The 72089-nt window shown below is 44.3% G+C and overlaps 1 long non-coding RNA gene across 1 annotated transcript; it reads right to left on the reverse strand.

Moving 5' to 3' along the window:
* Nucleotides 1-21275: 21275 nt before the first annotated feature.
* Nucleotides 21276-47885, reverse strand: LOC130357724 (uncharacterized). The gene is made up of 3 exons (XR_008889232.1): nt 47511-47885; nt 22346-22499; nt 21276-21895 (listed from the first exon to the last, which is right to left on the reverse strand). It is a non-coding gene; the product is annotated as an uncharacterized LOC130357724 (long non-coding RNA).
* Between the last annotated feature and the right edge of the window lie 24204 nt (nt 47886-72089).

The following is a 72089-nucleotide window of genomic DNA, read 5'->3' on the forward strand; positions in this document are numbered from 1 at the left end:
TAAATGCTCTGTCGTATAGTGGTCACCAATGTGCCACCTAAGAGTAGTCTTAGCAGTCTCCCATCTCCTGTAGTAGTCACTGACCCCCAAATAAAATATAGCTAAATCCTTCATTTTTCTCAGTCGTCACAGTAGTGCCCCAATAATAATCACAGGCATGTTTCTCATTTTCCCACAATAATCACAGCACAAGAGTAAAACACAGCACTGTAGTATGACAGCTGGTGCGCTTTCAACCTTGCATGAACCCTTTCTTGCATGTGCCTCTGTGTGGAAGAACTACTGTAGGCTGCTTAATGCATAAGGAGATGAAGAAAAAGACATAGATGGGGTTTATGAATCTTTTTTTAGGGTGCATTCACACCACATTTTTGCAATACAGTTCCCGTATCAGGTTTTTACAAAAAACGGATTGTCCAAAACCGGACTAAACCGCATGAAAATGTGAACCAAAATCAACCCATATACGGTATGGGTAGAAAAATGATGTCCGGTTTCATCTGGTTGCATCCATTTTTTATGAAAAAAATGTATAAGGTTGTAAATTTTTTCCCTATTTTTGAATAAAGTTTGCCTTGTTTTATTGAAATTCCTAGGAAAGGGGTGTGGCTTGCCATGTGGTTTGCCTTTCTAGGTTGGATTGAGAGAAGAGAGCAGTGTGTTTTTGTGCCTTGTTTTTTTTTTTTTACATTTTGTCTATTTCTACCATGATTATTATGCCAATTTTACGTATGCAGCTGCCACAATTGTGGGAGAGGGAGCGTAAATTACAGCGTTTGGCCTGTCATTACTGGGTTCACCCCATTAATGACCTTAGGCCACAGCATGGAACATTTCACATTTTGCATGCTCAGATACGTGGGTATCTTGATAAAATCCAGGACTACCTATGGATGTCTCCTCAGACCTTTGATCTGCTCCTGGATCTAGTTCGGGAAGATGTCACATTTAAGAATGAGGTTTCGACTAGCATTGTCTCCAGAACAACGCCTTGTTGTTACCCTCAGGTAAATTTTGATTTGTTTAATGCAAATGCTGTAATTAAAATCTTTCCATTTTGCTTCTGTGTTTCAGAGACAATTGTGGTGTCCCGGTACCATATCCTATCCGGTACCTTCTATTGTGGTCCCCATAGCCAGAGTCCCTAGGACGTCGGGGTCCCAATTGTCTAGTTCACCCCTAGTCACCTCTTATCCAGATAGTAACTATCCAGTAACCATTTGGGATTTATGTCTATAGGATTGTATAAATGTGAATAAATAGTTAATTACTTTGCCATAGCGTAGCAGGACCTGCGGGTCATGTGATCAGGAGAACTCTATGGTATTTCTGCTTGAGGACCTTTGGAGGTCCCTGTGACGTAGTCAAACCTATCGCACTGTGTAACAGTGAGTGACAGATGTTTGGACCAATGGTATTAGCCCCGCCCCTGCCCATATAAGGGAGCGGCGGCCATCTTTTCGCTCTCTTGTTCCTGTGCAAGTAAGCAAGAAGCATCTGCGCTGCTGAGATCTGTGAGTCTAGGCCTGAACCTTGCGGCGATGGCTGATAACTTCTTATTACTAAGTGTATCAATCCCCACACACTCTGCAGGATCACCGGACCTTCTCTATCCCCTAAATCCGGACGGATCTGCAATAACTACCCTAAATTCAGAGACTTCTAATGTCACTCAAGGTCCACAACAATTGTCAGTCATTCAGATCTATAGAGACTGTTTGCCTGAGACTGTCATTGTTCATTGGATGTACTGTAAGCACTTAAGTAAAATTTGTTCAAGTTCAAGTTCAAGTACCTTGTGGACCTTCAGTCATTTTATTACATGCACCTATCGTTTCTGGTAAGGGCGGCGATAGGCCGGAGAATTACCTCAGCATACCAGCCCTCAGCCTGGCATCACGAACTCTAGGGTTAACATTAACCCCTTACCTACCACAACATCCTAACTACCCTACACCCCCCAGGGCTACCACAAAGCCTTTTTGGCGTTGCACGAACAGGATACGGGTGTGTGCCTACTACAGTGCTGTGTGGAGGAAGTGCGCATGTAAAGTAATGGAGGAGGCGAACAGTACAGCGGAGTTACAGTTCAGCGCAGGACATCCCTGCACATGTGATCCAGAGACCCTGCCCACCGAAGATCTCGGTGCCGCGGCGGCCATTTTGTTGGAGTCTAGTGCCAGAAACCAACAAAGAGAGACAGCTCAGCGCGGGAAAAGACGCAGAGGGCGACAACGGGCTGGAAGCTGTAAAGAGCCGGAACAGTACGGGACTTTGAGACACCAGATTGCAGAATTGAAGTCCTATCTAGAATCACTTCAGCTACCGATCAACGCACTCAAATTTCAACTAAAAGCTGTTGGGTTTCAAGTCACCGCCCTCTAATTTGAAATCTACGCTCTCAAGTTCCAGATCAGAGAGCAACTGCGTATCTTCTGGAGACCTGGGAATTCGATATCCATTTAAAGGGCCAGCATACCAAATACAGAAATGTCAGACCCTGCAGCTCTACAGTCCTCATTCGAACAGCAAGGGGGCGATGCTCCAGTGGCCCCACCAATGGGGTCTCCACTCCAAGTTAGGAGGGTGTCACCGCCTTCACCGACACCTTCTACTTCACAAAGACGTACTCTACCTGTGATACCAGGAAGACCTCCATTGCTGGCGGAGCAAGACCCCCTCCAGCAAGTCCCCTATGTATTGGGAGCCCCTGTTGCTGCACCTGTCTTCTTGGGGAATCCTGTGCTTCCCACCTACAATGGTGACCCTTTTACATTAAGAAACTTTAAGGAAAATTTCTACAGCCTCTTTGGATTTTATGCACTCCCTCCTCATCAACAGATACAGCTGCTTCTGGGACAGCTCCAGGGACCCACCTTGGAAGAACTTCGCACATGGCCAGCGGCTGATAAAGCTACAGTGGGACAGATTTTTGAAGGACTTTCTCAAGTGTTTGAATCTCATTCTCCCTCGGAGGTACGCCTCAGACTATATGAACGGCGTCAGAAGCCAGGTGAGACTCTTCAAGCATTAGTGTTGCTCGCGAATATTCTCAATGCTAATTTTATTTGCGAATAGCGCATATTCGCAAATTCACGAATATTCGCGAATATAGAACTATATATTCGTAATTACGAATATTGTTTTTTTTTTTCACAGTACACATCACAGTGATCATCCCTCTCTGCTTCCAGCTTGTGTGGTCTAAAGAAGGCTCTGTGTGAGACTGGCGTACGGACTTTCGCATATGGGAAAATTTGCATATGCTAATTTTCGCATATGCGAATTTTCGCTTATGCTTAATTTTGCATATGCTAATTTTCGCACATGCAAATTTTTGTTTATGCTAATTTTTGCTAATGCAAATTTTCGCATATGCAAAAATATAACGCGAATATTATGAATATGTGAATTTAGCGAATATATGACAAATATTCATCCATATATTCGGGAAATATCGCAAATTCGAATATGGCCTATGCTGCTCAACACTACCGAGCATATGCAGTAGCTTTACAGAGCACATAAGAGGCGGTACAGAAGTTGGACGGCATCACGCCCGATCAGGGCAATCGAGTACTGATGGACCGTTTTATAGAAGGGCACTGAATAAATGGGACAAGGTCCAACTTAGGATGCTGGCCGTGCAAAATCCCGACATGGCTTTCCCAGCTTTTAAGAGACTCGCGGTTAAAGTAATAGAGTCGGGACCTCAGACAGAAGAAACTAGTGTCCCCGCTACCGAATCTCCGGGGCCCGCGCCCCAGCCGCCTGTCCCATCTCAATCTGCCCCGCCGACACCTTCTTCTAGCCCTTGGACAGCTGACTTACAAAACATTAAACAGGACATTGAACAGTTAGCCAAGGCCTTCAAAGAAATGGCTGTACGGCCAGATCCTCTTAGATCTGCAACACCACCACCTAAGAAGGCTGACCCTCGCCCTGTTGGTCCACCTGGTACCCCTCCTGTGAGACCACCTGGGAGTCAGAGACCCGTCTGTAGCTATTGTAACAAGAATGGACACTGGAAGAGCCAATGCTGGGCTTTAAACGGACGTCCCCTGGGGTTGTGGACCGCACCCCAGGAGTAGAGGCTGAAGGTCCAGAACTAGACTATGTCTATGTATGTATCTTCTTGTCCTTATGTACAGGTGATGATTGAAGGTATCCGGTTACAGGCTATGATAGATACTGGGTCTCAGGTGTCCACTATTCAGCAGGGGGGTTTCTATAAGTATTGGGGCCCAGAAAGGTTGTGTGACCCTCAGGAAGCGTATTTTAGAGTAATCGGAGGGAACGGGAAAACAGTACCCAGGCATGGTTACTGGGAGCCCATGGTGCAGGTGGGAAAACATGTGTTAGGAAGGAAGGGTGTGATTGTTACCAATGTTAGGGATGAGGGGGCAGCTGATTTCATTTTAGTCATGAATATTATGAGGCACTGTTTTGATGATATTGTCTGTGCACTGCATGCACTCACCCCCAGGCCGGTGAGCTGCCCAACACCACCTCAAAATCCTCCAAGCAGAACAGAAGTTCGTGAATCATCAAGGAGAAATCTGTTGAGAAAGGATTCAAGATATCGGAGCCGTTAGTCTACAGCCACAGATGGTACCGTGCCCGACCCGGGGTGAAAAAATCAAGATTACCAAGCGCTCTTGGAACCCCTTCTACTGGAAGATTGTCCCTTGGTGCGAGCCGCTAGAAGCCTGGTAACCGTACGTAATGGGAAGGTTCCAGTGAGACTTATTGACCTCACTCAAGCTGCGGTCCAACTACCCAAGTATACTCCAGTGGCTACTCTACACCATTTAGACGTCAGAGATGTGGTCTCGAAGTCACAAGTGGTTCAACGAGGACCTGACCAGAATCCTTTGGAACCTTTGTGGAGCAAACTACAGATTGGAGGCGAAGATACCCCCAAGGAGCAGGTGGTAGGAGTCATACAGGTGGCTAAGAAATATCAAGAAGCTTTCAGCAAGTTCTCCACAGACTTTGGCAGGACCACCATGATCAAACATAGGATTATCACTGGAGACAATCCACCCATTAAAGAGAGACATCGCTCTGTGGCTCCTGGGATGTCTCAGACCATAAAGAAAATGCTCGTGGAGATGAAAGAGGCCGATGTCATTCAGGAAAGCCAGAGTCCTTGGGATGCACCTTTGGTCCTGGTGAAGAAAAAAGATGGCACTATCCGCTTTTGTGTGGATTACCGGAAGTTGAACAACATAACTCATAAGGATGCCTATCCTCTCCCTCGAATCAAAGAATCTTTGACTGCGTTGGGGTCGGCCGCCTACTTTTCTACACTGGATCTGATGAGCGGCTACTGGCAGGTGCCCATGGCAGAAGAGGATAGAGAGAAGACTTCCAAATGTCACTTGCTGAAGCCACAAGTGCACTATCTGGGACATGTCGTCAGTGCTCAAGGAGTCCAGCCTGATCCAGACAAAGTGAGTGCTGTGAAAGAGTGGCCTACACCCAGAACGGTGCGGGACGTCCAAAGTTTCCTGGGGTTTGCTGGATATTACCGGCGCTTCATCCCCCATTTTGCTCAAATTGCTGGACCCTTGACCGAATTACTGAAAGGGACTGCCCGGGATAATTATAATGGGAGGCTTCCCGTACAGTGGGCCGAAGAACAAGATGCCTTTCGAGCCCTGAAGTACCTCCTCACGGAACCCCACATTTTGGCGTATCCTGACTACAGCCTGCCGTTCCGTTTATACACAGACACTAGCTTTGAAGGTCTGGGGGCGGTCTTATCTCAAGTGCAAGATGGCAAAGAGAGGGTAATCGCCTATGCCAGCTGGCATCTTCGAGGTGCTGAGAAGAATGATGCCAACTATAGCTCCTTCAAGCTGGAGCTCCTGGCCCTGGTCTGGGCCATTACTGAGAAGTTTAAGGACTATCTGGCTGCTACTCCCTTCATGGTCTACACTGACAACAACCCCTTGGCCCATTTGAACACTGCTAAGTTGGGAGCTCTTGAACAGCGTTGGGCCTCTTTGTTGGCCAGCTATGATTTCAACATTAAGTATCGTAGTGGAAAAACCAATGTTAATGCGGATGTACCTTCTCGCATTGGCCCCGGGGGAAGCACCTCCTGCTGAAGATGTGTGGGAAGATGTGGAAATGCTTCCCTTCTACTGAAGGTTCGTGAGTCAGAGTGCTCTAACTGCCCAGGTGGGTGACGGACCTGAATCTCCCAAAGTCCCTGAAGATCTGTGTCAGGATTCGGCAGGCTGGTGGTGGATCCTCTGTGTCAGTGAGGGATTGGCGTGGACCGTACCAGAGGACCGGTTCTAAGTTGCTACTGGTTTTCACCAGAGCCCACCGCAAAGCGGGATGGTCTTGCTGCGGCGGTAGCAACCAGTTCGTGTCCACCGGTAGTGGCTCAACCTCACTGACTGCTGAGACTGTCATGGTACAGAAGGACTAGACAGAGGCGAGGTCAGACGTAGCAGAAGGTCAGGGCAAGCGGCAATGGTTCATAGTCAAGGGCAACGGCAGAAGGTCTGGAAACACTGGTAATGGTAAACACAACAACGCTTTCACTAGGCACTAAAGCAACAAGATCCGGCCAGGACAGGAAGGGGAAGTGGGTTTATATACACATGGAGCAGGTAAGCTAATTGGCACTGATTGGGCCAGGCACCAATTAGTGGTGCACTGGCCCTTTAAATCTCAGAGAGCCGGCACGCGTGCCCCCTAGAGAGCGGGGCTGAACGCGCCAGGTCGTGACAGCCGGGGAACGGGACAGGTGAGTAGATTGGGATGCGACCCACGGGCGGGCGCGTCCCGCTACGCGGATCGCATCCCCGCCGGCAGTGACAGTGCAGCGCTCCCGGTCAGCGGGTCTGACCGGGGCGCTGCAGAGAGGAGAACGCTGCGAGCGCTCCGGGGAGGAGCAGGGACCCGGAGCGCTCGGCCTGACAATCTGTCCTCCTGGAAGACACTGCAGGATGAAAGCTGGGTTATCGGGGACCTCCTAGACTATTGCCTTCACAAGAAAGTGCCCACTCGGGTGCACAAGGCCCACGGGGACTTCAATTTGAAGCAGTTGCGGCGGTCTCAAAGGACTACACAGGGCAAACTACCCATAAGGTACCAGGGCTCACATTTAGTACCTGCACACATAGTACTTTGATAACCCACTTCAATGCTCTACCAATCACTTTTTAGTACCCTAGATTACAAACTTAAATGTACTACCTTAAGTTTCTCTAGTACATACACCAAAATAAATATCTCACTTAAGAAAACCCTTAGGAATTGTAGCATATTGATACCCAATTCCTGCCACTGTTAGGTACACTTCTTCTTCTCCTACATTGCGTGTGTGAGATGCTCTGCCTGGCCAGTAGGTGCTCTTGCTAATACAGAATTAAACACGTAATTCTAAGAATAACCTAGTTAGGTTGTTTTTGAAAGTGCTCTAGGGATAAGTAGCGTGTAGCTGATAGACCATAGCAGCCGCCCTTACTGTGACCTAACTTCCGGCTAGCCAGTATAACCTTATGTGTACTAACAGGTAACTTATTGTTGGCAATGAAATAAAATGTGTGAGATAATAAAAGTGTCTAAGTCAGCTTGAAACTAAAGGTAAATAGAGCTGTACTAATGCCTAGATAGTTTCATGTATAGAGAGTTATACTAATGTTCAGTTTAGCCTCATAGAATGTGTAGAGAGCTAAAGTGTAGAGAGCTAAAGTGTCTTAGGAGCTAGCAACTATATGTCAGATAGATGCCTAATTGTCTAGTAAGCTTTGGAATGTATAATAAGTTTAATAAAGTTGTCTAGGAAGCTAGAAACTAAAGGAAAGATAACTTATTCAAATGTCTATATAGCATTCTTGTCTAGATAGCACCAATGCCTAGATGGATTCTAATTGTCTAGTCCAGATACTAGTAAGAGTATCAAAAGAATGTAAATGTGTTCAATGTTTACTTAGGATGTATAGTGAGTTTATAGAGCATCCTGTCCTTGTCCTAGTCCCTCTGTTTTAGGGGACAGACGTCGAGGTCGACTTATCTTAAGTAAGGGGGTTTGTGGTGTCCCGATATCGCATCCTATCCGGTACCTTCTATTGTGGTCCCCATAGCCAGAGTCCCTAGGACGTCGGGGTCCCAATTGTCTAGTTCACCCCTAGTCACCTCTTATCCAGATAGTAACTATCCAGTAACCATTTGGGATTTATGTCTATAGGATTGTATAAATGTGAATAAATAGTTAATTACCTTGCCATAGCATATCAGGACTGACCTGCGGATCATGTGATCAGGAGAACTCTATGGTATTTCTGTTTGAGGACCTTTGGAGGTCCCTGTGACGTAGTCAAACCTATCACACTGTATAACAGTGAGTGACAGATGTTCGGACCAATGGGATTAGCCCCTCCCCATGCCCATATAAGGGAGCGGCGGCCATCTTCTCGCTGTCTTGTTCCTGTGCAAGCAAGCAAGAAGCATCTGCGCTGCTGAGATCTGTGAGTCTAGGCCTGAACCTTGCGGCGACGGACGATAACTTCTAATTACTGAGTGTATCAATCCCCACGCACTCTGCAGGATCACCGGACCTTATATATCCCCTAAATCCGGATGGATCTGCAATAACTACCCTAAAATCAGAGACTTCTAATATCACTCAAGGTCCGCAACAATTGTCAGTCATTGAGATCTATAGAGACTGTTTGCCTGAGACTGTCATTGTTCATTGGATGTACTGCAAGCACTTAAGTAAAGTTTGTTCAAGTTCAAGTACCTTGTGGACCTTCAGTCATTTTATTACATGCCCCTATCGTTTCTGGGAAGGGCGGCGATAGGCCGGAAAATTACCTCAGCATACCAGCCCTCAGCCTGGCGTCACGAACTCTAGGGTTAACATTAACCCCTTACCTACCACAACATCCCAACTGCCCTACACCCCCCCCCCAGGGCTACCACACAATGTTCCTCCAGCTATTTGAAAATTAAACCCTAAAAGCAGGCTCATTGAGCAATATAAACCCAAGTAGTATTGTTGGATCCAAGGTAGCATATTGGCATTTCTGTTTGGATCTTTATACTCTCCATTTAGGTAGTAATCTTCCTTTATTTGTATTCTGACAAATTTGTACCTGCATGCAATCCTTACTTTTCCACAGGAAAAGTCTCTGTGATGCATTTGGTTAACACATTCAGTTCTAAAACCTGAAAGGTTGATGGTTCAAATCCACCCAGAGACAATACTATGAGCCTAAATTGATATATAATTGAATTGTAATAAAGAGGAGTACCAGGCACTGTCTACTCGGCTGTAAGTCAGGTTGTCCTGTCCGGACTATCCGGGGTATGTAACCTGCTGCACTGGATGCTATGGGGAGCGTCTACGTCTTGTAAAGAACAAAGTCTTTCATACAACATCAATAGAGAAATGAAGATAGACGGACGACTCACCCAAGTATCAAAATTGTCTTCTTTATTCAGAGCTTGCAGCATAAAATAACAGCAGGTTCAGGGGGGTCTGTCAGCAGGAACGCAGGGCTGTGGAGTGCAACGACCGTATCGCTTCGGATTGAAGCTTCTTCCGGCCTCCAACAGGTGTTCCACGTCCTGCTATGATTTAAAACCAGGTATGTGGGGAAGGGGGGAGGGGCCTTCACCTAGACAAAAAATCACCTACGTGCTAACATAATGTTAAAAACATTCTTAGTGAATTTACAAAAATGGGCTAAATTCTGCCCTATCGTTGAGTCCCGCTGGTCCCAGGGCTCCGGTTCTTAATATCCAGCGTGTTTCCATTTGTATAAGAATATTTTCTCTGTCTCCTCCTTCTTTCGGGGGAGGAATGCGCTGGATACCGAAGATAGGCTGAGAAAAAGAGGATATCCTGAAAAACTCATACAGCAAGCATATGAGAAAGCAGAAAAAAAGAAAAGAGATGATCTATTAGTCAACAAACAAAAAATATCTAATATGAATGATACAGGAAATAAAAGATTTACCTTCTCATTTGCCAATACACCTATAAACAATATAATAACTAAAGCTATACATACCAATTGGAAAATATTAGAACAAGATGAAGATCTGAAAATAGTAGCGAAAAATAGACCTTTAATAACATTCAGAAAAAACAGCACGATTAGTGATAACATTAAAAAAAAAAATAAAAACGCAAGGAAACCGCACAGAAAGACAGAAAAGATTGGCTGACTAATTCCCTCCCCCCCAGGCAATTACGCCTGTGGTCAATGTTCACATTGTTCTCAGAATATGAAAGTGAGTTTTGTAAACCTAGGAGGCAGGGACATCACTGTCAGAGAAGTCATAACATGTAAAAGTACACATGTAGTGTACGGATTAATGTGTCCCTGTGCCCGATTCTACATCGGGAAGAGGAAAAGACAATTGTCTACCAGATACAGAGAACACATTTATTCATTAAAATCAGGGAAAAGAGTTCCAAAATTAATGAAACATATGAGAGAAGAGCATGATAATGATCCCAGAGCTCTTAAGTTCTTCGGTGTCCAGCGCATTTCTCCCCCGAAAGAAGGAGGAGACAGAGAAAATATTCTTATACAAATGGAAACACGCTGGATATTAAGAACCAGAGCCCTGGGACCAGCGGGACTCAACGATAGGGCAGAATTTAGCCCATTTTTGTAAATTCGCTAAGAATGTTTTTAACATTATGTTAGCACGTAGGTGATTTTTTGTGTAAATGAAGGCCCCTCCCCCCTTCCCCACATACCTGGTTTTAAATCACAGCAGGACGTGGAACACCTGTTGGAGGCCGGAAGAAGCTTCAATCCGAAGCGATATGGTCGTTGCACTCCACAGCCCTGCGTTCCTGCTGACAGACCCCCCTGAACCTGCTGTTATTTTATGCTGCAAGCTCTGAATAAAGAAGACAATTTTGCTACTTGGGTGAGTCGTCCGTCTATCTTCATTTCTCTATTGATGTGATATATAATTGAACTGAGCATATGCAGATGTATGGTGGTCATAATGCTTCAAAATTTATTAGGCATCTGTCTGAACTTTCAGGCATTAATGTTCAATTTTTTTCACCTTTACAAAGATTTGTCAAAAACAGAGCATACTTCTATTTGTTGATTTCACCATAACAACCAATTAGATTGTGTTATCTCTTTTATGCACTGCCTAGTTTAACCCCTTAAAGGGTACCTCTCATCAAATAAACTTTTGATATATTTTAGATTAATGAATGTTGAATAACTTTCCAATAGCATGTTAATGAAAAATATGCTTCTTTCTATTGTATTTTTCCCTATCAGTCCTGTCAGCAAGCATTTCTGACTCATGCTGGAGTCCTAAACACTCAGAGCTGCCAGCCTGCTTTGTTCAAAGCCAAACAGGCTGTGAACAAAGCAGACTGGCAGCTCGAAGTGTTTAGGACTCCAGCATGAGTCTGAAATGCTTGCTGCCAGGACTGGTTGGGAGACCCCTAGTGGTCATTTCTTCAAAGTGGAAAATTAAATAGAAAGAAGCATATTTTTTAATAACATGCAATTGTAAAGTTATTCTGCATACATTAATCTATAATATATCAAAAGTTTTTTTGATGAGAGGTACCCTTTAAGGACTCAGGGTTTTTCAGTTTTTGCACTTTCGTTTTTTCCTCATTAACTTTAAAAAATCATAACCCTTTCAATTTTCCACCTAAAAATCCATATTATGGCTTATTTTTTGCGTCACCAATTCTACTTTGCAGTGACATTAGTCATTTTACCCAAAAATTCATGGTGAAATGGAAAAAAAAATCATTGTGCGACAAAATCGAAGAAAAAACGCCCTTTTGTAAATTTTCGGGGCTTCCGTTTCTACGCAGTGCATATTTCTGTAAAAATGACACCTTATCATTATTCTGTAGGTCCATACGGTTAAAATGATACCCTACTTATATAGGTTTGATTTTGTCGTACTTATGGAAAAAATCATAACTACATGCAGGAAAATGTATACTTTAAAAATGTAATCTTCTGACCTCTATAACTTTTTTATTTTTCCATTTACAGGGCGGTATGAGGACTAATTTTTTGCGCCGTGAACTGAAGTTTTTATCGGTATGATTTTTGTTTTGATCGGACTTTTTGTTCACTTTTTATTAATTTTTGGCGTACGCCATTGACCGTGTGGTTTAATTAATGATATATTTTTATTGTTTGGACATTTACGCACGTGGTGATACCACATATGTTTATTTTTTTTTATTTACACTTTATTTTTTTATGGGAAAAAGGGGGTGATTCAAACTTTTATTAGGGAAGGGGTTAAATGACCTTTATTAACACTTTAAAAATTTTTTTTTTGCAGTGTTATAGGTCCCATAGGGACCTATAACACTGCATACACTGATCTCTCATCCTGATCACTGGCGTGTATTAACACCCCTGTGATCAGTGTTATCGGCGCTTGACTGCTCCTGCCTGGATCTCAGGAACGGAGCAATCATTCGTCGATTGGACACCGAGGAGGCAGGTAAGGGCCCTCCCGGTGTCCTGTAAGCTGTTCGGGACGCCGCGATTTCACCGCGGCGGTCCTGAACAGCCCGACTGACTAGCAGAGATAGTTTCACTTTCACTTTAGAAGCGGCGGTCAGCTTTGACCGCCGCTTCTAAAGGGTTAATACCGCACATTGCCGCGATCGGCGATGTGTGGTATTACCCTCGGGTCCTGACCGTTGATGAGCGCCGGGACCGACGCGATGTGATCCGGGGTCGCAGCGCGACCCGGCTTTATATCGCGGGAGCCGGCGCACAACGTAAATATACATCCTGCGTCGTTAAAGGGTTAAAAGGTGATAGGAAAAAAGTTGATGAGTTCCCCATAGTAACCAATGAGATGCCTTATTGCCAGAATGTGTTAAATCCCTCCCCAAATTACATGTTTACTTAAAAAAAAAGCTAAAGTGTATTTGTCATGTATTTTAATATAGCACAGACTCTGCACTTTTTTTTTCTGCTAAATGTATGTACGTTAATATTAAAGTTCCTGCAACTAATTTTTTTTAATATTCTTTTACGCCGTAGATTCCTTGCTAGTGGAGAGTGATATGCCTCATTGGACATCCAATTTTGCATGGGTGTTACGCCGAGCGCTCCGGGTCCCCGCTCCTCCCCGGAGCGCTCGCAACATCTTCGCTACGGCAGCGCCCCGGTCAGATCCACTGACCGGGTGCGCTGCGATACCGCCTCCAGCCGGGATGCGATTCGCGATGCGGGTGGCGCCCGCTCGCGATGCGCACCCCGGCTTCCGTACCTGACTCGCTCTCCCTCGGTCCTGTCCCGGCACGCGCGGCCCCGCTCCCTAGGGCACGCGCGCGCCGGGTCTCTGCGATTTAAAGGGCCACTGCGCCACTGATTGGCGCAGTGGTTCCAATTAGTGTCTTCACCTGTGCACTCCCTATGTATACCTCACTTCCCCTGCACTCCCTCGCCGGATCTTGTTGCCCTTGTGCCTAGTGAAAGCGTTCCCTTGTGTGTTCCTAGCCTGTGTTCCAGACCTCCTGCCGTTGCCCCTGACTACGATCCTTGCTGCCTGCCCCGACCTTCTGCTACGTCCGACCTTGCTTTTGTCTACTCCCTTGTACCGCGCCTATCTTCAGCAGTCAGAGAGGTTGAGCCGTTGCTAGTGGATACGACCTGGTTACTACCGCCGCAGCAAGACCATCCCGCTTTGCGGCGGGCTCTGGTGAACACCAGTAGTAACTTAGAACCGGTCCACTAGCACGGTCCACGCCAATCCCTCTCTGGCACAGAGGATCCACCTCCTGCCAGCCGGCATCGTGACAGTAGATCCGGCCATGGATCCCGCTGAAGTACCTCTGCCAGTTGTCGCCGACCTCACCACGGTGGTCGCCCAGCAGTCACAACAGATAGCGCAACAAGGCCACCAGCTGTCTCAACTGACCGTGATGCTACAGCAGCTATTACCACAACTTCAGCAATCATCTCCTCCGCCAGCTCCTGCACCTCCTCCGTAGCGAGTGGCCGCTTCAGGCCTACGACTATCCTTGCCGGATAAATTTGATGGGGACTCTAAGTTTTGCCGTGGCTTTCTTTCACAATGTTCCCTGCACTTGGAGATGATGTCGGACCAGTTTCCTACTGAAAGGTCTAAGGTGGCTTTCGTAGTCAGCCTTCTGTCTGGAAAAGCTCTGTCATGGGCCACACCGCTCTGGGACCGCAATGACCCCGTCACTGCCTCTGTACACTCCTTCTTCTCGGAAATTCGTAGTGTCTTTGAGGAACCTGCCCGAGCCTCTTCTGCTGAGACTGCCCTGCTGAACCTGGTCCAGGGTAATTCTTCCGTTGGCGAGTACGCCATACAATTCCGTACTCTTGCTTCTGAACTATCCTGGAATAATGAGGCCCTCTGCGCGACCTTTAAAAAAGGCCTATCCAGCAACATTAAAGATGTTCTGGCCGCACGAGAAATTCCTGCTAATCTACATGAACTCATTCATCTTGCCACTCGCATTGACATGCGTTTTTCCGAAAGGCGTCAGGAGCTCCGCCAGGATATGGACTTTGTTCGCACGAGGCGTTTTTTCTCCCGGGCTCCTCTCTCCTCTGGTCCTCTGCAATCCGTTCCTGTGCCTCCCGCCGTGGAGGCTATGCAAGTTGACCGGTCTCGCCTGACACCTCAAGAGAGGACACGACGCCGCATGGAGAATCTCTGCCTGTACTGTGTCGGTACCGAACACTTCCTGAAGGATTGTCCTATCCGTCCTCCCCGCCTGGAAAGACGCACGCTGACTCCGCACAAAGGTGAGACAGTCCTTGATGTCAACTCTGCTTCTCCACGTCTTACTGTGCCTGTGCGGATATCTGCATCTACCTTCTCCTTCTCTACTATGGCCTTCTTGGATTCCGGATCTGCAGGAAACTTTATTTTGGCCTCTCTCATCAACAGGTTCAACATCCCGGTAACCAGTCTCGCCAGACCCCTCTACATCAATTGTGTTAACAATGAAAGATTGGACTGTACCATACGTTACCGCACGGAGCCCCTCCTAATGTGCATCGGACCTCATCATGAAAAAATTGAGTTTTTGGTCCTCCCCAATTGCACTTCCGAAATTCTCCTTGGACTACCGTGGCTTCAACGCCATTCCCCAACCCTGGATTGGTCCACAGGGGAGATCAAGAGTTGGGGTACCTCTTGTTTCAAGGACTGCCTTAAACCGGTTCCCAGTACTCTCTGCCGTGACCCTGTGGTTCCCCCTGTAACCGGTCTCCCTAAGGCCTATATGGACTATGCTGACGTATTTTGCAAGAAACAAGCTGAGACTCTACCTCCTCACAGGCCTTATGACTGTCCTATTGACCTCCTCCCGGGCACTACTCCACCCCGGGGCAGAATTTATCCTCTGTCCGCCCCAGAGACTCTTGCTATGTCCAAGTACATCCAGGAAAATTTAAAAAAGGGGTTTATCCGCAAATCCTCCTCTCCTGCCGGAGCTGGATTTTTCTTTGTGTCCAAAAAAGATGGCTCCCTACGTCCTTGCATTGACTACCGCGGACTTAATAAAATCACGGTAAAGAACCGCTACCCTCTACCTCTTATCTCTGAACTCTTTGATCGCCTCCAAGGTGCCCACATCTTTACCAAACTGGACTTAAGAGGTGCTTATAATCTCATCCGCATCAGGGAGGGGGACGAATGGAAAACGGCATTTAACACTAGAGATGGACACTTTGAGTATCTGGTCATGCCCTTTGGCCTGTGCAACGCCCCTGCCGTCTTCCAAGACTTTGTTAATGAAATTTTTCGTGATCTCTTATATTCCTGTGTTGTTGTGTATCTGGACGATATTCTGATTTTTTCTGCCAACCTAGAAGAACACCGCCAGCATGTCCGCATGGTTCTTCAGAGACTTCGAGACAATCAACTTTATGCCAAAATGGAGAAATGTCTGTTTGAATGTCAATCTCTTCCTTTCCTAGGATACTCGGTCTCTGGTCAGGGACTACAAATGGACCCAGACAAACTCTCTGCCGTCTTAGATTGGCCACGCCCCTCCGGACTCCGTGCTATCCAATGTTTTTTGGGGTTCGCCAATTATTACAGACAATTTATTCCACATTTTTCCACCATTGTGGCTCCTATCGTGGCTTTAACCAAGAAGAATGCCAATCCTAAGTCATGGCCTCCTCAAGCGGAAGACGCCTTTAAACGGCTCAAGTCTGCCTTTTCTTCTGCTCCCGTGCTCTCCAGACCTGACCCATCTAAACCCTTCCTATTGGAGGTTGATGCCTCCTCAGTAGGAGCTGGAGCGGTTCTTCTACAAAAAAATTCTTCTGGGCATGCTGTCACTTGTGGTTTTTTTTCTAGGACCTTCTCTCCGGCGGAGAGGAACTACTCCATCGGGGATCGAGAGCTACTGGCCATTAAATTAGCACTTGAGGAATGGAGGCATCTGCTGGAGGGATCAAAATTTCCAGTTATTATTTACACCGATCACAAGAATCTCTCCTATCTCCAGTCTGCCCAACGGCTGAACCCTCCCCAGGCCAGGTGGTCTCTGTTCTTTGCCCGGTTTAATTTTGAAATTCACTTTCGCCCTGCCGATAAGAACATTAGGGCCGATGCTCTCTCTCGTTCCTCGGATGCCTCGGAAGTAGAGCTCTCTCCGCAACACATCATTCCTCCTGACTGCCTGATCTCCACTTCTCCAGCCTCCATCAGGCAAACTCCTCCAGGGAAGACCTTCGTCTCTCCACGCCAACGCCTCGGAATCCTCAAATGGGGTCACTCCTCCCATCTCACAGGCCATGCGGGCATCAAGAAATCCTTGCAACTCATCTCTCGTTTCTATTGGTGGCCGACTCTGGAAACGGATGTTGTTGATTTTGTGCGGGCCTGCACTGTCTGTGCCCGGGATAAGACTCCTCGCCAGAAGCCTGCTGGTCTTCTTCATCCTCTGCCTGTCCCCGAACAGCCTTGGTCTCTGATTGGTATGGACTTTATTACAGACTTACCCCCATCCCGTGGCAACACTGTTGTTTGGGTGGTCGTTGATCGATTTTCCAAGATGGTACATTTTTTTCCTCTTCCTGGTCTTCCTTCAGCGCCTCAGTTGGCAAAACAATTTTTTGTACACATTTTTCGTCTTCACGGGTTGCCCACGCAGATCGTCTCGGATAGAGGCGTCCAATTCGTGTCAAAATTCTGGAGGGCTCTCTGTAAACAACTCAAGATTAAATTAAACTTTTCTTCTGCTTATCATCCTCAATCCAATGGGCAAGTAGAAAGAGTTAACCAGGTCCTGGGTGACTATTTACGGCATTTTGTTTCCTCCCGCCAGGATGACTGGGCAGATCTTCTTCCATGGGCCGAATTCTCGTACAACTTCAGAGTCTCTGAATCTTCTTCCAAATCCCCATTTTTCGTGGTGTACGGCCGTCACCCTCTTCCCCCCCTCCCTACTCCCTTGCCCTCTGGTTTGCCCGCTGTGGATGAAATAACTCGTGATCTTTCCACCATATGGAAAGAGACACAAAATTCTCTCTTACAGGCTTCATCACGCATGAAGAAGTTTGCTGATAAGAAAAGAAGAGCTCCCCCCATTTTTTCTCCCGGAGACAAGGTATGGCTCTCCGCTAAATATGTCCGCTTCCGTGTTCCCAGCTACAAATTGGGACCACGCTATCTTGGTCCTTTCAAAATCTTGTGCCAAATTAATCCTGTCTCTTACAAACTTCTTCTTCCTCCTTCTCTTCGTATTCCTAATGCCTTTCATGTCTCTCTTCTTAAACCACTCATCATCAACCGTTTCTCTCCCAAACTTATTTCTCCTACTCCTGTCTCCGGTTCTTCAGACATCTTCACCGTAAAGGAGATACTGGCCTCCAAAAAGGTCAGAGGAAAAACTTTTTTTTTAGTGGACTGGGAGGGCTGTGGTCCTGAAGAGAGATCCTGGGAACCTGAGGACAATATCCTAGATAAAAGTCTGGTCCTCAGGTTCTCAGGCTCTAAGAAGAGGGGGAGACCCAAGGGGGGGGGTACTGTTACGCCGAGCGCTCCGGGTCCCCGCTCCTCCCCGGAGCGCTCGCAACATCCTCGCTACGGCAGCGCCCCGGTCAGATCTACTGACCGGGTGCGCTGCGATACCGCCTCCAGCCGGGATGCGATTCGCGATGCGGGTGGCGCCCGCTCGCGATGCGCACCCCGGCTTCCGTACCTGACTCGCTCTCCCTCGGTCCTGTCCCGGCACGTGCGGCCCCGCTCCCTAGGGCGCGCGCGCGCCAGGTCTCTGCGATTTAAAGGGCCACTGCGCCACTGATTGGCGCAGTGGTTCCAATTAGTGTCTTCACCTGTGCACTCCCTATGTATACCTCACTTCCCCTGCACTCCCTCGCCGGATCTTGTTGCCCTTGTGCCTAGTGAAAGCGTTCCCTTGTGTGTTCCTAGCCTGTGTTCCAGACCTCCTGCCGTTGCCCCTGACTACGATCCTTGCTGCCTGCCCCGACCTTCTGCTACGTCCGACCTTGCTTTTGTCTACTCCCTTGTACCGCGCCTATCTTCAGCAGTCAGAGAGGTTGAGCCGTTGCTAGTGGATACGACCTGGTTACTACCGCCGCAGCAAGACCATCCCGCTTTGCGGCGGGCTCTGGTGAACACCAGTAGTAACTTAGAACCGGTCCACTAGCACGGTCCACGCCAATCCCTCTCTGGCACAGAGGATCCACCTCCTGCCAGCCGGCATCGTGACAATGGGCATATCCAACATCACCAAAATTGTGCCTCAAACATGTGAGGCTCTATGGAATATCATGCAGCTATTGAATATGCCCCAGCCAAAGGAAGATTTTTTTCCTCCTTACCTTTTAAAAATCATAACCCTTTAAATTTTGTGCCTAAAAATCCATATGATGGCTTATGTTTTATGACACCATATCTACTTTGTAATGACATCAGTCATTTTACCCAAAAATCTACAGAGAAACGGAAAATAAATCATTGTGAAGAAAAAAAACGCCATTTTGTAAATTTTGGGGGCTTCTGTTTCTACGCAGTACATTTTTCATACAAAATGACACCTTATCTTTATTTTGTAGGTCCATACAATTAAAATGATACCCTACTTATATAGGTTTGATTTTTATTACTTCGGAAAAAAATCATAATAAGTACATGCAGGAAAATGTATGTGTTTAAAATTGGCCTCTTCTGCACCTATAACTTTTTTTATTATTCCACGTATGGAGTGGTATGGAGGATCATTTTTTGCGTCGTGATCTGAAGTTTTTATCAGTACCATTTTTTTTTAATCAGTCTTTTTGATTGCTTTTTATTCATTTTTTTATGTTATAAAAAGTGACCAAAAATACGCTATTTTTTTTTTTATAGTTCGGACATTTACGCATGGGGCCATACCATGCTTATTTTCACTTACACGTTTTTTTTTTATGGGAAAAGGGGGGTGATTCAAACTTTTATTAGGGAAGGGGTTAAATAATCTTTATTAAAAAAAATTCCGCTTTTTTTTGTAGTGTTATAGCTCCCATAGGGGGCTATAACACTGCACACACTGATCTTTTACACAGATCACTGCACAGCCATAGCTTTGCATTGATCAGTGTTATCGGCAGTTGATTGCTCAAGCCTGGATTTCAGGCTTGCAGCAATCATTTGCCGTTCAAATGCGCAGGAGACAGGTAAGCCACCCACCTGCTGCGTCCCAGCTGATCGGAACATCGCGATTTTATCGCGATGTCCCGATCAGCCCGACTGAGCTGCCAGGATGCTTTTACTTTCACTTTTAGACGCAGCGATCAACTTTGATCGCCGCGTCTAAAGAGTTAATGCTGGACATCTACCGGAACGGCATGTCGGGCATTAGTCACGGGTCCTGGTTGCTGATAGCAGCCAGGACCTTGCGGGTATGATGCAAGCTCAGCTCCTGAGCACGCTTCATAACCCTCCTATGCCGCAGCGCCATATAAATACTGCGTTTTGCGGCAAGGGGTTAATTACAAACATTTATTTTCCATAATACTTATGGCAATATCCGATGCCACTTACAAATTTCTGGCCGTTGATATAGGGGCATATGGCCAGAATAATGAATCTCGGGTTTCCAAAAGAGTTGAATCTTTGAAAAGTGTTATATTGAAATTGCTTCAATATCCTTGGTTCAAAAACCCTACCTGGCTATGATGGACCTCCACTGCCCAATGAAGCTTTCTAAATGCACCTTAATTTATTAAAGCCCTTTGCATCTAGAAGTTTAAACAACAAACGTTGTGTGTTTAATTGCCGGCTGACAAGGGCAAGGAGATACATGGAATGCTCCTCTGGACTTTTCACTACCAAGTGGAGGGTCCTAATCACAACTATACATTTAAAACCGGATAATGAGGACAAAGTAATTAAGGAGTGTGTTGTACTGCACAACTATGTGCTCAGTAAGGACCCCTCCTACACCTCTGTTTTTGATTAAATGGAACCATGTGAGTTGGTGGGCATAGAACCTTCCAGTCATCGGGCATCAGTGTCTGCTATGGAAGTGAGGAATATCTTTGTGACATATTTAAATTCTGCCCAAGGAACTTTGTTATGGCAAGACAACCTTTCTTGGTATGTATATGTATTAGAAAATTCTACCAATTGCATTTCATAGCTATCATGTCAGAGGATGATAATGTAAAGTGTTTTGTACTGTGTGAGTTTTTTCAAAACATGTGTAGAGGAAGACTAGTGGATTGGCCAATGGCAACCATTCATCCTGTTTATTTAATTTGTAAAATTAGATTTTACAATTAAATTAAACAATTAGATTGGTTGCCATGGGCAACAATACTCTTCTATACATGTTCATCTAATTTTTTCAGAGTTTCTCCAAGCCTCTGAGTTCTCACCTTTTTTGTGGCAAAATTTCTGTTGCCATGCAAAATGACACCTAACTAACTATAATGGCACAAAATGAGAGTTCATTTTATAATTTTGTCTAAAATGGATGTAATAATAGTTCTGCCATTTTTTTTCTCAATACCTTACTGTACCCAAGTATATGGTGATCTAAAATTATAATGTTTTTGTTTTATTCTAGGTCTTCTACCAATGAAGACGTTATCTACTGCTACAGAAGAAGACCGTTACCTGTCTTGCCCCCAATGTATTGTAATATGTTTGAATTTTGTGTTTGTATGTACAAAAAAGAATTTCAAAGCAAGTTCTTAACTAAAAAATGTACTTTATATAAGTAATTAGTTTAGTAACTCAACTTGTGTGAGTTTTTTTTCCCATGTCTTCAAAGTTTTATAAACAATTATTCCAAACAAAACTGTTATAAACCATATAGATATATAAACATATAACAAAACACTATACATGGCAATAAACTTGCCCATCCTCAGCCTCAAATGTATCCTCATATTGGGTGGGAGGATAAGGGTAAGGAGAAGGGAAGGTTCGGGATCTTTGTTGTCGGAAAGATGGGGAAGGGGAGGTTGAACAAAAGGATAAGGAGCAAGGGGGGGGGGGGGGGGCGAATCAGACATTCGTGGGCAAGGCGGAACATCCTAGCCTTAAAGTTTGCCAGCTGCTGCTCAGTCATACGCTCCATTGATGCAAAGAATGTATGAAGAAAGTCACGATGTTGACTTGGTTCGGGCCCAGACACCAAACCCTCTACACGTAGTAATCTGACATCAACATGCAGAAATTTTGAGGAGATTGATTCTCCAGAAAATATTGGTGCCTTTGAGACTCTTTATTTTTACGGGAACAATGTCTTTGAGACATTCTTTGTAGAAGAGTTTTAGATATTGTTGCAGGAGCATGCGTTTCTCCTTCTAAGTCTGTAGGGGGTTCAGTGCCTTCAATCACTATGGGTTCCTCCAAGAGTGCTTGGTCTGCAGTATTTAAAGATGTTCTGTATTAAAAAAAAGAAAAAAATTTTTTATTACAAATTTAATTATTTAAATATTGCAGTTGCCCATCAATCATTAGATTGTTGCATTCAATTTTTAAAATGTACTCTTGAATTGACTGTAGACTTGAAGGAAAACATTGGTTGCCACGTAGTGAACCTGAAGATAAAGAGAACAGTTTTGATCATTGATGTCAGAACTGGGGAACTCGAGATGTTGTAAAAATTCAAGTTCAAGCATGACTAGACAGTTGTTTGCACTCTGGCAATGCTAAGATTTGAAAAGCATGATGGAATTTGTAGTTTTGAAACATTTGGAGGGCCACAGATAGCAAGCACATCACTGGTTTAGATCCTACTCTCCATCTCCAAATATAGTATCCTCCAAACTTTCAAAGTATTCCTGAATATATGTATTCTAAACAGAAATGCAAATGTGAACGTCATACTTACGCTCGTAATTCTAGAACCTTATTCAGAAAGGCCAGTCTTGAAGCATGTTTGTAGGTTGTTTTCTTAGCTCCTGACCCACTCGGCAAATGTGCATCTCACATGTACTTGAAGTAACTATCCCTGACAGACCTTCATCTTTTCTGAACCAGAGTAGCTATTAAGAAAATGCAACAAATATAACTATTAAAAATGAGTGAATTTTTGAAAAATTTGATTCGGCTGATTGGCCGGATTTTCAAAAGAAAAAAAAAACACATTGTTTCGGTCTGAGTTTATTTGTGGCGAATCCCTATTAAAAATGACTATTACTGGCCTACAGAGAGCCTCAATAGGGGTGTAGAACACTTTACCTTGCTGTAACACGCATTGGGTATGTGCTGGGTTAGTGAAATAATACTGATGTTCAGTTTTACATGCAGATCAGAAGCATCTTTATTAGATTCACTGTCACAGAGCGGCACAATGACAGAGCCTGGAGGTGGCATCAGTATGAAAAGAACATATAGTTAGTGTTGAGCGGCATAGGCCATATTCGAATTCGCGAATATTCGCGAATATATGGACGAATATTCGTCATATATTCGCACATATTCGCATATTCGTAATATTCTCGTTTTATTTTCGCATATGCGAACATTCGCGTATGCGGAAATTAACATATGCGAAAATTAACATATTAAAAATTAGTATACGTAAGAATTCGCATATGCGAAAAGTAGCATATGCTAATTTTCGCATATGCGAATTTCCGTCCGACATTCTCACACAGTAGTATTAGAGCCTTCTTTACACCACACAAGCTGGAAGCAGAGAGGGGTGATCACTGTGATGTGTACTGTGAAGAAAAAAAAAAAAAAACAAACAAAAAAAAACGAATATTCGTAATTACGAATGTATAGCGCTATATTTGCGAAATTCGCGAATTCGCGAATATGCGATATTCGCGAATAATATTCGAATTGCGAATATTCGCGAGCAACACTACATATAGTGGCTAAAAAACACAGTGTGCAGGTGGCAGCAGCATGAGGAGACCATAAAGTGGCTGAATGACACAGCATGGAGGTGGCGGCAGCATGAGAAGAGCATATAGTGGCTGAATGACACAGCCTGGAGTTGGCGGCAGCATGAGGAGACCACATAGTGGCTGAATGACACAGCATGGAGATGGCGGCAGCATACAGTGACTGAATGACACAGCCTGGAGTTTGCTGCAGCATGAGGAGAACATATAGTGGCTGAATGACACAACCTGGAGGTGGTGAAAGCATGAGGAGACCACATAGTGGCTGAATGACCCAGTGTGGAGGTGGCAGCAGCATGAGGAGACCATATAGTGGCTGAATGACACAGCCTGGAGGTGGTGGCAGCATGAGGAGAACATATAGTGGCTGAATGACACAGCCTGGAGTTGGCGGCAGTATGAGGAGACCACATAATGGCTGAATGACACAACCTGAAGTTGGCGGCAGCATATAGTGGCTGAATGACACAGCCTGAGGTTTGCGGCAGCATGAAAAAAACATATAGTGGCTGAATGACACAGCCTGGAGTTTGCAGCATCATGAGAAGATATAGTGGCTGAATGTGACAGACTGTAGTTTGCAGCAGCATGAGGAGACCACATAGTGGCTGAATGACCCAGCCTGGAGTTGGCGCAGCATATACTGGCTGAATGACACAGCCTGGAGTTTGTGGCAACATGAAGAGAACATATAATGGCTGAATGACACAGCGTGGAGGTGGGGGCAGCATGAGGACAACATATAGTGGCTGAATGACACAGCCTGGAGTTGGCAGCAGCATGAGGAGACCACATAGTGGCTGAATGACACAGTCTGGAGTTGGCGGCAGCATATAGTGTCTGAATGTCACAGCCTGGAGTTTGCAGCATCATGAGGAGAAGATATTGTGGCTGAATGATACAGCCTGGAGGTGGCGGCAGCATGAGGAGAACATATGGTGGCAGAATGAGACAGCCTGGACGTGGCAGCAGCAGCATCAGGTGTCCTGAAAGTGACCCAGTGACGAGTGGTGCGGTGGGTGGCAAAACCAGTACCCGGTGACGAAGGTGGGTGAAAAAAAAGAGAACTTGGCATCAGATGTGTGGCATCAGGCAGGTGGCAGGATCAGAATAGTAGCTGAAGCAGGTAGGCATAGGAAAACGGTCTCTTTTGTAAAAGTGTTAGTGTGCACAAGTAAGTATTGAGGATATACAATACGTAAAACTTAACTTTTAATAATATGCTTAGGATAAAATATATGGACACAATTTTTTTTTTAAATAAACAAAAGGAAAGGTGTGCAAAAAACACCATGTGCCACCTACACCACCAAGTACTGATGTGATGCAAAGACCTCTAAAAGGTAGAAGGGAACAACGTATAGTCCGTGTAACTGGTGGGGGTAAAAACTTCCCCTGTAAGGCACTACTCTTGCATTATTAATTCCCTTCTTGGCAAGTGTTACTCGCCCTAAAAAGGGTGGCCCCTCACAAGAACCTCTCCCTAGTTCCACCTACAAACACTGCCATTTCCCAGGGTTTTTAGGTGGAAATATGGATTAGTTGCTGTGTGGGGCCGCCCTTTTTAAGACGAGTAACATTTTCCTCAAAAAGGTAGAAGGGAACAACGTATTGTCCATTGTAGCAGGTGAAGGTAAAAACTTTCCCTGTAAGGCCCTACTCTTGTCCTATTAACTTCCTTCTTGGCAAGTGTTACTCACCCTAAAAAAGAGTGGCCCTGCACAGGAAACTCTCTCTATTTTCTCCTAAAAACCCTGGCAAGTGAGAAACGCTTGCCAAAATTTGAATTACAATGGCCTTACAATGAGTCATACATTGTTCCCTTCCACCTTTTAGAGGTCTTTGCATCACATCAATACTTGGTGGTGTAGGTGGCACATGGTGTTTTTTGCACACCTTTCCCTTTGTTTGATTTCAAAAAAATCTTGGGTACATGTATTTTTTCCTAAGAAAAGTCCCGTTTTAGCTAATGCATATCCTCAATACTTACTTGTGGTCTGATGCCGAGGAATGTCTGTAACTGGGGAGCAGCACCTTAAATATGTTTAGCACTATCCGTATTTGTGAAGTGTTGGTGTGGCAACATGGTCAATCTACTCTGATGCAGCAGGCATTGGTGGGTGGAAAACTTAGCTGATCCGTGCCTGATTCATCTTCACAAAGGTCAGTCTCTCCAAATTTTTTTGTGAACAGACAAGTTCTCCTTGGGGTTACTGGGGCCCCCGCCACACTAAGCAGCCGCTCTGATGGCACACTAGTGGCTGGGCAGGACAGCTTTTCCAGGGCAAACTCTGCAAGTTGTGGCCACACATTTATGTTTGGCTGCCCAGAAGTTCAGTGGATCTTCAAGGTGTGTTAGCATGGTCATGTCAAGGTATGCCACCACCTGCTGGATCAGGTACTGCTCCAGGTCTACCTGCTGCTTATGAGTTGCTTCACTATGCGGCTGAAGAAAGGTACTCATCAGCGACTGTAGACTCAGGCTGCTGCTGATGGAGCTGGTACTGCTCCTGCCACCCCACTCCTCCCCAGCAGCCATGGCAGTGGAAGGTGAGTGCAGAGGGCCCCCCCAAGTCAGACAGACCTGCGAGAGGATGGACGATGGCGCAGATATGCATTGCCCAACTGACTACGTAGGATGTCTCTGTAGTTAAGACTTTAACAGGAACAAAATAGTACACCACTTAGATGTACGTATGTGGTATGCACTTATGAGGGGAGGACAATGCTCTCCAGTACGATTAAAACAGCATTTGTGTGCAATGTCTTTGAGTAACCTACACAGGCTACCTCGGCCGAGACGGCACTTCTGAATCTCAGTCAAGGGAACTCCTCAGTAGGTGACTACGCCTTTCAATTCTGCACCCTTGCTTCTGAACTGGCTTGGAACGATGAGGTCTTGTGTGCTACTTTCAAAAAAGGACTGTCTAGTAGAATCAAGGATGCTCTTGCAGCTCGAGATCCTCCATCTACACTGAGTGAGCTTATCCATTTGACCACTCGAACTGATGTGCGTTTTGCCGAGAGGCAGGAAGAACTTCATCTGAAAAGAGAACCTGTCCGTATTCGGCGATTTCCAGCATCCACCACAACCCTCTCCTGTGTCTCCTGCCGAAGAGGCAATGCAGGTAGATTGATCTCGCCTAACGCTGCAGGAAAGATCCCATTGACTCAATGAGAATTTGTGCCTAATTTGTGCCAGTCCGAAGCATTTTCTCAAAGACTGTTCTATACGCCCTTAGCGCCTGGTAAACGCTCACACCTAGGATTCGTGGGAGAGGATGTCTATAGATGGGAATACTACCTCTCTTCGTTTGACCATGCCCATTTAAGTTTGTACTCCAGCCAAGAAATCTTTCTTCGCTTCTGTCTTTTTGGACACCAGTTTCGCTGAGATTTCATTGATGCCTCTCCGGTCTATAAACATCGTCTTCCAGTGACTTGACTTGCTAAGCCTATGTCATTTCCTCTGTCATTGGAGAAAACCTGAACTGTACTGTGCTTTTCTGCACTGAACCTCTCGTTATGCGAGTGGGTGTGTTACATAAGTAAAAAACTTGAGTTCTACGTGCTTCCACATTGTACTTCAGAGCTTCTTTTCGGTCTTCCTTGGCTTCAACGTCACACTCCACTCCTTGACTGGAGGTCTCGTGAGGTCACCCGCTGGGGATTCTTTTGCCAAAAACACTTGAGCATACCCTGCTTAAGTCTATCAATATGCCTATATGCCGGGATTGCCTCTTCCTTATCAAGACCACTCTGATGTATTTAGTGAAAAGCAGGCTGAAATTCTTCCACCACATCGTTTCTATGACTGTCCTATGGACTTACAGCCAGGAACTTCTCCTTCTCGGGGAATAATTTTTCCTTTGTCTGTTCCAGAGATGCAAACCATGGCTAAATATATCCAAGAGAACCTCCAAAAGGGTTTCATCCATAAATCCTCCTCCCCAGCTGGAGCTGGTTTCTTCTTTGTCGGGAAGAAGGATGGTTCCCTTCATCCTTGTATTGACTTCCGAGTACTTAACAAAATTACAATCATAAATCGCTGTAATTTGCCTTTAACTTCTCAACTTTTTGATTGTCTTCGGCGAGCCAAGATTTTCTCTAAATTGGATCTTCGAGGAGAATACGATCTCCTTCGGATTCATGAAGGAGACAATGGAAGACAGCCTTTAACACCCGTGATGGACATTTTGATTATCTCGTGGTGCCATTTGGCCTATGTAATGCTCCAGCTGTCTTTCAAGAATTTGTTAATGACATTTTCCGTGATTTGCTTTACACATGTGTTGTGATATATCTTGATGATATACTGATCTTTTCATAGAACTTGGAGGATCATCATTCTCATGTCCGGCAAGTTTTCCAGCCCCTCAGGCATAATCGTCTGTATGCCAAGCTTGAGAAGTGCCTGTTTGAGAGATCAAGTCTTCCTTTTCTTGATTATATTGTGTCTGGTCAAGGTCTTCAGATGGATCCTGGCAAGTTTTCTGCAGTTTTGGACTGGCCAAGACCTACTGGCCTACAGGCCATTCAGCGTTTCTTGGGGTTTACTAATTACTATCGTTAGTTCATTCCTCATTTTTCTTCCGTGGCTCTCACAAAATAAACTGTAATCCCAAGAATTGGACTCCTGAGGCAGATGAGGCCTTCTCTTGACTAAAATCTGCCTTCGTCTCAGCACCAGAGCTCTCTAGATCTGATCCAGAGAAACCCTTCTATCTGAAGGTAGATACATTCTCTGTAGGAGCTGGCTCCATCCTGACTCAAAAATCCATCCTGCTTTGCGGCGGGCTCTGGTAAAAACCAGAGGCACCTTAGACTTCGCTCCCTGACACGGCCCAAGCCATCATTCACACAGGCTCAGCGGAACTACTACCTTCTTGCCCTAACACCTATAGTTTTGCATTAAAAAAATTATACAATATATATATATAAAATTGCTAATTTTACATGAAGAATTCATACTTTAACCCTTTCCCGCAGAATTACTTATATAAACATCATGTTATGCTGGTAGTTCGCGCATCATGACGTTTTAACACTATAAGTCATTCAGTTAACCTGGTGATGTGTGGCATCGCATGGGTTAACAGGCAGAAGTCCCGCTGTTACCAGCAGGAGACAACTTCTGCAAGCCCCCCGGGACCATCTATAGATGGTCCTGGTAAGCGATCACTGATTGGTCCCTAACAAATTTTGGGGGACTTTTTCTCCTTTTACCCCTTATGAAAAGGTAAAGTTGGGGTCTACTCCAGCATGTTATTGTAAAAATTTTTTATTTTTTACAATAACTTGCTGGTGTTGCCCCATACTTTTTATTTTCACAAGAGGTAAAAGGAAAAAAAGACCCCAAAAATTTGTAACACAATTTCTCCTGAGTATGGAAATACCCCTTATGTGGACGTGAAATGCTCTGCGGGTGCACAGTTAGGCTCTGGGTTGAAAGCGCCATTTACATTTGAGGAGATTTGCACAGGGGTGGCTGATCGTTGCAGCAGTTCTGACATAAACACAAAAAAAAAACACCCCATTTTGGAAACTACACCCCTTAAAGTACGTAACAAGGGGTATAGTGAGCCTTAAAGGGGTACTCCGGTGCTTACACATCTTATCCCCTATCAAAAAGTGCACGCGGCACCCCGTTTGTAATCAGCCCCCAGAGCGTGTTAGTTCTGGGTCTGATTACGGTCGACCGCAGGGCCGGCGGCGCGTGTCACGCCTCCGCCCCCGTGTAACGTCATGCTCCGCCCCTCAATGCAAGCCTACGGGAGGGGGCCGCGTGCATGATCACGGGCGTTCCCAGCTGTGGGACTCCCGCGATCAGGCATCTTATCCCCTATCCTTTGGATAGGGGATAAGATGTGCAAGCACCGGAGTACCCCTTTAACTACCCAAAGGTTTGAAGAATTTATGTTGAAAATGAAAATTCTTAATTTTTTCACTAAAATGCTGGTGTTATTCCAAATTTTTCATTTTCACAAGGAGTAATAGGAAAAAAGCCCCCCCAAAATTTGTAACCCCATTTCTTCTGTGTATATAAATACCCCATATGTGGATGTAAAGTGCTCTGCGGGCGCACTACAATTCTCAGTAGAGAAGGAGCGCCATTGGGCTTTTGGAGAGAGAATGTGTCTGGAATTGAAGGCCATGTGTGTTTACAAAGCCCCTGTTACGCCAAGCGCTCCGGGTCCCTGCTCCTCCCCGGAGCGCTCGCGGCGTTCCTCTCTGTGCAGTGCCCCGGTCAGACCCGCTGACCGGGAGCGCTGCACTGGTATCACTCGCGGGTCGCATCCCAATCTCCTCACCTGCCCCGTCCTCTTGCTGTTCTGTCCCGGCGCACGCGGCCCCGCTCTCTAGGGCGCGCACGCGCCGGCTCTCTGAAATTTAAAGTGCCAGTGCACCATTAATTGGTGTCTGGCCCAATCAGTACCTACACCTGCGCTATGTGAATAAAAACCCACTTCCCCTTCCTGTCCTTGCCTGATCTTGTTGCCTTGTGCCCTGTGAAAGCGTTTAGTGTGTTCCCAAGCCTGTGTACCCAGACCTTCTGCTGTTGCCCCTGACTACGACTCTTGCTGCCTGCCCTGACCTTCTGCTACGTCCGACCTTGCTCTTGCCTTGTCCCTGTGTACCGCGCCTGTCTTAGCTGTCAGCTGGGGTGGAGTCGCTATCGGGTGGAACGACCTGGGGGTTACCTGCCGCTGCAAGTCCATCCCGCTTTGCGGCGGGCTCTGGTGAAAACCAGTAACCCCTTAGACTCTGTTCCCCTGGTACGGCCCACGCCATCACCCCACTGACACAGAGGATCCACCACCAGTGTCCTCGCTGCATACCAGTCCGGATCCTGACAGCCCCCATGGTGCCAGAACAGTGGACCCCTGCCTCACATATGACCCCATTTTGGAACCACACCCCTCACGGAATGTAATAAGGGGTGCAGTGAGCATTTACACCCCACAGGTGTCTGACAGATTTCTGGAGCAGTGGTCTGTGGCCCGACATCCATTCCAAACAAATTCTCTCTCACACGTCCTCGCATAGGCTTGTATTGAGGGGGCGGAGCGGGACATCACACGAGGGTGGGACCGTGACATCACAATGCTCCAGCCCCGTGATCTCCAGTAATTAGAGCCGGAGCGAACATGCCCATATTATTGCATACTACACGAAAATTCCAGCAGCAAATACAGTCCCCAACAGATCATATTGTCTCTAAACTACAGGTCCAAGCATGCCCATTTTATTGCATACTGCCCAAAAATTCAAGCAACGAATACAGTACCTATCAATGCATATTGTGTGAACACTACAGGTCACAGCGTACCCTAACTGACAGATGACAGATGATTAAAATTAAATTAATTTATAACTAGAACTACAAAATAAAAGTGATCTCCAAAATTTCAACTTTAAAAAAAAAAAAAAAAAAAAAACTTTAGCTAATATACATGGAAAATGGCTTTGGGGCTACACATAAACAATGATTTTACAAAATGACTGACTTGGGTACTTACAGGAGGCAAATTATGGTGTCTTGGGTGCACAAAGATGGCTCCTGTTCAAGATTCTGAGGAGAATGGGGTGCTGCTGCAAGAAGATGGTGGGTGTGGCCTTCAGGCTGCTCCCAAAAAGAATATTCTAGAAGGTGGGCGATATTTTCGGCCTGCACTGCGCATGTGCAAAGTCCAAAAATGTATTGTTCAAATCGGATGGAACCATATATACATACAGTTCTGTAGGGTTCCCATTGACTCCCATGATAAAGGAACCATGTATGCTTTCAGTATGGTTTGTCACCCGGACAAAAAAACGTGGTAGGCTACGGTTTTAGGTACGGCAAAAAAACGGACAAAACCGTATAAGACGCAAAACGGACTAAACTGGATGAAGCATTTGACATATGGTTTACAATGTAAAGTCAATACATACAGTTTTCAATACGGTTCCGTGCGGTCTTTAACTTGTAACCGTATACGGGAATTGCATTGCAAAAACATGGTGTGAATGCTTTTGTTGAGCAATGTTGGATTTGCAAATGTTTTTTTACTTACAATATGAGTGATTTTTGAAGACTTGTCTTTGTAGGCCACTGTACATGCAGTGTTTATTCATTTTTCATTTGCAATTTTTTTAAACTGTGCAAAATTAAAACGCAATGGTTGAAAACCCCGCAAACATAGGCCAACCATGGTGCTGCTCTTGAAACCTGCTTTTCAAAGTGAGAAATGGTGTTGTGAAGTCATTTTGTTAGTTTTGGTAGACTTGTTCATTATTTCTCAGACATTGTAAAACTATATGATAAATTATTTGCACATAAATGTCAAAAACATGCAACAAAAGTCTGAGAAACTCTGACATTAAAAAACCACAAACAACTTAGTGCTAAATCTCCCCCTTGGTTACTAGGGCAAAGGTTCAAGTCACAAACACTTTTAGAGGGTTTATCCAGTACTTAAATGAGCACTGTCAGATATGTTATAAAGCATGCAAAAACAATATGTTTTGCAATTGCTTTCATCAGAAAATGTTCAGTATTTCCTACTGAAAAAGCCAGTCAAAATAGTGGCCACTAGGGGTTCCCCTGCCTCCTTGGACACATACCAGTCCTGCAGTGTCCAGTGGTCATTGACACATCATGGACACAGTGAGTGATTGACAGGGCTGCAGGCAGGTCCAAAGCTGCTGTGCTTGCTCCCGGCCCTCTGTGAGTCAGAGCAGAGGGAGGGAGGGGGAGGAAGAGGAGGAGTAATCACAGTGAGGAGAAGAGAGGGAAACGCCCCATGGCTCTGCATGGAGAGAAACCTCACTGAGCAATGACGGCAAGTGAATAGAGGTAATTCTGAGAGAAATATAGGTCATAGACAATTACAAATTAGATGTACATATTCAGGATGAGGTACCAAGTAACATATAACAGTTTTTGGTAGGGATCTGACAGGTACGCTTTAAACAACATTGTATGTCCAAGGGAGAACAATACAGCTGAGATGATGTTTCCTGGTACCTGTAGAAACATAACTCAGTCTTTGTAGTATAAGATTAAGTAAGCAATTGAGAGAAACCCCTGCTCTTGCTACAGGAGTCTGATGAACAGAGTTATTCAATGATAGGACTACCGACTAGATTCCTGTGGTGGCCCAGTACGGGAGGTGTTAGCCGTGCTCCTGCTGTCCTGTCAGGCAGCCTCCTTCAGTGTCCCCAAGGCCCCCTGCCCTTGTTTCCCCATTGTAAATATGTTTTACCATGTAAAGTGTTATAAAATGTAATGTTGCTTTAAGAGTTATACCATGTGATATGTCATGTGATTGTTACCCAGGAGGTACCAGTGATCAGGTGATCCCGAGAGTGACCTATGGGCTCCCTGCTATTCTCTCCCATATAAAGCCCTTGGAGGAGCTTATCTCTCTTTTGAGCTCTGCTCTTCTGCTAAGCTGAGGTCCAGAGCAGTAGTGCCTAGTGTGTGTGTCCAGACTGCTGGAGGCCTCAAAGTCAAGTCCTGGAGCTACCATCAAGTCAAGTAAGCTACAGTCACAGCTTTATGAGTCAACTCAAGTCAGTCCCTGTCATCTGTCAAGTCAGCGTGATCTGCACTCAATTGTCCAGTCCTACTACAAGTCCCAGTGAACCCTTAAGGTCTCTGCGTCACTGGTCACCTCCTTGGGCCCTGGCTGAACTGTATAGACTTTACCAACTGTCTACCCTTTGTCCGTTGTCCGTAACTTAATAAGTATCAGAGTCTTATTGCCCCCATGCCTAACCCAGCATCCGGCGGTAGACCTTCGGGTGGTTATAGGATAAACCATGCCCTAGCGTCACGAATACAAGGGGTTAATGCCATCTGCCCCTAGGGTAACAACATCTGCCCTGCACCACACACCCTGCCACCACACTTCTAAGCATGGAAAGATCAAAAATTTTTATTGATTAATGACAATCTGTTCAGTTAATCCTGCTCTATAACATGATTCTTATATATTAGATAGCATTTTCATGGGGAAATGTTCCCTTTAAAACATCTTTACATTACAACACACTTCACCAGGCTATGCACTTTACTTCATGGAAAAGCCTATGATAGCAAATGTTGGTTACCTGCAGATGGTGTACAGGTTTGAGATTTCCAGACAGGAGAGTGATCATTTTGTCAGAGATCAGGCCTAGTTCGGAAAAAAAAGTCATTGAACCTTTGTTCTCTGTTCCCCTACAAAGTATGCTCACCTCTTTTGGTTGCACTAGGTAAGGTGCAACTCTTGTGTGGGCATCACAGACAACAGCAGACTATTCCCCCTTCTCAGTATCACAGAGCTATGGCCAATATTCCATATTGTTTAGGTAGAAACATCTTACAATGAAAAGGGGACTTATTCTGTCCAGTTTAGGAAGATACACCTTATAATGAAGATGATACTTGTCCTGTCCAGTTTAGGAAGAAACACCTTATAATGAAGATGATACTTGTTCTGTCCAGTTTAGGAAGAAACACCTTATAATGAAGAGGATACTTGTTCTGTACAGTTTAAGTAGAAACAACTTATAATAAAGAGGGTACCTGTTCTGCACAGTGTAGATAGAAACACTTTATAATAAAGAGGATACTTGTTTGGCACAGTGTAGGTAGAAACACCTTAACATAATGAGAGTACTGGTTCTGTACAGTTTAGGTACAAACCCCTAATAATAAAGAGGGTACTTGTTTTGTAAAGTTCAGGTTTAAACACCTTTTAATAAGGAGGGTACTTGTTCTGTATAGTTTCGGTTTAAACACCCTATAATAAAGAGGGTACTTGTTCTGTACAGTTTAGGTACAAACCCCTTATAATAAAGAGGGTACTTGTTCTGTACAGTTTAGGTAGAAACACCTTATAAAAGAGAGGGTACTTGTTTTGGCTTTATAAAAATTACTATATAACATGAATGTCAAATCAATTTGATTCTTCTATTTAGTATAATAAAATGTTTTTTTTATTTTTTTTTATGAACTTTAGTTTATTGTAAATTCCAAAATGCAGGTTTAGAGCACTAATAAAACTGACTAGCTGTTGCTACAGTAAATGTCCTGTTTTGCTTTAATATACCGATATGCACAGTGGAAATCTTTCCTCCGATTAACACAATGATATTAAGCTGTAAAACGACCTTTTTTTTTTTACGTATTTAGCATGTTATTATAAATGTTGGAACTTAAAGGAGTACTTCGGCCCTAAGACATCTTATCCCCCAAAGGATAGGGGCTAAGATGTCTGATTGTGGGGGTCCCGCCGCTGGGGACTCCCACAATCTAGCATGCAGCACCCACCTGTGGAAGCTGCACGCAGCGCTGCAGTCTCCAAGTCTGCCGGGTCATGACTAGGGGGCCGGAGTATCGTGATGTCACGACTCCGCCCCGTGTGATGTCACACCCCGCCCCTGCAATGCAAGTCAATTGGAGGGGGCGTGACGTCACGATACTCCGGCCCCGTAGTAGTGACCCATCAGACTCGGAGGCTGCATCGCTGCGTGCAGCTCTCATAGGTGGGTGCTGCATGCAAGATTGCGGGGGTCCCCAGCGGCGGGACCCCCGCGATCAGACATCTAATCCCCTATCCTTTGCATAAAAGATAAGATGTCTTGGGCCGAGTACCCCTTTAACTTATATTAAAAATTTATTTTCCTTGGATTTCCATAAAATGGATGTTTTGCTACTGATATTAACCCCTTAAGGACATAGGGCATATCCATACGCCCCCGTTTCCAAGTCCTTAAGGACCGAGGGCGTATGGATACGCCCTGAGCATTTCTGGCCCCCGCCACTAGCCGGAGGGGAGCCGGGGCCGGATGCCTGCTGAAATTGTTCAGCAGGCATCCCGGCATATCGCTCAGGGGGGTCATTATGTCCCCCCATGTCGGTGATTGCCGCAGATCGCTGGACGATTCAGATTGGCGGATTCCAGGTCAATCGGGTCTCCAGTGACCCGATGACCCGGAATTACTGGCTGATCGGGGCCGTCAGAGACGGCCCCGAACAGCCAGAGCCAGCAGGGGTGAGGTGGCAATGGTGCCACCTCACGATCGCCCTGATTCGTCAGCCGGATTACCGGCCGACCAATCAGGGCGCCTGCTGCGGGTGTCACTCCCGCAACCCGCTTCGCCCCTCTTCCGGAGGATGTGAGCGGGCAGAAGACCCCGGGTTCTGGGGACCCCGATCCCCGGTTTCCCTGTTGGGATCGGGGCCCCAGGAGCGACGGCGGCGGCGAGGGACTGACCTGTGCGGAGGCATCGTGGAGCAGCAGCAGGAGGTGAGTGACAGCCTCCTGCTGTTGCTTAGCAACAGCTCCCACCATGCAAAAAGGGCATGCTAGGAGCTGTTGTTATGCAACAGCAGGAGGCAGACAACCACAACTCCCAGCATGCCCTTATGGGCATGCTGGGACTTGTAGTTTTGCAACAGCTGGAGGCACATTTTTCTATGGAAAAGTGTACCTTCAGCTGTTGCTACAACTCCCAGCTTGCACAATCAGCTAAAGTGCATGCTGGGAGTTGTAGTGGTGCATCTGGTGGTTGCATAACTACAACTCCCAGCATGCCCGTTGGCTGTCGGTCACTGCTGAGATTTGTAGTTTTGCTGAAGGCACACTGAGTTAAGTAGCAAACCAGGGTGTCTGCAGCTGTTGCATAACTACAATCCCCAGCATCCCCAGCCAAAGTAGTATGCCTCCGGCTGTTGCATAACTACAAGACCCAGCATGCCCTTCCGCTGTCCGTACATGCTGGGGGTTGTAGCTTTTGCAACAGCTGAAGGCACACTGGTTGCAAAACACTGAGTTTGTTACCAAACTCGGTGTTTCACAACCTGTGTGTCTCCAGCTGTTGCAAAACTACAACTCCCAGCATGCACTGATAGACCGTACATGCTGGGAGTTGTAGTTTTGCAACAGCTGGATGCTTCTCCCCCCCCCCCCCCCCCCCCAATGTGAACGTACAGGGTACACTCACATGGGCGGAGGATTACAGTAAGTATCCGTCTGCAAGTTTGAGCTGCGGCAAATGTTCTGCCGCAGCTCAAACTGCCAGCGAGAAACTACTGTAATCCCCCGCCCGTGCGACTGTACCCTAAAAACACTACACTACACTAACAAAAAATAAAATGAAAAAGTAAAAAAACACTACATATACACATACCCCTACACAGCCCCCCTCCCCAATAAAAATTAAAAACGTCTGGTACGCCACTGTTTCCAAAACGGAGTCTCCAGCGGTTGCAAAACTACAACTCCCAGCATGCACTGATAGACCGTACATGCTGGGAGTTGTAGTTTTGCAACAGCTGGATGTTCCCCCCCCCAATGTGAACGTACAGGGTACACTCACATGGGCGGAGGATTACAGTAAGTATCCGGCTGCAAGTTTGAGCTGCGGCAAATTTTCTGCCGCAGCTCAAGCTGCCAGCGAGAAACTACTGTGAACCCCTGCCCGTGCGACTGTACCCTAAAAACACTACACTACACTAACACACAATAAAATAAAAAGTAAAAAACACTATATATACACATACGTCTGGTACACCACAGTTTCCAGAACGGAGCCTCCAGCTGTTGCAAAACAACTACTCCCAGTATTGCCAGATAGCCACTGACTGTCTAGGCATGCTGGGAGTTTTACAACAGCTGGAGGCACCCTGTTTGGGAATCACTGGCGTAGAATTCCCCTATGTCCACCCCTATGCAATCCCTAATTTAGGCCTCAAATGCGCATGGTGCTCTCACTTTGGAGCCCTGTCGTATTTCAAGGCAACAGTTTAGGGCCACATATGGGGTATCGCCGTACTCGGGAGAAATTGTGTTACAAATTTTGGGGGGTATTTTCTGCTATTACCCTTTTTAAAAATGTAAAATTTTTGGGAAAACAAGCATTTTAGGTAAAAATTTTATTTATTTTTTTACATATACAAAAGTCATGAAACACCTGTGGGGTATAAAGGTTCACTTAACCCCTTGTTACGTTCCCCGAGGGGTCTAGTTTCCAAAATGGTATGCCATGTGTTTTTTTTTTTGCTGTCCTGGCACCATAGGGGCTTCCTAAATGCGGCATGCCCCCAGAGCAAAATTTGCTTTCAAAAAGCCAAATGTGACTCCTTCTCTTCTGAGACCTGTAGTGCGCCAGCAGAGCACTTTTCACCCCCATATGGGGTGTTTTCTGAATCGGGAGAAATTGGGCTTCAAATTTTGGTGGGTGTTTTCTGCTATTACCCTTTTTAAAAATGTAAAAATTTGGGGAAACCAAGCATTTTAGGTAATAAAATAAAAAAAAATTTTCACATATGCAAAAGTCGTGAAACACCTGTAGGGTATTAAGGTTCACATTACCCCTTGTTACGTTCCCCGAGGGGTCTAGTTTCCAAAATGGTATGCCATGTGTTTTTTTTTTGCTGTTCTGGCACCATAGGGGCTTCCTAAATGCGGCATGCCCCCAGAGCAAAATTTGCTTTCAAAAAGCCAAATGTGACTCCTTCTCTTCTGAGACCTGTAGTGCGCCAGCAGAGCAATTTTCACCCCCATATGGGGTATTTTCTGAATCGGGAGAAATTGGGTTTAAAATTTTGGGGGGTATTTTCTGCTATTACCCTTTTTAAAAATGTAAAATTTTTGGGAAACCAAGCATTTTAGGTAAAATTTTTTTTTATTTTTTTACATATGCAAAAGTCGTGAATCACCTGTAGGGTATTAAGGTTCACTTTACCCCTTGTTACGTTTCCTGAGGGGTCTAGTTTCCAAAATGGTATGCCATGTGTTTTTTTTTTTGCTGTCCTGGCACCATAGGGGCTTCCTAAAGGTGACATGCCCCCCAAAAACCATTTGTCGCTCCTTCCCTTCTGAGCCCTCTACTGCGCCCACTGAACAATTAACATAGACATATGAGGTATGTGCTTACTCAAGAGAAATTGGGTTTCAAATACAAGTAAAAATTTTCTCCTTTTGACCCCTTGCAAAAATTCAAAAAATTGGGTCTACAAGAACATGCGAGTGTAAAAAATGAAGATTGTGAATTTTCTCCTTCACTTTGCTGCTATTCCTGTGAAACACCTAAAGGGTTAAAATGCTGACTGAATGCCATTTTGAATACTTTTGGGGGTGCAGTTTTAATAATGGGGTCATTTATGGGGTATTTCTAATATGAAGACCCTTCAAATCCACTTCAAAACTGAACTGGTCCCTAAAAAATTGTGAGTTTGAAAATTTTGTGAAAAATTTCAAAATTGCTGCTGAACTTTGAAGCCCTCTGGTGTCTTCCAAAAGTAAAAACTCATAAATTTTATAATGCAAACATAAAGTAGACATATTGTATATGTGAACCCCAAAAAAAAAATAATTCTTTTGAATATCCATTTTCCTTACAAGCAGAGAGCTTCAAAGTTAGAAAAATGCTAAATTTTCATTTTTTTCATCAAATTTGGGGATTTTTCACCAAGAAAGGATGCAAGTTACCATAAAATTTTACCACTAAGTTAAAGTAGAATATGTCACGAAAAAACATTCTCAGAATCAGAATGATAACTAAAATCATTCCAGAGTTATTAATGTTTAAAGTGACAGTGGTCAGATGTTCAAAAAATGCTCTGGTCCTTAAGGTGAAAAAGGGCTTGGTCCTTAAGGGGTTAAGTATACATGGTATATTTTTAAAATATTTACCAACCCCCTAATGTAATATAATACACACTGAGCATTCTCTACTCTTTTTGTCCAGTATTAGTTCTTGTCATGTATTCTGCAGCTGGATTTTCCACTCACGAGAGGCACTGCCCTTTTTGACGTAATGCATTGCTCACTGCCATAAGTCAGTCACCAAGGCAATTAAGAGCCGGTCTATTAATTGTCACATTGTAATAGGTACTAAGCTATTAATTCAAGTACAGTGAAGGCCAGTTATAATAAATACATTGTGTGTGAGTTTTCCTTGGAAGGAAAAGTGTTTGGTAAAGCAGATTTTATCCATTATAGTGATTGCAGTCATATATCAGCATATTCATTACGTGACCAGTTCGGTGCAGATTACTGAGCCCAACCAGGACCATTATACACTTACTATAACATGTGGGATCCTTTTTTACCTATGTGGAAATGAATATATTGGCACTGAATTTTCATCTGCAACTTATTCTTCGGGGGAAAAAAAATCTATATTACATTTATAGCAAGAGCAATAAAATGTAGGAACAGCATTAAATAATATTGAACATAGTAGGCAATGCAATACTTTGTTCTATGATTTTGTATTATTCTTTTCTTCTTAATGTGCACTTAAATGCATAGAAATTGCCTGCTATTTAAATTATCCTTTTTTTAAAGTCTCTTTATATTGAAAAAATAAGAACAGAGAACAGGTAAAGAATTAGAAATACAATGATGTCTAGATGGTTCAAGTGTGGTAGACATCAGTAGATTAAAAAGAAAAAGCACAAAAGACTAATATGAAATCTAAGTCATGTACAATACAGGAGATGTTTAATCTAGCACAGAAAAGAATAGGACAAAGAAGTACAACTAATGCAGATTAAACGAAAAAAGAGTCAAAAGCTCAAGTCATCAGACTTTACACTTCAAGGGGTTATTTCATGACAATAACTCCCATCATATGCTCTATTAGGGCCAATGGACAACAGAGAGAGGGATGTCCTACTTTTGGATTACAGCAGAAGATATCTAGCTGGTTAAAACCATTTTATTGACAGCTTCATCTATGTGGCTGTGATAACACATGGATGTTCTCCATTATTCTCATGTTTGTGCCTAGGGTTTGAATTGTGGTCAAGACCCCTAACGTTACATTGCTTTTTATGTAAGCAGCTCCTTTAGGTTGATGCAACTGTAAACAGTCTATGCTCTCCCTCTTTTAACCTCCAGCAGGTGTAGCATATGTACTAACCACCTCTACAAAATGTCTGTCAAAGTTCTGAAAATACAGTAGGAATTCTCTCCTGAACTTCCAGTAGAACCGTCAAATCTTCTGGGTGTCCTACATACTCATCAGTTATATAATGTCTTTATTTTTTTTTTTTCTAGAGTCTGTATTAAAGAGGTCTATTAGTTCAGGGGGTCCGTGTGTCAGTGTTTGACAGTAGTCTAGAATAATACAGCCTCGAGTCTAGAATAATATTAGTCTAGAATAATACAGTCTCGAGTCTAGAATAATATTAGTCTAGAATAATACAGTCTCGAGTCTAGAATAATATTAGTCTAGAACAATACAGGGTGGGCCATTTCTATGGATACACCTTAATAAAATGGGAATGGTTGGTGATATTAACTTCCTGTTTGTGGCACATTAGTATATGTGAGGGGATAGGAAGGGGGTCATGTGACACATCAAACTTATTGGGAATTTCCCAAGAAAAACAATGATGTGCTTGGTTTTAACATAACTTTATTCTTTCATGAGTTATTTACAAGTTCCTGACCACTTATAAAATGTGTTCAATGTGCTGCCCATTGTGTTGGATTGTCAATGCAACCCTCTTCTCCCACTCTCCACACACTGATAGCAACACCGCAGGAAAAATGCTAGCACAGGCTTCCAGTATCCGTAGTTTCAGGTGCTGCACATCTCGTATCTTCAAAGCATAGACAATTGCCTTCAGATGACCCCAAAGATAAAAGTCTAAGGGGAGGGTATTAGCGTGTTTTTAGTAGCCAGAAAGTGAGTAGGAGAATATACACCTCAGAGGGGATTACAATAACCTTTATTAGGTATCAGTTGCTAAATCAAGGAGCCAACTCGTATTTTGTCCTTATACACAGAAGAAAGGATTTGAGCCATTGCTACTGATAGAAGAATAACTTTATTGATATCAGGATTGAAAATCACTAGTATGTGACTATAATATGTAGAACAATATTTGTAACAAAGCAATGAGGGTGTACAGACTATCAAATCCGATAAGATGGTGAGACAGGTAATGGAATATAGCAATAATCTTACATAATAAAAGTAATTAAGAGGCGAAGCTGCAATGAATGGCGGATGGTAAATAATGTAACCACAGGGGGAAGTTAAGAGATGTCTCTCCACTAGATCTGCAGCCACACGCTGTGGACCGCTATAGGTGAACACCCCATACACAAAATAGTAATAAATAACAAAGCAACACCTCACTTACACATGATGTGGACCTGACACCACCGCCCCAACGTACGTTTCGTCAGAGTTTCTATATATATAGCAACTCTGGTGCTCACTTTACCTCTGACCATGGTTTTAAACATAAGTTGTCATTACACACTAACAAATAAGGTGGTTATTTTAAAAGCATACCAATGAAAGAGTGATTTTATATAGAGGTGTTTAAATTTGAGGGTATATCCAGAGGGGGTAACCCCCAAGTTTTTTTTTTTTTTAAGAATAATACAGTGGCACTGTGTGGGTTACCAGCACCAAGGAGAAGGGGAAAGTATTTGAAGTATTTGGCCCCATAACCTGAAAAGTGCACTACTCCAATGGATGGCCAGTAACAGATTGCAGAGGAATTTGCACCCCTTTCTTTTGTGGAAGAATAAGGCTATGTTCACACGATGGAATTCTTCTGTGGAATTCCGCACGGACATTCAGCTGCAGCAGAGTCCCTTTCATTTCAATGTGATTCTGCTACACTGTGCACACTGTGACATTTCCACAGCAGATGTTTCTGCCATGGAAATCCCGATTCTGAATTCCCCAGAAAAATAGACTTGTCAATTCTTTCTGCAGAATCTGCACGGACATGCATTGCCATCTATGAGATGCATTTCCGAGCGATCCTAGCGCCGGCATGTTCTGCCTGTGCTCTACCGTCGGTGGAATGTCCACACAGAAATTTCCTCAGAAATCCATGCAGACATTTCACCATGTGAATATAGCCTAAAGGTTATTAGATTTTGTTGAATCTGGAGATAAAGTATCCTGTTTTACTGCTTAAGCTATTCCATTAATGTATCGGACATTGTGAACTTCTGTGCACTAAGCCAAATTAGAACACACCTATTCAACAATTTCAATGGTAAGCTGACTTTTGCCTACTATGTGAGGTTTGACAGACAATACATTGAACAAGCTCTGATCCGATGCAGTCAAAAACAGAGCAAATGTTTTCATCCAATGAATTACAGGTGACATCTTTTCTGAATGCAAATTCTCCATCCTTCCACTTATTTTACTAGTGTCAAAAGTCTTAAATGCACTTTGCCTCCTGCTTACTAAGACAATAACTGCTAAATACAAGATAATCTACTTTGTGAACCTGCAACTTTGTGGTGCTAAATTCTTTGTCGCCTGCAGTGGTCCCAGTGTTCCTCACAACAACAGTAGTGATTCCTGCAGTACAGCTGTGGTGTTCAAAGGGGCTGGCTCTTATATATATCTACTTGCTGAGTACCCGCCGTTGCCCGTTTTTTTCTACATAATCCTTGTGGGGGAGGAAAAGAAATATAGAGGAAGCTCTTGTCCTTATATCCCGTCCTCTTATCTCTACCTCATATCTCGTCCTCATATCTGAACCAATTTCATATCTCATATAATGACCTCATATTCCATCCTCATTTCCCGACCTCATATTCCATTCTCATTTCCAGCACTGTACACTTTATTATCCTTTCTTCATATCCCGACCTTATCCTCAGGTGGGGCTGAGTTGTGATGAAGGGATTGTAGGCCGAAAATAGAAGGAGCATGGCTTTTTGTAAGTGGGCATGACTTGCAAGCTGGACCGGCACACATAAAGGGTTGAAAATAGATGGGGGTGAGGCTTTGTGTGATGGGTGTGGCTTTGTGAGAGGGGAGTGGCTTTCAGGAAGGGTGTTGCTTGCAAGCTGGACTAATGCACTCACCTGGAGATGCAGAGCAGAGCTTATGGAGTAAGGTAGTGGAAGTCCCATTGACTTGCATAAGACATCAGACAATAATACTCACTCTCACATAATGAGGTTGGTTGAAAAAAGGGAAAACATTTTTGCTCAACCATACATAGAAAGTGGTGACTTTTCTGCTCACTCCTGAGCCTTTGTCAAGCCAAATCTCTTCACAGAGGCTCAGGAGTGAACAAAAATGTTGTTAATTTGTATTTATGGGTGAAAAAATAGTTTTCACTTGTTTTCTGCTAATTGGTGTGCCAAGGACTTATCTTCATTTATTTGCCTCATTGAAATGCCCAGGAATGCTGGCACTCATATCTATGTATATACATGTTTTCCATTTTGCTCTTTTTTTTTCATATATACATTACACCTATAAAAGGGGTAAGCCTGTGAAAACCTTTTTTCTTTTAAATCAACTGGTGGCAGAAAGTTAAACATATTTGTAAATTATTTCTATTAAAAAATCTTAATCCTTCCAGAACTTATTAGCTGCTGAATGCTACAGAGGAAATTCCTTTCTTTTTGGAACACTGATGACATCACGAACACAGTGCTCTCTGCTGACATCTCTGTCCATTTTAGCAACCATGTATAGCAGATGCATAGCAGATGCATAGCAGATGTATGCTAAGGGCAGCATGGTGGCTCAGTGGTTAGCACTGCTGCCTTGCAGTGCTGGGGACTTGGGTTCAAATCCCACTAAGGACAACAATAAATAAAGCATTATTATTAATATAATAACGTCAGCAGAGAGAACTGTGGTCGTGATGTCATCAGAGAGCATTCCAAAAAGAAAAGAATTTCCTCTGTAGTATTCAGCAGCTAATAAGTACAGGAAGGATTAAGCTTTTTTAATAGAAGTAATTTACAAATATTCAATACAGTGGAGAGTTAGAAAAACATCGGCACTCACCAGTCTTCTCTTTAAAAGCTTCTTTATTGATACATACTCACAACATGAAATGCAGTCAGGGAGAGGGATCTGTGCAGGGGGGGTAAGTAGTAGGCAACAGACTCTGTTTCGCTCGTTACACGAGCTTCATCCGGCCATATCTACCTGGAATTCTGTGCTGCTTCTTATACAGGTGGGTGGCCAATCGCCGGCACTCAGGACCACCCTCCTCACCTGACGAGTTCTCGTTAGAGTCTCGTCATTGGCTAACCATCGCAATTTTTGTAAGTGCATCAGTATAAGAAAGCATATACATAGAAACTTGTATATATACACCTGCATATGAAAAACTAAATAGTTAAAAACAAGGTGGATAATCTACTTTTTCATTTAAACCGAGGGGACCTGCTGCTGCTGTTTGTACGATCCAGTATGTTTCTCTTTGCAGTAGGTATTGATCCAAGCTAATCCCCGGTTTGGGTTTAACTCTTTCTATCCCAGAAAAATTGGATCATCTAAAGTTTTCTGGGATAGAAAGAGTGCAATACCAAGGATGACATCGAGCTAATAGATGTGAAGTCCCTGGAGCATCGCATAACTAACCTATCCGAGAAGGAAATTAACATCTTCTGGACGATTAACTCGCTGCAGTCGTACGTCCATTGCGATAAGTCACCAAGGGGACTTAGAGCCTATAAAGTCCTGGCGCAATTCAATGATGATCCCATTTTTTATCAATATCTGGAAACAAGCTTACCATGAGCACTCTATGAAACTCCTGCAGATTGTTCTAACGAGAAGCAGAATTGAACAGGATAAAATTAATGAAGACCTGGTTAAGGTGAAAAGTGAATACACTAAAAGAGCTACTGACGAACAAAAAAGTTTTTTCTATTCCAAGTTACAAATGAAACTTACTGCATTACAGGAAGAAGTCAAGAATAAGAAGCGAGAGAAATTCTTGCGAGACAAAACGGACTATGATCAAGATAATGAATTTCAATGGCACCAGAAGAAAAATGTACCTTATAGTGCAACTAGATCCTATTCACAGAGGAGACTATCGCAACAACCCATTAAAAAACGCACCGAGAATGTGAACAAGGAGAAGACCTACAAGAAACATCAAGAACAACCTTCTAAAAATAAAAATTAAGCAATCCCTTTAGAAAAAATAAATGTACAAGAAGAGGGAGATCTAAAAAATCTCAAGGATCCAAAGAAGAGGAAAACTATAGTATAGACGGGCCATATACATGTATTGAATCTAATGTCATTAACCTCACGTCAGAGACTCTCGATCCAGCAATGGACACTCTCCTTTCTAAAGGTTTAAGTTACGGACTGGTAGAGAAATTTAATCCAGTCACCTTTGAGATCGATTTAGCGCGATCTCTTAGAGATATTAACCTTTACAAATTTTTCCTGAATAAAAAAGTATTTGAGCATGATCATTGTGAGGCAGACTTACCGGTAGAGACCAATAATTTAGGTTTTTTCCCAAAAGAATGTACCCAATTAGAAATAGAATGTTTATAGATGCTAGCTAATGAATTCAGTGAACCGAATAATGAATATGGGTCTAAAGCTGTTTGTTTTTCCAAAGGGAAGAGATCCAGGTTTAACCCCCTGATTTTTCCGGGGAGTAGCCTGGACCTATTCCAGAATGTAGTAATGCAAGACGTGAAGTCTATAATATACAAAGAAGCCCCACAGAATTTATCGGCAGTTGAAACTATAGCACTTAATACCCTAAAAAATAGGGATGACTTACAGGTGGTTCGGGCGGATAAAGGTGGGGCAGTTGTTGTCTATGTATATAGCTGAAGCCGAAAGGCAACTCCAGGATACTGCCACATATACCATGTTGAAATTCGATCCCACAAGTAAAATCCTCTCTAAACTAACCTCTTTTCTCCATTCAGCAGTAGAGAAGGGTATTTTATCAAAAAAGAATGCAGAGCGTCTCATTCCAGACACATCAAAGCCTGCCACCTGGTATCATTTACCAAAAGTTCATAAGGGGCAGATCCCCCCCCCGGGGACGACCTATTGTCTCGGGGGGTGGGATCTGTCACTGAACACCTCTCACATTATTTGGAATGGCTATTGAGCCCAATGTTGAAGGTAATACCTGCATACATAAAGGATACTCTGCATATTTTACAGATGATGGAAGATTTGAATTGGGAGAGCGAATGGAAGCTGTGTTCAATAGATGTAGTCAGCCTGTACACCCGTATACCACACGATACGGTTGTACAGGCTGTCAAGGAAGGACTAAGAAGGTCCAATAAGTCTAAAGAGTTTATTGGGTTCATAATAGACGCACTTTCTTTTGTACTAACTAACAGTACATTCATGTTTGGCGATTGTTGGTATAAGCAGGACACCGGGACCCCGATGGGTACCCCGGTGTCCTGTACATATGCAAACCTCTTCTTGGCTGAATTTGAGAGGAAATATATTTATTCCTCTACGAATCCATATATCGGGCACTTGAAATTTTATGCCCGTTATGTGGACGACATACTAATAGCCTGGGCTGGGACCGAGTCACAATTTGACAGTTTTGTTAGACATCTAAACGAAGTGAACAAAAGGAATCTTGCTTTCACATCTCAATTCGGAGGATTGTCCATCGAATTTTTAGATGTGAAACTGTTAGTTAATGATAATAAGATCTTGAGTGAAGGATATAGAAAAGATATGTCCAGGAACACCCTTCTTCACTATCACAGCTCCCATCCAGCATCAGTGAAGAAGGGTATTCCCTATGGACAATATATTCGTCTTAAACGTAACAATGCACGAGAAGAGACATTTAACAAACAAGCCGATGATTTACAAAAAAGACTCATAGAAAGACAATACCCATTGCAACTAATAAAAGAAGGTAGAAAAAGAGCAACTGAAATGCAAAGAGTTAATTTACTGAAAAATAAAAATAAGAATAAGAAATATACACTAGAACAGAAACGATTCACCTTCACCTTCCAGAATACTCCCCTGAATAAGACTATAGAACAGGCAGTCAGACATAATTGGCATATAATAGAAAGTGATGCAGAATTGAAAGAAGTCGCCAGCAAAAAAACATTAATTTCATACAGAAAGAACAAAACTATAGGAGACATTCTAAAAAAACAAGTAAAAACAAAGAAAAATACAGAGAACACATGGCTAGAGAAGTATACCCCGAAAGGGAATTTTGCATGTAAGTCATGTAATTTCTGCAAATATAATGCTGAGTTAAAAACTATGAGACTGGGTTCAATTACACACACCGTGACTGATTTAAAGGACAACTGTAGTGGTCAAAAATCCCTGCCCAAATGTTCCCCAAACAAAAGTTATACAATTCAGTCAATTAGTTCTATTTACCTATATGCAGCCGTTTCTGAGATATTAGAGTTGCCAGCATAGCCCAGTAGTCCTGCGTCCGTCCCCTATTCATTACATTGCAGCCGCCATCTTGGGGACGGAGATCTCTTCCTCCCAGCAGTGTTTGTGCTCCCCCTAGCCTCTGTCAGCTCCTCCCTGCTTATGCATATGCATGAGCGGGTGCTTTCTGAGGCAGCCATAGGCTCATCCTCAGAAACGCCCCTATCTGTAAGATTCAAGCAGGGGGAGAATGAGGACGTCCACAGCTCCTCCCCCCTCCCCTGCTCTGTCTACATAGGACCTCACTTATCACGGGGAGGTTTCAAGTTTTCATGGGGGAAACACAGAGCAAACCACAGAGCAGGGAGGGGAGGATGTGTGTGTGAAGGAGACATATTACACTGCACGGGCTGGTGGTGTATAGTCTACAGGGAATAAATATCATACTGGGGGGGGGACTACTGAATGACACATGCTGGGAGTTGTAGTCCCTGTTATGTGTGTGTGTGTATGCCAGTGTTTCCCAACCAGGGAATGCTGGGAGTAGTAGTTTTGCAACATCTGGAGGCACCCTGGTTGGGAAACACTGGTGTATGAACTACAACTCCCAGGAGACTACAGAGATACAATAGTGGTGTTGGTGAACTACAACACCTAGGAGACTACAGAGATACAATAGTGGTGTTGGTGAACTACAACTCTCAGGAGACTACAGAGATACAATAGTGGTGTTGGTGAACTACAACCCCCAGGAAACTACAGAGATACAATACAGGTGTTGGTGAACTTCAACTCCCAGCCAGGAGACTACAGAGATACAATATAGGTGTTGGTGAACTACAACTCCCAGGAGACTACAGAGATACAATATAGGTGTTGGTGAACTACAACCCCCAGGAGACTACAGAGATACAATAGAGGTGTTGGTGAACTACAACCCCCAGGAGACTACAGAGATACAATAGAGGTGTTGGTGAACTACAACTCCCAGAAGACTACAGAGATACAATATAGGTGTTGATGAACTACAACCCCCAGGAGACTACAGAGATACAATATAGGTGTTGGTGAACTACAACTCCCAGGAGACTACAGAGATACAATATAGGTGTTGATGAACTACAACCCCCAGGAGACTACAGAGATACAATATAGGTGTTGGTGAACTACAACTCCCAGGAGACTACAGAGATACAATATAGGTGTTGATGAACTACAACTCCCAGGAGACTACAGAGATACAATATAGGTGTTGATGAACTACAACCCCCAGGAGACTACAGAGATACAATATAGGTGTTGGTGAACTACAACACCCAGGAGACTACAGAGATACAATAGAGGTGTTGGTGAACTACAACTCCCAGGAGACTCTTGATACAATAGAGGTGTTGGTGAACTACAACACCCAGGAGACTACAGAGGTACAATAGAGGTGTTGGTGAACTACAACACCCAGGAGACTACAGAGGTACAATATAGGTGTTGGTGAACTACAACTCCCAGGAGACTACAGAGATACAATAGAGGTGTTGGTGAACTACAACACCCAGGAGACTACAGAGATACAATAGAGGTGTTGGTGAACTACAACTCCCAGGAGACTACAGAGATACAATATAGGTGTTGGTGAACTACGACTCCCAGGAGACTACTGATACAATAGAGGTGTTGGTGAACTACAACTCCCAGGAGACTACAGAGATACAATAGAGGTGTTGGTGAACTACAACACCCAGGAGACTACAGAGATACAATAGAGGTGTTGGTGAACTACAACTCCCAGGAGACTCCTGATACAATAGAGGTGTTGGTGAACTACAACACCCAGGAGACTACAGAGGTACAATAGAGGTGTTGGTGAACTACAACTCCCAGGAGTCTCCTGATACAGTAGAGGTGTTGGTGAACTACAACTCCCAGGAGACTACAGAGATACAATAGAGGTGTTGGTGAACTACAACACCCAGGAGACTACAGAGATACAATATAGGTGTTGGTGAACTACAACTCCCAGGAGTCTCCTGATACAGTAGAGGTGTTGGTGAACTACAACTCCCAGGAGACTACAGAGATACAATAGAGGTGTTGGTGAACTACAACTCCCAGGAGTCTCCTGATACAGTAGAGGTGTTGGTGAACTACAACTCCTTTATACACTCAAACAGCAGAAAGCTCACACGGCATGCTTGGATGTATAGTCTTACAACAGCTGGAGTCACCTCTGCAACTCCAAGCATGCACATACAGCAGAAAGCTGACAGGGCATGCTGGGATTTGTAGTTTTGCAACAGCTGGAGGCACCACTGGAATTCCCAGCATGCCCGAACAGCATATAAAATAACTGGGCATGCTTGGAGTTGTAGTTGTGAAAAAGATGGAGGGGCCCCTATCAGGACAGTTTTATAGACAAACAATTATGTTTTTTTACCATTTTTCCTTTCACTCTCCACTCTCCAGTGTCCACACTACAGTGAGCACGGAGGCAGCTGCTTCATCACTGGACAGGAGCCAGCATGGGGAGGGGGAGATGAGCAGAAGGGGAGGGTGTATGCATAGGGAAGGGAGATGTGGGCATTACAATATAATAATTTGCTCGGGGGGATAGAACAGGGGGAGGGCAGCAGCTTACAGGAAGTAAGCACAAGGCATGATGGGAGATGTAGTTTTTCTTTCACTTGTCCTCAGTAATTCATGTGCTGATAACGGGAGAACGACTGGGCCAATTTTGATGGGGGAGACATCGTTGGAAAGGTCTTTCAAAGACCTATTAAATGAGGTAAAAAAAAGTTTTTTTGCCCAGCACTGCAGATGTCCTTTAATTACATGCAGAACCAAGTTTGTTGTATATGTCATATATTGCCCCTGTGGGTTCTACTATATCGGCAAAACAATAAGACAGTTTTGTGCTCGGATTAGGGAACACCTATATTCGCTCCGTACCTTAAAGGGAGCACAGCGTCTTATCGCCCATATGATGAAAGCCCACAAGGGACAATTGGATCATCTAAAGTTTTCTGGGATAGAAAGAGTTAAACCCAGACCGGGGATTAGCTTGGATCAATACCTACTGCAAAGAGAAACATACTGGATCGTACAAACAGCAGCAGCAGGTCCCCTCGGTTTAAATGAAAAAGTAGATTATGCTCCTTGTTTTTAACTATTTAGTTTTTAATATGCACGTGTATATATACAAGTTTCTATGTATATGCTTTCTTATACTGACACACTTACAAAAATGGCGATGGTTAGCCAATGACGAGACTCTAACAAGAACTCGTCAGGTGCGTCAGGTGAGGAGGGCGGTCCTGAGTGCCGGCGATTGGCCGCCCACCTGTATAAGAAGCAGCACAGAATTCCAGGTAGATATGGCCGGATGAAGCTCGTGTAACGAGCGAAACAGAGTCTGTTGCCTACTACTTAGCCCCCCTGCATAGATCCCTCTCCCTGACTGCATTTCATGTTGTGAGTATGTATCAATAAAGAAGCTTTTAAAGAGAAGACTGGTGAGTGCCAATGTTTTTCTAACTCTCCACTGTATTGAAGATTTGAACTTTGCCACTACGTCAGAGCACCACCACATCTCTATTGGTTTATCCTTGTCGTACGCCCGTCTCATAGTCCAGCTTAGCCAGTAGGAGCAGTGCCGAATATCACATCTTCGCTTTGTAATTTACAAATATGTTTAACTTTCTGCCACCAGTTGATTTAAAAGAAAAAAGGTTTTCACCGGATTACCCCTTTGAGCTAAACATATAGACAAACCTATAGCAAAGTGCACCATGGAATTTATGTGCAGGGACTCCAGCATATTCTTTTAACTGACTTTCTACCCTTTAAGTTTAGGGATCAGTGATGCATACACCTCGGCTGGGTTTAAGACGCAGCCTGGCTAATGTACAGTACATACAGTGCAGTAGGAGGTTGGATTTTTTAATGAACTGGAAGTTGTGTCTAGAATAGGGCTGCATGTGCTAGATCAGTTGATGTAAGATGTAAGTAAAAAAGGGAAAGTAAAGGGAATGTATGTGAGGAAGGAATGGAGGTAAAAAGTGTTGGTATAGCAGAAACAAAAAAAGGCCAATTAAACAATAGATTAGTAATAGACCAAACTAGTATGGCTTCCAGCATTCTAACTCTAATATGTATATATTCCTCTGAACAGGAGATAATATATAACGCTACTATTTATCGTGTAATTATTTCTCAAGTAAATGTGACTCTGCTCTTGTGCGATTTACCGACAAAAGGATTGGGGCACTTGATGTTGTTGTAAAGCCCCTAGAAATTTAATTCATGCCACTGACCTTATGAGCTTACAATTTAGGAAGAATAAATATAAGATGCAAGAGGTAGTAGCTGCTTAAATAGTTCTTACTCAAAATTGTAGTATATACCTAAAATTGTGGCACATATTTTCAATGTGTGTATGTATGTAAAAACATGCTAATTATAAAAAATAAACAAAGAAAAAAAAACTAGTAAAAATACTAAATCCTAATATTTTTTATTTATCTAAAATGTTGACTAAACATGTATTAAATGGCATCTACATCCCAGTAGGATGTGCTATAAACGTTCTCCTACTGTAAAGCTACACCAGCAGCAGGGCTAATTGCTAGGAATGGTTTATCCACAGGGATAATAGTCTACCATAGAATCCTTAACCCACTGCAAAATCCAACAACCTTGAAATCATCAAGTGTTCTGTTTTCCACTGTTTTCGATTTTTACAACACAAAAATGAAAAAGGTGAACAATTTAGTTACTTTTTAGCTCCACCTCAATAGCTAAAGGTGAAAGAGAATGAGGACTTAGAGCAATAAATGAAGCAGGCAACAAAGGAAACTCTCGTTCACAATACATCTCAATGTAATTCTTTAAGGGCATATCTCTAGAGCAATCATCTGTGCTGTCGACTATTGAAGCATTTCAGGTTCTGTAGAAGAATTATTTATTTCTCTATTGAACAAAGGATGACCTGAAGAGCTGGCTGTAGACTGAAGAAAGAATGCGGCTTTGGTTCGAAGTTACTTATTCCCTCTTTAACTTTTACAAGTCATTAACCTAGAACCTGCAATAAAAATGTTTTTTTTTTTTATATACATCATAATAGACAGGTTCATGTTTTGCTTGTTATCCTGTTATTGTTCTGTTTTTTTATTACATTGAATGTCTCACCCTGATGAATTGTATAGCCATAGAAAAATAATAGTAGTGATATTTAACTGCATAAAAATATGAAGAGCATATTACAACAAAATTGCTGAGAGTTTTCTGGATTGTATTGCAGAAGAGGTTCACAGCCCACAACAGAATGGTTATAATTGAGGTGCAGCTCTTATGGTCCCCATACCATGCATTACAATATGGGAGAGCCCATATCACGCCATATTAGAACAAGCTGGAAAAAAAGGTCAACTTATCTGTCATGACTCTTGTATGATTCATTCATTTATTCTGCTTATGATTGCCAACATAGTCCGTTGCCATGTACAGATTGTTGCCATCCACATCAGATCTCACACTATTACTTCCCTATTACAGCTTGTGAGTATGGTACCAGAGTACATGGAAGAAACCTATGCAGATATGGGGAGAACATATAAACTCCATAAGGATACGCTCACACATACAGGATCCTGTGCACATTTGATGTGCAAGATTTGTAACTGCAGATTAGAAGCTGTGCTCAATCATTTAGTTTACATTGAAATCTGAGGCAGGAAATCCTGTGCATCAAATCCTGTGCATCAAATCTGCTAATGCCATTATTAAAGATGAGCGAACTTTTGAAAAATTAGATTTGGCAATTCGCCGAATTTTTCCGAAAAATTTAGTTTCGGGTCGAATTTATTTGCGGCGAATCTGTAAAAATGGCTATTTCTGGCCTACAGAGAGCCTCAATAGGGGTGTAGAATACTTTGCTTTGTTCTAACACGCATATAGAGTGTGCTGGGGTAGTGAAATAATACTGTTATTCTGTATGACATGCAGATTACATTACAGGCATTGCTATTAGAATCACTGCTGCAGAGCGTCGATTGAAGAGGATAAAGAGATTTTTTCATGTCAATGTTATCTTATTTTATTTGAATTTATTTACATTTTTTGAGTACCCATTCTGGTGAGCATTGAGCTGGCGGTCCTCTGCCAGGGGAGATACCACCTGTTCTAGCCCCTGCATCTCAGCACCCCCCTGACTATGAAAGTGCGAATGTTTCATTTAATCAGTTATGGTTCATTATTATTGCTCCAAGCTGTTCCATTGGATTCTTGATAATTCCACAGATAACATGACGTTGACGACCACAGGGCCTCAGTCTCGAAAAGATTACATTGATTTTTTTTAAATTTAAATTTAAGATTTATATTAGATTCCAAAGTTTAATGTCCCGGTGTTTACTTTGAACTAATACTGTATGGCAGGGGTCCTCAAACTTTTTAAACGGGGGGCCAGTTCACGGTCCCTCAGACCGCTGGAGGGCCAGACTATAGATATCAAAACATGAACAAATTCCTATGCACACTTATATATCTTATTAGTGGACTACCACTTTAAGTACGCAGCACAGTTCCCCCCCCCCCACATTAGGTTGGCAGTATAGATCCCCCCCCACATTAGGTTGTAGTTCCCACACATTAGGGTTGGCAGTACAGTTCCCCCACATTAGGGTTGGCAGTACAGTTCCCCCAAATTAGGTGCAGTACAATTCCCCCACATTAGGTGCAGTACAATTCCCCCACATTAGGTGCAGTACAATTCCCACACATTAGGTGCAGTATAGTCCCCCCACATTAGGTGCAGTATAATGTTCCCCCACATTAGGTGCAGTATAATGTTCCCCCACATTAGGTGCAGCATAATGTTCCCCCACATTAGGTGCAGTAAAGATCCCCAAATGAGGTGCAGTATAGCTCCCCACATTAGGTGCAGCATGTTCCCCCACATTAGGTGCAGTATAGATCCCCCAAATTAGGTGCAGTATAGCTCCCCACATTAGGTGCAGTATAATGTTCCCCCACATTAGGTGCAGTATATTGTTCCCCCACATTAGGTGCAGTATAATGTTCCCCCACATTATGTGCAGTATAATGTTCCCCCACATCAGGTGCAGTATAATGTTCCCCCACATTAGGGGCAGTATAGCTTCCATTAGGTGCAGGATGTACCTCCACATTAGGTGCAGTATAGATCCCCCAAATTAGGTGCAGTATAGCTCCCCACATTAGGTGCAGCATGTTCCCCCACATTAGGTGCAGTATAGTTCCCCCACATTAGGTGCAGTACAGTTCCCCCACATTAGGTGCAGTATAGCTCCCCACATTAGGTGCAGTATAGTTCCCCCATATTAGGTGCAGCATGTACCCCCACATTAGGTGCAGTATAGATCCCCAAATTAGGTGCAGCATGTTCCCCCACATTAGGTGCAGCATGTTCTCCCACATTAGGTGCAGTATAGATCCCCCAAATTAGGTGCAGTATAGCTCCCCACATTAGGTGCAGTATGTTCCCCCACATTAGGTGCAGTATGTTCCCCCACAGACATACAGCCTCCAGCCATACAGTGTATGGCTGGAGGCTGTATGCCTGTGCTCTGAAGGAGCGGTGGTCGGAGCACCGACACTGACGTGCCGCTGGTAACACTTACCTAGCTGGCCAGCGCACGTCCTCATCGCTGCCCCGCTCCTCCGCGCTCCGTTGCTATGGGCGCACGCTCGGCATCAGTGACGTCCCTGCGTGCGCCACCTTCCCGGCGGCCCCCTGCTTTTTAAAGTAAACGCAGGGTCTCCGAGAGCGCATCCCTGTGTCCCGAAAACATCTTTCGGGACACAGGGATGTCCCAGGCAGCGGCGGGCCGGTAAAATGTCCTCGGCGGGCCACATGTGGCTCCCGGGCAGTAGTTTGAGGACCCCTGCTGTATGACTTCAAAACCCAATCTGACAAGTAGTCACATGGCGGCACAATAACAGAGCCTAGAAGTGGAAACAGCATGAGGAGACCATTATCTGGCAGAATGACACAGCCTGGAATTGGAATTTAAGGTAATGTCCCAAGCCCAGCAGCATCACTAAACCATATATTTGCTGAATGACACAGCCTGGAGCAGGCTTGAGTAGACACTAGGGCTTCACAATCCCTAAGATTAAAAGATGAATTTTAAAATTGAAATTGAAGAATTATGTTAACTATTGCTACCATAAAATATTTGTAGGTAATGTCCCAATCCCAGCAGCATCAGTAAACCATATATTGGCTGACTGACACAGCCTGGAGGTGGTGAAAGCATGAGGAGACCATATACTGTAGTGTCTGAATGGCACAGCCTGGAGGTGGGGGCAGAATGAGGAGACCATATAGTGTCTGAATGGCACAGCCTGGAGTTGACTGCAGCATGAGGAGACCATATAGTGTCTGAAGGGCACAGCCTGGAGGTGGCTGAAGCATGAGGAGACCATATAGTGTCTGAATAGCACGGCCAGGAGTTGGCAGAAGCATTAGAAGACCATTGAAATTTAAGATTTTGAAATTTGAAATTAAAAAATAGTGTCCAGGGCCTCAGCGTGTGCGTACAAAGGACTAAATTTAACAAGGAGTCACATTTCACTTCGCGGCACAATGACAGACCCTGGCAGCAGTATGAGGAGACCATATAGTAGCTGAATGACCACCTGGAGTTTGTGGCAGCATGAGGAGACCTTATAGTGTCTGAATGGCACCGCCTGGAGTTGGAAGAAGTATAAGGAGACCATTGAAATTTAAAGGGGTACTGCGCCCCTAAACATCTTATCCCCTTTCCTTTGGATGTCAGATTGCCGGGGTCCCGCTGCTGGGGACCCCCGGGATCTCGGCTGCAACACCCCACTATCCATTACTGTACAGAGCAGACTCGCTCTGTGCGTAATGACTGCGACACGCGGGCCGGAGCATCGTGAAATCACGGCTCCACCCCTCGTGAAGACACGGCCCGGCCTCTTAATGCAAGTCTATGGGAGGGGGCGTGATGGCCACTTCACCCCCTCCCATAGACTTGTATTGAGGGGGCGGGCCGTTACATCACAAGGGGGTGGAGTTGTGACGTAATGATGCTCAGGCCAGTATATTGCTCGTCATTACATACGGAGCGAGTCTGCTCTGTGCAGTAATGATAGCGGGGTGCCGCAGCCGAGATCAGCGGGACCCTGGCGATCTGACATCTTATCCCCTATCCTTTTGATAGGGGATAAGATTTCTAGGGGCAGAGTACCCCTTTAAGATTAAAAAATTGAAATTTTAGCTAAAACTCCCAAGTTTTAGTGTCCTGGGCCCCAGTGTGTGGGTACAAAGGACCAAATCTAACAAGGATGTCACATGGAAGTACAATGACAGAGCCGGGAGGTGGCATCAGTATGAGGAGACCATTTAGTGACTGAATGACTGCTGGGAGTTTGTGGCAGCATGAGTAGACCATATAGTGTGTGAATGGCACAGCCTGGAGTTGGCAGAAGCATGAGGAGACCATTGAAATTTAAGATTTTAAAATTGATATTTTAGCTAACACTCCCAAGTTTTTGTGTCCTAGGCACCGGCGTGTGGGCACAAAGGACCAAATTTAACAAGGTCACATGTCACATGGTTGCCTAATGACAGAGCCTGGAGGTGGCAACAGTATGAGGAGACCATATAGTGGCTGAATGGCACAGCCTGGAGGTGGCTGAAGAATGAGGAGAGACCATATAGTGGCTGAATGGCACAGCCTAGAGTTTGTGGCAGCATGAGGAGATCATATAGTGGCTGAATGTCACAGCCTTGAGGTGGCTGAAGCATGAAGAGACCATATAGTGGCTGAACTGCATAGTCTGGAGGTGGCTGAAACATGAGGAGACCATAAAGTGGCTGAATGGCACAGCCTGGAGTTTGTGGCAGCATGAGGAAATGGTATAGTGTCTGAATGGCACAACCTGGAGGTGGCTAAAGCATGAGGAGACCATATAGTGTCTGAATGGCAAAGCCTTGAGGTGGCTGAAGCATGAGGAGACCATATAGTGGCTGAATTGCACAGCCTGGAGATGGCTGAAACATGAGGAGACCATATAGTGGCTGAATGGAACAGCCTGGAGTTTGTGGCAGCAGGAGGAGACCATATAGTGGCTGAATGGCACAGCCTGGAGTTTGAGGCAGCATGAGGAGACCATATAGTGGCTGAATGGCACAGCCTGGAGTTTGTGGCAGCATGAGGAGATCATATAGTGGCTGAATGGTACAGCCTGGAGGTGGCTGAGGTATGATGAAAACAATATAGTGGCTAAATGGCATAGCCTGGAGGTGGCTGAAGCATGAGGAGACCATATTGTGGCTGAATGGCATAGCCTGGAGTTTGTGGCAGCTTGAGGAGACCATATAGTGGCTAAATGGCACAGCCTGGAGTTTGTGGCAGCATGAGGAGATCATATAGTGGCTGAATGGCACAGCCTGGAGGTGGCTGAAGCATGGGGATACCATATAGTGTCTGAATGGCACAGACTGGAGGTGGCTGAAGCATGAAGAGACCAAATAGTGGCTGAATTGCACAGCCTGGAGGTGGCTGAAGCATGAAGAGACCATAAAGAGGCTGAATAGCACAGCCTGGAGTTTGTGGCAGCATGAGGAGACCGTGTAGTATCTGAATTGCACAGCCTGGAGGTGGCTGAAGCATGAGGAGACCATATAGTGTCTGAATGGCACAGCCTGGAGGTGGCTGAAGCATGAGGAGACCATATAGTGGCTGAATGGCATAGCCTATATTTTGTGGCAGCATGAGGAGAGCATACAGTGGCTGAATGGCACAGCCTGGAGTTTGTGGCAGCATGAGGAGACCATATAGTGTCTGGATGGTACAGCCTGGAGGTGGCTGAAGCATGAATAAACCATATAGTGGCAAAATGGAACAGCCTGGAGGTGACTGAAGCATGAGGAGACCATATAGTGGTTGAATTGCACAGCCTAGAAGTGGCTGAAACATGAGGAGACCATATAGTGACTGAATGGCACAGCCTGGAGTTTGTGGCAGCATGAGGAGACCATGTATGTCTGAATGGCACAGCCTGGAGGTGGCTGTAGCACGAGGAGACAATATAGTGGCTGAATGGCACTGCCTGGAGGTGGCTGAAGCATGAGGAGACAATATAGTGGCTGAATGGCACAGCCTGGAGTTTGTGGCTGAAGCATGAGGAGAGAACATATAGGCACAGCCTGGAGTTTGTGGCAGCATGAGCAGATCATATAGTGGCTGAATGGCACAGCGTGGAGGTGGCTGAAGCATGAGGAGACCATATAGTGGCTGAATGGCACAGCCTGGAAGTGACTGAAGCATGAGAATACCATATAGTGTCTGAATGGCACAGCCTGGAGTTTGTGACAGCATGAGGAGACTGTATAGTGTCTGAATGGCACAGCCTGGAGGTGGCTGAAACATGAGGAGACCATATATCCACATGTCAGTACATGGAGCAAGGAACGCTGGGAAGGCGGGAAGGCAAGGCGGGAAGGCAGGTAGCCGGGATGACCCTGAATCACATGCAGGATGCAGCCTATCAGCAGTCATTCACCCTTGTGATGTCACAGCCCTATATAATCGGCAGCCATATTGCGGCTCGTCACTTCATGAAGAGACCATATAGTGGCTGAACTGCATAGTCTGGAGGTGGCTGAAACATGAGGAGACCATAAAGTGGCTGAATGGCACAGCCTGGAGTTTGTGGCAGCATGAGGAAATGGTATAGTGTCTGAATGGCACAACCTGGAGGTGGCTAAAGCATGAGGAGACCATATAGTGTCTGAATGGCAAAGCCTTGAGGTGGCTGAAGCATGAGGAGACCATATAGTGGCTGAATTGCACAGCCTGGAGATGGCTGAAACATGAGGAGACCATATAGTGGCTGAATGGAACAGCCTGGAGTTTGTGGCAGCAGGAGGAGACCATATAGTGGCTGAATGGCACAGCCTGGAGTTTGAGGCAGCATGAGGAGACCATATAGTGGCTGAATGGCACAGCCTGGAGTTTGTGGCAGCATGAGGAGATCATATAGTGGCTGAATGGTACAGCCTGGAGGTGGCTGAGGTATGATGAAAACAATATAGTGGCTAAATGGCATAGCCTGGAGGTGGCTGAAGCATGAGGAGACCATATTGTGGCTGAATGGCATAGCCTGGAGTTTGTGGCAGCTTGAGGAGACCATATAGTGGCTAAATGGCACAGCCTGGAGTTTGTGGCAGCATGAGGAGATCATATAGTGGCTGAATGGCACAGCCTGGAGGTGGCTGAAGCATGGGGATACCATATAGTGTCTGAATGGCACAGACTGGAGGTGGCTGAAGCATGAAGAGACCAAATAGTGGCTGAATTGCACAGCCTGGAGGTGGCTGAAGCATGAAGAGACCATATAGAGGCTGAATAGCACAGCCTGGAGTTTGTGGCAGCATGAGGAGACCGTGTAGTATCTGAATTGCACAGCCTGGAGGTGGCTGAAGCATGAGGAGACCATATAGTGTCTGAATGGCACAGCCTGGAGGTGGCTGAAGCATGAGGAGACCATATAGTGGCTGAATGGCATAGCCTATATTTTGTGGCAGCATGAGGAGAGCATACAGTGGCTGAATGGCACAGCCTGGAGTTTGTGGCAGCATGAGGAGACCATATAGTGTCTGGATGGTACAGCCTGGAGGTGGCTGAAGCATGAATAAACCATATAGTGGCAAAATGGAACAGCCTGGAGGTGACTGAAGCATGAGGAGACCATATAGTGGTTGAATTGCACAGCCTAGAAGTGGCTGAAACATGAGGAGACCATATAGTGACTGAATGGCACAGCCTGGAGTTTGTGGCAGCATGAGGAGACCATGTATGTCTGAATGGCACAGCCTGGAGGTGGCTGTAGCACGAGGAGACAATATAGTGGCTGAATGGCACTGCCTGGAGGTGGCTGAAGCATGAGGAGACAATATAGTGGCTGAATGGCACAGCCTGGAGTTTGTGGCTGAAGCATGAGGAGAGAACATATAGGCACAGCCTGGAGTTTGTGGCAGCATGAGCAGATCATATAGTGGCTGAATGGCACAGCGTGGAGGTGGCTGAAGCATGAAGAGACCATATAGTGGCTGAATGGCACAGCCTGGAAGTGACTGAAGCATGAGAATACCATATAGTGTCTGAATGGCACAGCCTGGAGTTTGTGACAGCATGAGGAGACTGTATAGTGTCTGAATGGCACAGCCTGGAGGTGGCTGAAACATGAGGAGACCATATAGTGGCTGAATGGCACAGCCTGGAGTTTGTGGCAGCATGAGGAGACCATATAGTGGCTGAATGGCACAGCCTGGAGGTGGCTGAAGCATGAAGAGACCATATAGTGGCTGACAGGCACAGCCTAGAGTTTGTGGCAGAATGAGGAGACCACGAATCTGAATATCGCTGCGATTCTATCGTGCCATTACACTCCATTTACTGCCGTCCAGGCTCCAGGGCATCAAAAATGGCGGATCCACATGTCAGTACATGGAGCAAGGAACGCTGGGAAGGCGGGAAGGCAGGTAGCCGGGATGACCCTGAATCACATGCAGGATGCAGCCTATCAGCAGTCATTCACCCTTGTGATGTCACAGCCCTATATAATCGGCAGCCATATTGCGGCTCGTCACTTCATTCATGGCTGCAGTAAAAATCCTTTTCAGTAAAAAAAAAAAAAGCACTGCTCTTTGTTCACCAGAACGCTGATGTGACTAGGAGGTGAAATGCTGCTGTAATAAGCTTTTCTGAGTAACACACACACAGGCTGTCTGTTCTATCTCTCTGCAGTGTAATGAATGAAGTGACGAGCAGCAATATGGCTGCCCATTATATAGGGCTGTGACATCACAGGGGTGACTGGCTGCTGATCGCAGTGCCGTGCGCTATTAACCCTTTAGACGCGGCGTTCAACTAACTAACTAAACTGAAAGTGAAAGCTGCCCGGCTGCTCAGCGGGGCTGATCGGGACTCCCGCAGTGAAAATGCGGTGTCCCGATCAGCTGGGACACGAGCGGAGGTCCTCATACCTGCCTCCGGCGTGTCCCCTCGGCGATTGATTGCTCCAAGCCTGAGATGCAGGCTTGAGCAATCGACCTCAGAGAACGCTGATCATTGCAAAGCTATGGCTTTGCAGTGAACAGTGTATAAGATCAGTGTATGCAGTGTTATAGGTCCCAGCAAAAAAAAAAGTGCAAAACAAAAGTTAATAAATGTGATTTAACCCTTTCCTTAATAAAAGTTCAAATCACCCCCCTTTTCCCATAAAAAAACACCATGTAAATAAAAATAAATATAAACATATGTGGTATCGCCGCGTACGTAAATGTCCGAACTATAAAAATATATCATTAATTAAACCGCACGGTCAATGGCGTACGTGCAAAAAATTTGCCAAAGTCCAAAATAACTTGTTTTTGGTTGCTTTTTATATCATGAAAAAAATAAAAAGCGAATAAAAAGTGATAAAAAAAGTCCGAACATTACAAAAATGGTACCTCTAAAAACTTCAGATCACGGCGCAAAAAATGAGTCCTCATACTGCCCCATATGCAGAAAAATAAAAAAGTTATAGGGGTCAGAAGATGACAATTTTAAACGTATACATTTTTCTGCATGTAGTTATGATTTTTTACAGAAGTACAACAAAATCAAACTTATATAAGTAGGGTATCATTTTAACCGTATGGACCTACAGAATAAAGATAAGGTGTCATTTTTACCGAAAAATTTACTGCGTAGAAACGGAAGCCCCCAAAATTTACAAAATGGAGTTTTTTCTTCAATTTTGTCGCACAATGATTTTTCATCGTTACGCCGTAGATTTTTGGGTAAAATGACTGATGTCACTGCAAAGTAGAATTGGTGACGCAAAAAATAAGCCATCATATGGATTTTTAGGTGCAAAATTGAAAGGGTTATGATTTTTAAAAGGTGAGGAGGAAAAAAACAAAAGTGCAAAAACTGAAAAACCCGTGGTCCTTAAGGGGTTAAATTATTGTTTCAGATCAAGTATTTTTTACATTTTTTGTTTTATTGGCCTCAAAATGCCCATTGTACTATTTGGTAATACAGTAAAACTATTTTAAGGCAATCAACATTAATGCATTAATTTTACACATGAAGCAATTTGTGCTACTAAAGTCTATCGCTTTCTGTTCATAATTTGTAACTGAATACACCTTTCTCTCCATTCGCTTTCCTGAAAAATAAACAGTTTTCAAACGAGCATTTGTATTTTAATATAATCCTTTTTTATATGTATTCTTCACCCCATAGAAAAAAAAAACACAAAAAAATCATTCTTTGATGCATAGGACTTCTTATTCTCACTTGTGTTTGCAGCTGCATCAAATGTCAAAAGCCTTTTACTGAGATTTCTTACATTTACTTAGACCTAGGAGGTTTACAACATTGCTTTCCCGGCAGGTTTTCTTTACACTAATGAAAGTGATTCCTCTCTCTTTGAAGGTCACAGAACTGTGCTACTACAGGACCCTCCATAGTCATGTACACGAAACAGTGATTTTCTATAGAGTATAAATCTTTTTTGCTCAGCCCACTTTTTAAAATCTTTCTGGGGCAGAGCGTCACATAGCATGTGGTCTCAGCATTTATTAGTGAGTTTATTTGATTCCTGCACCTGACTTGGGACTAGCTGGATAGCCGTATGCATTGGTAAATCGAGCATCTCTGCTGCCTTAGGCGAAATGTCAAAAGCCAAACAAATGTTAGAGCTGGCTTACTCCAAATGTATCACCAGCTCCAAGCTCACCATTGAATTTAATACCCAAAAGGGAGGCAAAAAATGTGAAAAACAACACCAAATGAGTGGGGCTCAAGGATAAATGGACAAAGAGTAATATATATACTATGAATTACGGTATCTGATTTATCAAAAAATGTAGTATATAAAAAAAAATGTATAAATAAATGTAAAATTGCAAATAATACCTGTCAGCATATCATAAACATAACTTGAAACTACACTCAGCAGGGCCCATGCGGCCGCAGCCATGTACGACTAGGTTCATATGATAATAGCTAAAACCTAAAACCTGAATCACTTGCAATATAAGTACTGCCTCATCGATAACTAGATGACACCTGGTGAGGTGACTGCGTAAATACAATGAGACTAATGTCAGTAAAGCTGATAATTAACTATTACTAGTGCACTGTATCAAACTAAGATCCTCAAATATTAGATAATTACAATATGCCCATAATGCAGTGTGATCGGACAGTATTCACATAATACTACTGCGATAGTAGTCATAACAATACAATTACACACTTGGTATAACATCGCTTGTGTACATTTTGTTTCATTGCAAATAAAATATATCCGCTGACACACTGTGCCGCTCACCCTTCCGGGGTTTCAGTGATAGATCATCCTGGATCGGAAATGTGAGAAGCCTCCTTCAGCACAATGAATGTCTAAATTCATCAAATGAAAAGAAGATAGCAGAGCACTCACCGGGTCAGTAAAAGGCTTCTTTATTGATCATGTTGATCAGTCGGGAGACATGCAGGGGAGGATGGAATGGACGCTGGGGGACAGGGAACTGCTTTCCGTTCCCTGTACCATAAGAATTGGGGGAGTGACATAATACTTAACTTTTAATAGTAGACTGATAAAAATACACACAAAATATTGTGAGAGGGTAGACAGCCTGATAAATGCTGTCTAACAATAGACGCTCCAATGTAACACAGACTGTTAATATAATACGCACAACTGCACGAGGTGTGCAGTGTGCTGTGGTACTATGTAAGGCTATTTAAGCTAGGTACATACTAAGATCCGACGCATTTCGGTCCTTAGTCACAGACCTAATCAGGGGTCAAAGCAATCTGGCAGTAGGTGCCCAAAGCCTATGCAAGAGGATAAGAAATCATGCACAGTCCCCTAATAGTAGGATAACAAAACAGAGGTGGGGATCATGGATACACCTGACCCCCCACTGTATATAAACTTGTACCCCTATGTCATCAGGGGCACACTGATCAGTGGTGCAGACAGTCCCAGGTAGGTAACCCTGTAAAAGAAAAGGAAACAAGGGACAGCTAAACCCAGCAATACAAACAGACGAGTCTCTGACCTGTAAAGAAAAGGTGCTGGTGCTACTCACGGTTTCGGCGTCCGCATGAAGGTTCCTGTGCGTACCCGCAAGTAGCACGGAGCCGTGCTGTCACCGCCGGCTGCCAAGCGCACATAAGGAATAAGCGGCGGCATCGCTGGTTAAATCCACTTCCGGGAGCAGAGGGCAGTTCCAGCGTGATGACGACCCCGCCGGCCGATACCGCTGGCTGAGAGGGGCGTAGCCAGAGTACAGGGTCACCTGATCTGGACGCCGGAATCATAAGTTAACCCTCGCATCACCGGAGTTGGATGGGTAAGGCTTAATAAACAGTGGAATACACTGTTGGATAGAAATAAATGGATGGCTCAAATTACTTAGTATAATGTACACCTATGTAGAAGAGTGAAAACCACTAGACATGAGGGGTGACCCATACAAGGGTCCAATAGTATCCCCATAAAAACAAACGCATATTCCACATCCGCTACACAAACTTAGGATACAGGCAATAATGGAGGTTAAGTATTGAAAAATAGGTAATATGATTAAATACCTGGTATGGGCTGATCCCCAGCCGTATATAGTAATGCGCGGCAGGGATACTTAGCAGTAGAGGACCAAAACAATATTGGCCCATGGGATGGGGGGGGGGGGACATTCAGGGATTAGAGATATTCTATTAATAACTAGATTTAGTAGTAAGGTCCCATGGTGAACAGGGGAGGGGCGAGATAAAACTGGGCCTAGGCAGCCTAGACTGTACCCTAGTAAAGGGCTACACTAAGTCCCTATGCCTAGGCGGGGTGGCCGCCCTAAAAAGGGCGGTCCAGCTCAGGAACCTAAGCTAGCACACCTTGATACACCCTAAATAAAAAGGGGTAATAACTCAAAGGCTGACTACAGTCCCCACTGACTACCTAAAAAAAAAACTCAAAAAAGTATCCCCTGTTATGTATAATCACAGAAAACTACCATAGCACAGTTGCTCATTAAGGCCAAAGGGTGTCACTGTGTTGAGTGTGTAGATCCATCGTGCCTCTCGTTGGAGTAATGCATTGTTCAAGTTACCACCCCGAGCTGAGGGGTGAATGTTCTCAATCCCCCAAAATTTAAGACAACTGGCTTCCCCACTATGTGTATCACTAATGTGTCTGGCTATGGCAGTATCCCTTTTATTTCTTATGTCACCGATGTGCTCCAGGACTCTCCTACGCAGTTCTCTGATGGTTTTCCCTACGTATTTGAGACCACAGGAGCACTCGGCGACATAAATAACAGCCTTGGTACTACAATTAATGAAGTTCTTAATCACGTATGGTTTCTGTGGGGTCGGCAAGATAATAGTTTTTGTCTTACGCATTAAGGCACATGCTCGACAGTGTCCACGTGCATAAGATCCTGTGATTACAGTCTTATTGAGCCAGGTGGCAGGTGGGGGGGGGGGGATAGGGTGGAGGTGGCTACTAGTTACTCTATCCCCAACACTTCGGCCCTTGCGATACGTGATCTGCGGGTAGCTCCCCACATACTCACTGATGTCCTTGTCCATCAGGAGTATGTGCCAATGACACTGCAGTATATCCCTAACAGCCCCCGATATGTTATCAAAGGTCCCTATGATTCTACAGGTGCCAGAATCATTTTGTTTAGTCCCAGGGACCAGCAGCTGTTCTCTAGGGGTCTGGCGTGCTGTAGTATATGCAGGTGTGAGGACATGATCGGGGTATCCCCTTTCCCTAAACCTCCTTCTAAGATCCCCCGCCTGTGTCACGAAATCCGACTCTCGTGAACAGTTCCTCCTAAGGCGGAGATATTGTCCCTTGGGGATCCCCCTTTTGAGTGACAACTCTCCCACCTTAGGAGGCTGTTCGTGGATGTGGCTTTGCAGAACACAGTTGTGTCCAACCAGCTAGGCTGTTCTTAGTGATCAATACATCCAGGAATGCCAGGGACTCGGTTTCCACTGTGTATGTAAATGTCAGCCCGATTTTGTTAATATTGATAAGCTCCATAAATGACTTAAAATCAGCCAAAGTACCTGTCCACAACATAAAACATCGTCTATATATGCGTAGGAGAGTCTTGGAGCACGTCGGTGACATAAGAAATAAAAAGGATACTGCCATAGCCAGACACATTAATGATACACATAGTGGGGATGCCAGTTGTCTTAAATTTTGGGGGATTAAGAACATTCACCCCTCAGCTCAGGGTGGTAACTTGGACAAAGCATTACTCCAACGAGAGGCACGATGGATCTACACATTCAACACAGTGACACCCCTTGGCCTTAATGAGCAACTGTGCTATGGTAGTTTTCTGTGATTATACATAACAGGGGATACTTTTTTAAGGTTTTTTTTTCAGGTAGTCAGTGGGGACTGTAGTCAGCCCCTGAGTTATTACCCCTTTTTATTTAGGGTGTATCAGGGTATGCTAGCTTAGGTTCCTGAGCGGGACCACCCTTTTTAGGGCGGCCACCCCGCCTAGGCATAGGGACTTAGTTTAGCCCTTTACTAGGGTACAGTCTAGGCTGCCTAGACCCAGTTTTATCTCGCCCCTCCCCTGTTTTAGGAGGTGACCTGTTCACCATGGGAACTTTTTTTTTAAAGAATAATTTTTATTACATTTTTTTCGTATTACAAACAAACCAGACAAGGGGTCCTGGCAAAATGTAAACAGTAGAAACAAACAATCAATCGAGCATAACAACCCGAACTATGAGTGGACAAATACCATCTATCAGAAACAGATCATTGTACGATATAAAGTCCAAAACCTGTGGAGATAATAAGTGAAGCAGGAATCTTAAGAAAACATCACATAGTGTCAAAACACTATCACATAAAACATCACATAGTATCAAAACACTAGTCTCCTGCATCTTGGTGTGGGGAGTGTTAGTGAAGGATACCCACTATGCAGGACACCAAAGGAGGGACCGCAAGAGGCGGTATAGGGGGCGGGGTGTTGAAAGGGAGTCAATCATCCATCTAGGGTGAAGTAGACTAAGTTTATGGAAGGTGGCTATACTGGGAGGAGAGCCAAAGGGACCAAAAAGTTTCAAATCTATGGTAGGATGAGTTTCCTAGCAAAATAATTTTCTCATAGGAACACGTAAGATTAAGGGATGCTATGACATCTTTCACAAATGGTACATTAGGAGTTTTCCACTCCCTCGTCACCACAATTTTTACTTGTTACACATGATACTCAAGATACCTCTACATCTATGAGGGAACCGGTCGATGCCCATGAGAAGTAGTATTTTTTGAGGAGACCAATCGTTATAGTAAGGAATAATTTCACAAAACAGAGCCTTACAATCTGTCCAGTAAGTTTGCAGGAGAGGGCAGGACCATAAAATGTGGAGTAGGGATCCATGCCCACCACACCCCCTCCAGCAGTCTCCCGATGTCGAGGGGAAGATACGAGCTAATTTATCGGGTGTATAATACCATCAGAGAGTTGTTTTCGCAAGTGCCTCAATATGTGTGGTGCATTTTAAATACCGTGAAGACATACTGTGTGCGGACAACCATTCATCTTCTGAAAAGGTGACATTGAGATCTAATTCCCATCTTCTCAGGGCGTGGATTTTATGGAATTGTGATGTATGCAATAAGACATTGTAAAGAGTTCTCAAACCCTTTTTGCCTCTAGATACATGTATAAAGGAAATCGGGTCTCTGTGAAGGGGGGGGGGGGGGAATGAGACAGGGACTCTACTAAGTGTCTGAGTTGGAGATATCTAAAGAAGTCCGAGTGTGGAAGTGAGTAGAGATCCCTCAATTGAGAGAAAGACACTGGGGAATTACCCTCCATCAGGTCACCTATCCTTGAGATCCCTCTAGCAACCCAGTTTCTAAGATCCGTGTTAGGGAGCAATGCTTGTACAAAGGTGAAGGGCAGTGCTTGTTTTAAATGAGAGACAGTGGAATTAGCTAGTCTGTGGAAATCAATCCAGGCAGTCAATGAAGTTGAAACTATTGGGCCCATGTTCCCAGGGGGAGGGACTTGCCAGAACGGGGTAAGGAGTAGATCAGGTAAAGAGAAGGGGTGGGCCATGTGATGTTCCAAGTGTATCCAGGGGATAGAGTCATCAAGGCTGAGCCACCCCGACAGGGTAGACACTAGCGTAGATAGGTAGTAATATTTTAAATCGGGAAGGGCTAATCCCCCAACCCGTCTGTCTTTAGTAAGGATAGATCTCGCTATTCTCGGCCTCCCCTGAGCCCATACGAAGGCCGTGAGCATGGCGTGTGCTTTTTTAAAGAACATAGCTGGTAGATGAATCGGCAGTGTCCTAAACAAATTTAAAAACCGGGGGAGTAGTAGCATTTTAAAGGCTGCTATGCTGCCCGTCCAGGATATCTCTGATTGTAGAAAGTCGGGTAATTTCCGCTTGGATGTTAGAGAGAAGATGGAGGTAATTTGATTTATAAAGGTCAATTGGGGATTGAGTTAAGGTAATACCTAAGTATTTCAGTCCCTGGGGTCTCCAGTCAAATGCGTAGTCTGTTTTCAGTTTGTCAAATAATTGGGCAGGGATATTAACCGGGTTAACTTGGGTATTAACTTCAGTTTTGGAGGAGTTCAGAAGGTAGTAGGATAGAGCCCCGTAATTTTCAATTAATGACATAACTGCTGTCAGTGATTTGGCTGGGTCGGTAAGTGTAAGAAGTACGTCGTCCGCATAGAGGGATATTACATGGGACCTACCCCCCAGCACCACTCCAGTGATTTGAGTAGATTCCCTGATTGCTTGAGCCAAAGGCTCCATAGCCAAAATAAAAATTAAGGGGGACAATGGACATCCCTGGCGGGATCGATTTGTGAGGTTCAATCCAGGGGAGAGGGTGCTGTTTACATATGCCCTGGCCATGGGATTCTTATACAGAGAGGTTATGGCAGTGAGAATTGGGCTGCAGAATCCAAACCTGTGCAGTACCGAGAAGGCGAACGACCACCTGAGGCAGTCAAATGCCTTCTCGGCATCCAGGGCGAGGGCCAGAACCGGAATGTCCCGTTCAATGGCATAGTGCAGCACACCCAGCGTTCTTCTGGTATTGAAATATGCCTGTCTATGAGGGACAAAACCAGCTTGGTTGGCTGCTACCAGAGATGGCAACAGGGGAGCTACACGGTTCGCAATTATTTTAGCAAATATTTTAGTATCCAAGTTTAAGAGGGAGCAGTCAGGGGGTTTGTTGGGCTTAGGAATAGTCACTATCAGGGCCAGCATAATTTCCTCTGGAAATGTGCCGGACTCGAGGACCTGGCGGAAAAATTTGCAGAGGGGAGGGGCCATGACAAATCACTAAAACATTTATAATAATGGTTGGCAAAGCCATCTGGGCCGGGGGGCCTTGTCTCTGGGGAGTTGCCTAATTATCTGTGAGACTTCATAGGGTGTTATGGGGGCGTTGAGCGTGGCTATTTGTTGGGGAGTTAAGGAGAGAAGATTTACGGAGGAGAGGAAGTGATCAATTTTTTCTTGAATATCATGAGGGGACGGGACAGAGTCCCATAAATTATACAGGTCAGCATAATAATCTCTAAATCTGTGTGCTATTTCAGAGGAGTATAGACTTTGGTTTTAGTGTGGGGGTGGATGAGATGTGGAACTTTGGACATTGAATGTTGTGCTTTTAACCGAGCAGCTAAGAGTTTACCTGATTTATTACCAAGGGAATAGTACGTGGCTCTGGTTTTGCGGTATGCTTTTTCCTATGAGACTAGAAGTAGAGACCTCAGATCCTGCCAAAGAGATTTCAATTTATCCGCTAACAGGGGGAGGGACTCTCCATGTTGGCCCGCTCTACCAAGCGTAATTTTGTCATTGTTGCTTCTAGCTGGGCATTTCTCTGTTTTTTGAGTATTGCACCTTGTTTAATGAACGAACCCCGTATAAATGCTTTGTGGGCATTCCATGTAGTGCTAGCCTGGACAGGGGAGGATTCATTCACCCTAAAATATTCCAAGAGGTCTTTTTCAATCTGAGCACGGGAGGAAGGGTGGGAGAGAAGGAAAGGATTGCTACGCCAGAGGTAGACAGGGGGGAGTTGAGTTGTTCGTCTAGGGTCAAAGTCACAGCAGCGTGGTCAGACCACTGGATGACCTCAATGGAGGAGTCAATGGAAAGAGGAAGTATCGATCTATCAACTAGGAAAAAGTCAATCCTAGAGTACACATTGTGCATGCCGGAAAGAAACGTGTAGTCACGTTCGAGAGCGTGGTGAGAGCACCACACATCATAAAGATCTTCCTTCCAAAGGAGGTCCGCCAGTGGTGCGGGCACCCTAGTGTTTGGGGATGTGGAATCTACAAGGGAATCTATAGGGACATTAAAATCTCCGCACATAAGTAACTTGCCCTCTCTCACAGAGTGTATGGTGTGCATAAGAGCCCTCAGAAAGCGTTTCTGGAAGGTATTGGGGGCGTATAAGGCAACTAATGTATATGCCACATTATTCATAGTACAAATCAGGATGACATATCGGCCCTTAGGGTCCGAAATTTGTTTTAAAAGAGAGAAAGCGACGGTATTTCTGATGGCTATTGCTACACCTCTGGTTTTAGTGTGAAAGTGGGAATAGAAAATCCGGGGATACAATCTATGAGACAGCCTAAATTCATCGCTGGAGAGCAGATGTGTCTTTTGTATGCAGAGAACATCCCCTCTCAATTCTAATGACTGCCTCCACAAATGAGATTGTTTCATTGGGCTATTAAGACTGTTAGCGTTGACACTAATAAGCTTTAACACCTTAATATACTAGTAAAAACAGTAAAATATGTGCAACAAATACATGGTAACCTTGGGCAGGTGGAGCACTTCCCAGCGAGAGCGTCCCCCCAAGAGTGGCACAGGTCAAATAAAGAAGCCTTTTACTGACCCTGTGAGTGCTCCGCTATCTTCTTTTCATTTGATGTCATTTGCTGTATATGCTTGGCGTGGTAGCACTGAAGAGGTTGAAGTTACTGGTTTCCAGGGACTGTGGGGATCAGGTGTCCATCCATTTGAGTTCTATGCAACGTAAGGAAAGGTGCTGAGACCTATCTTCTATGTGTATGGAATGTCTAAATTCAATACATAGGAAATATCACTCGATAGATATGATGACAGGACTAAGCTTACTGTTTAGATACAATACCAGGTTCAATGTATACAAATGATACCATACCAAGACCAAGCTGACTGCATAGAAATGATAACAGAACCATACTCACTATGAGCAGTATGCATTATTATTCCTTCATGATTTTTTTTGGGACACGATTGATCAAAAACAAGAATAAAAATAAGCTTTATGGTTTTTACTGATCGCTTTTCATATTTACTCTGACCAATTATGATAATTACTTGCATATATGTGGATCATTTAGGGTATGTTCAGACAAGGTTCTCTGCAAGAGATTTGCGTAAGGGAAAACCCACAGAGTATAAAAGTAGCAGCACAGTG

This window comes from Hyla sarda, chromosome 2, assembly GCF_029499605.1.
Source record: "Hyla sarda isolate aHylSar1 chromosome 2, aHylSar1.hap1, whole genome shotgun sequence".
Lineage (NCBI taxonomy): Eukaryota > Metazoa > Chordata > Amphibia > Anura > Hylidae > Hyla > Hyla sarda.